Here is a 60,948-nt window from a genome sequence, read left to right on the forward strand (position 1 = left end):
GTTTTAGATGGTGTATTTTCGGATTTGAGCTATTTTCAGGATTGGTGTATAATTAATTTGAGTTAAAAAAAAAAAAACTTGAAAAAATTGATTTTTGACTCAAAAATACCCACAAAAACTAAACCCTTAACAAATCTGCCTTTAAATGTAAAGAAAAAAATTTAATTAAATGCAGTTATGGCATCTCTGCAGCTTCTATTAACTTTCTGCTTTTCTGAACTTCTAGGCAGTGGGCCCAAAGGTGGCCATTTACATGTATTGTCACAGGTATATCTCCTTCCCTTCAGTCTCTGGGACGATAATTCTCATACTGTGCAGGTCAGGCCAGTGTATAAGCCCTTAATTACAAAGCACGTGGCAGGATGCAATGTGCGCAAAACACCTTGCACTCCTCTCAGGCACAAAATAGGCGGCACTTCAATTAAAAATAAAGATTTATTGCAACAGGCTGCAGTACAGGCTGTTGCAATAAATCTTTATTTTTAATTGAAGTCTGGAGCGGCCATTTTCCTATTGTCTGTGTGCACCCAAAATACCTTGCAGTTACAACCTTAGGTTCCAAAATAGAGAACACCTGCACCTTTCTCCAGGGTTGCCACCTTTCTGGGATAAACTTATCACTGTGTGGGAGTGGAGGCATTGTGGTGATGGGGTGGGGATTGAGCAGGTCGTAGAGTTGTATGTGGTGGGAGTATGGCTTAAGGGCTTAAAAGGCTGAAAAAGGCTGGGGACAACACTAGGCGTACGGTGGCGCTACTCGAAACCATTCAACGCTAAAACAAACCTGTGGTCCTGTTGAGTCTAGACGCCGAAAAGGCGTTTGATCGGCTGAGCTGGCCTTTTCTGTTCTCCCTACTAGATCATATGAGATTCTCTGGTCCCTTTATAACAGCTTTAAAGGCCTTATATAGCCTCCCTACAGCTCAACTTAAACTACCTGGTGCAAAGGGGAAGTCGATTAAGATCGGGAATGGGACGCGACAAGGGTGCCCGTTATCACCTTTATTGTATGCTTTGAGTATTGAACCCTTAGCAGCTTTCATCAGACAGCAAAGAGATGTTATGGGTGTTGAGATAGACAATATTGAATACAAAATAGCATTATTCGCGGATGATGTTTTGTTGTCTCTCTCAGACCCCCATATATCCCTTCCATCTCTCCATAAGACACTTAATACTTATAGCTCACTTTCAGGTTATAAAATCAATTGGGACAAGTCCGAGGCTTTACCCCTTTGTATGCAGGCCCCACTATTAAGCACTTTGAGATCTAATTTTGGTTATAAATGGAGGATGGACTCACTGACCTACCTTGGGGTTCGTATTTCTCCGCTGTATAAGGATCTGTTTAAACTGAACCTTCTCCCACTTATTCAGCAAACTAAATTGTTATTCCATAATTGGTCGGACTACCCCCTGTCCTGGTTTGGTCGCATCGCAGCACTCAAAATGAGTATTTTGCCGAAGTTTCTATATTTTTTTGAGACACTCCCAATTTTGGTTCCCATATCCACTCTAACTGAAATTCAGAGGTCTTTCCATAAATTTATATGGGGTAATAAACGGCATAGACTGTCTAAGTCAGTATTGACAACCACCAAATTGCAAGGGGGATTGGGAGTGCCTTCCATTCAAAATTATCATGATGCAGCTCATTTGCGATGGATTGCAGCTTGGTCTCGATTTCAGGTAACCCCACTATGGGCTAAAATTGAGAGTTCCTTCATAGCGCCACTACATCTGGGTGCCTTCCTTTGGGATATGGGTATTCGTCCGACTATCCCTAAAACCATATTGGATTCTACCAAAACACTGTTTACCGTATGGCATAGATGGAAGGATAAGCGTTGCTTAAGTTCCTCTCACTCATTACTAACCCCTTTTCTTTTGAATCCTAAATTTATCCCAGGGACTCAGGTTTCTTTCTATCGCAATTGGGGAACTAAGGGTTTGTTTCAAATTTATGATATCGTTTCGCATGATACCTGTAAGATCCTCCAATTTACGGACCTTCAAGCCAAGCTACCTGAAGTTCCTTTAAAATTCTATGAATATCTTCAAGTTAGACATTTTGTACAACCATTTCTCCATGCTCAGTGTAATTTGGCTCTCTCGCCTTTTGAGACAATAATCAAGGCTGGCCGGCCTCAAAAAGCTCTGCTGTCAAGAATCTATGCACTTCTCTCAACGTTGCCACCTCTGGATTTCGTAAAACATAATTATATGACTCTCTGGGAACAAGAACTTAATGTCATTGTGCCATTAGAGGACTGGGAGGCTATTTGGCTTAATGCTAAGAAGGGAGTCACTTGTGTTAGACAGAAGGAGAATGTATATAAAGTTCTGATGCAATGGTACATGACGCCATCGCGGCTTAATAGGATCTTTCCACAGATCCCGAATCAATGTTGGAGGGGTTGCCAAGACCCAGGTAACTTGTATCACCTGTTCTGGTCCTGCCCAGTTATTTCTGCTTATTGGTCCGACGTCCATAGTATAATTTCGAAGGTTACCTGCACAGATGTGGTGAAAGACCCTATCACTTTCCTATTAGGCAAACCTATTGAGGAGATTTCTAGTTCATCGCAGGTTCTGGTTAACCATATATTAACAGTGGCTCGTATTACGTTAGCGGCTAAATGGAAATCGGTTGAATCCCCATCTGTTCAGGAGGTTCATAGAAGACTTATTTCGAATATGGCTTTTGAAAACATGATTGCTTATACTCAGAACAGGACACATAAGTTTCTAGCTATTTGGGCTCCTTACGAGATGTTAGCGAAACCACAAAATCCTTAACTATTTTTGCGCTCTCCTGGGTGGCAAATGTTGAGCTGTAAGTTGTATAGATTCCTGATTTTTCGTTAACTCACGATGTTCGCTTCAGACGTGGACTTTGCTTTGGTATCTGAGTTACTAAGCAATGTGCAGTCCAATTTTTTATTAATTGCTATGGAGAATATTTCTTGTAAGGTAGAACTTTATTTTTTGTTTTTATTTTTTCTTTTGTTTTCTGTTTTCTATGTTACTGTTTTAGCATGTATGAGAATGTCCAGAACGATCTTAGCTTGTAATACAGACTTGCGGCAATGTTTAATGCTCATGTGCTATTTGGCACCCACTTTTGTAATGTGTACATGCGATATTGCAAGCTTGGACTGCTTTATTTCTCTTTTCTTTTCTGGATAATTTTATTCTTAATAAAAATTTTAAGTTACAAAAAAAAGAAAGGCTGAAAAAGTTTCAGAGAAGTGAGGGGGGAATATAAGGAATTACATTCTGTGATACCAGCCCAGGCCCTAGCTGCTAAAATACCAGCTTGGAGATAAACATATTCATGAGGGTGGGCAGGATGGGGTCAATAATTGCTAGCTTGTGTTTTATCCAAGCCAGTTTTACACTGGAAGATAAACAGGAGACAATTAACAAAATGACTTTCTCTGGAGAATACTACATTTTCTGGAATGCACAGGACCTGGGTTTTTTTTTCTGTAATTTAGATCAACATACCTGAACATTTAATAATTAAATAAACCCAATAGGATTGTTTTGCCACCACATTGGACTCATGCAGCTTAGTTACCATCAAGTACAAGCTACCGTTTTATTATTACAGAGAAAAAGGAATTAATTTGTAAAACTCAAAATTAGTTGCTTAAAATAGATAATCTCCCATAGAGTCTATCTAGCTAGATTTAGATCAATATATAGCTAGATATATATATATCTCTATGTTTGCAGTGATATGAATACTGACAGAGTTGATTTCAACAATATCTAGAGCAGTTGCCAATGTAATTTTTCAAAAGGATTTTAACAGAATTTCGTTTTCACTTCATGCTCCCCCCAGTGGAAAATCAATGTATTATTGGGGACAAAACACATTTTTATAGTAGTACCCCACAGCTAATGGCAAGGAAAACAAGGGAGGGAGGGAAACAATACAAATGAAACTTTTTAAGGCTAAATTGTAGAAAATGGAAAAGAGAAAGCAATAGAAAAAGTCATATGGATGTGCTATGTGAAAATGAGGTTTTGTAAAGTGAAAGGATAGTACAGCCCTCTTTTCAACATTTGATCAGAAAATGAGGTTGGTTCTAAAAATACTGTTTGCCTACTGTTTAAAGGAGAACTAAACCCCCCAATCAGATGGGTCCCTTAGGTTGCATAGAAACTTTTCTGTGCATCCTGTAGCAGGCGTTCAGGTTGGAGTAGCCGGATTCAGTTCTCAGCGTCAAACGCCAGTGCACTCTGCTGGGCGCACTCTGATGACATCAGTGCTGGAGGAAGCGATCGATACTAGGAGTGGGTAAAAAGGAACCAGCGGTTTGGAGAGATCGTTTTATGGGGACAATCTTAGTTCTCTGTCATTTAATCAAGTAATTTCTGCCTCTCTTTGCCTGCTGCCCCTATTCAGTTGCTGTTGCGGAAGCTGCCATGCTACAAGTTGAATGTTAAGGCTGCTAAGGTGTATCCTAAGCTAGCGGTCTCCTGAGTTTTTGTTCACAGATATAAGTACTGGTATTTATGCCTCATATCCTCTTTTTTTTAGATGTCTGAGGGGAGAACTTCAGGAAAAAGAAAGAGGAAATCCAGGCATAATGTGTGCTCAGGATGTGATCAGCCCTTACTTAAGGATTATTTTCAATCCCTCTGTGAGGGTTGTATTTAAAGTGGGGGTCCAGTTAATAGCTCTGAACTATTGATCAGTTGGTTTAAGAAGTCCTTTGATTAAGGGAGTTCTTCTCTTAACTAAAGCAGTGCACCATCTACTGTTCAGTCCAGAGAAATATATTCCAATTCAGAGTATTATGAGTCATCTGGTTCCAGTAACTCTTCGTCCTCTTCTTCTACCGTATATACTCTAGTATAAGCCGAGTTTTTCAGCCCCCAAAATATGCTGAAAAACTCTACCTCGGCTTATACTCAGGTCAAGTGCAAAAACGGTCGCTGGCATCTAAGAATAGTCGCCAGCGTCCAAGAATAGTCGCCGGCGCCCATGAATAGTCGCCGGCGCCCAAGAATAGTCTCCAAGAATATTCGCCGGCATCCAAGAATGGTCGCCAGCATGCAAAAACGAGAAGCCGCCACCTCCAATGGGAGCAGAAACCCTCAATTTTTTTGATTGAAACTTACCAGAAGCTGCTGCATTTCTCACCCTAGGCTTATACTCAAGTCAATAAGCTTTCCCAGTTTTGGAGGTAAAATTAGGTACCTCGGCTTATACTCTAGTATATTCGGTATTAAAAATGATATTACAATATAATATAATAATATAGTATTTATTTTCTGTGGATAAAACCCTAAAAAGAAGTGAATATGATTTGGGGTAATAAAGAGCCTTCAACCTCTTCTAACAAGCAAGATCTTTTGTTTTACCTAGAAAAAAAGTTGTCCAATTCTCCTATTCACTCTTCTGTGAAGTGTCTTAAGGATCAGGAGTGGAAAAACCTGACTGTACTAAGAGGTTTTTAAATTAATTTTCCCTGTAAATAGTAGAGGCACCTTGGGAGGATCCCCCAAAAGTAGATGTTTCCGTGACAAGACTTTCCAGGAGAACAACCATTCCTGTGGCAGAATCAGCTATCAAAATCCCATGGATCATAGAGATGAATGTGCTTTGCGTAGGTCATAAATGGCAGGGGCCAGTGTGTAAACCCTCATAAACTGCTGTTTCTGCTTCCAGGTCTTTGAAGTTCTGTCTTAAAGCTGGCCATAGACGCAAACATACCATCATATGAAACAAAGGTTTGTGTGATTTTCGGACAGTGTGTGGATTGTCTCGACATTTTTCTTACCATGGCGATCGGTCGTTCAGTTTTCGGACAGGTTAAAAGATTTTTATTGGTTACTGATAACATCTATGCATGTATTACCTACCTGACGATATCAGTGGGTGACTGTCACTACTATTTGTTGGACATAACTTTTGTACGATTGCTGCCTTTCACTTTATGACCCGAGCATTGTGTGGCTGCAGGTCAGAAGATTTGAACAGGCGTTCCATTGCCCGATTTGCCTAATAATCTGCATGTCTATGGCCAACTTAAGTCTTTGGAAGAAGACTTCATGATGCTGGGACTTCAGGGATGACCTGAGTTTTTATGTGGATCACCGTTTGAGCCTGTGGAATCTATTTCAATTAGGCATTTGTCTTGGAAATCAGGTTTTCTGGTGGCTATTACCTCAGAATTGGCAATCTTCAGGCATTGGCAGCAGGTCCCCCGTATACTCTGTTTTATCCTGACAGGGTAATTCTAAAAACTTTGCCTTATTTCAGCACAAAGGTCTGTAGTGGGAAAATATAAACTTGCAGATTATTTTACCATCCTTTGTGGACAATCATGGGAGAGTGTGTAATCTTCCAAATCTGGATGTGCACAGATGTTTATCGGTCTAAGTTGAGAGATAGAAAATCTGACCATCTTTTCATTCTATTTGGAGGAAAGAGAGGCCTTAAGGCCTCAAAACTCACGATTGTGACTTGAGTAAAAAGTACCATCTCTGCAGCTTCAGAGGAGCCCAGAGGGAAGGCCCATTCTATTAGGGCTGTTTCTACTTCTTGCTCTAAAAGATCTCAAGTTCACATTCAAGACATCTGTAGAGCAGCATCGTGTAGGAATGTTCATACCTTTGCAAGGTTCTACAAACTTGACTTACAAGCCTCTGAATCAGCTTTGGCAGAAAAATAATTCTCCCTCCCTCAGTTTGCTAAACCCAATTGTTCTGTGCTGCCTGTAGGATGTAAAGAAAATCAAAAATTTAGCTTACCTGAAATTTTCCTTTTCTTTAGTCCAAGAGGCAGCACAATATTCCCTCTCAGTAAATATTATATTCAGTAAAGTGGTGGTCTTTGTTTGTTTCTTTGGGAAGTGCTAGAGATTAACACTGAGGATAGGAAGGAGGAGGTTAGAATTAAAATGTGCTATTCTGTCCTATCAGGGTGGGGACAGAAATCCTTTACCCAATTGTTCAGTGCTGCCTTTCGAACTAAGGAAAAGGAAAACTTCAGGTAAGCTGAAGTTTTGATTTGTTGTTTGTTTATGGAAGAAAACTGCCTTTGTTTGTAAGCCTGTTGCTGCTGGCTGAAATAAAAGCCGTTTTTTTTTTCTTTAAGGGACATCTGCTGTGGTACTTGCGCTGTGATATTAATTTTGATATTCCTAGTTATAAACAAGTGAGTTTTCAAAGATAGAATAAATCCTGCAATTGTCAAAATAAAAGAAAACAAAGTTTAAGCTGTCCTAGAAGGTGTTAGAAGATGCCCCAGTGCACTAAACCTTGGCAGCCAAGCAGATTTTTCCTCCCATTCTTTCTACAGCTGGCTGAAATAAAGTCTAATTACCGATTGGTTGCTATGGGTTACTGCCCATTGTTTATAAATAAGCCCATTAAGATTGTCCAGGTGCAATAGCCCATAGCAACCAATCAGCATGTAGCAGTTAGTGGTCATCTATTTAAAGGCAACATTTTATAGGTTGAAATGAGTTGCACTGCCCTCAGCTGCACTTGGGTAAGCTTAGTGCCCTTTATTATTTTGTCTCTCATTAAGCCAATGCTGTATATGTGCTATTAAGTTTATTAGACAGGGACTATACACTGTCTCCAGAATTATATCCCAAGCTGAGACAAATCACAAGTTTACAAAGCGACACCTATCCTAAAATGTAAGGCCAAACTAGAATTATCATGGCAGAAAAGAGGATTTGGAAAAGGAAACTTTTATTGTTCTTTTACACTGGAACCCGCACAAAACAAATAACAGCAATTCCTGTGTTTTAAGTAACTGCATATCTAGTTGAAACGCCTCCAAAGATCAATTCCATGAAAACAGAAGGCTCAAATCCCAAGTCTTTAGGACCCGATAGGAACAATATCAAATTTATATCACGAGTGGTATACTTCCAAGTACAAAATGTCATAAATACAAAAAAAAAAAAAAAAACCCATAAAAACATTTGCATATTTTTATGGAATTCTAAATAAATATCTAGGTAAGAAATTCTGAAATACTCTCAGCTTTTACAGTCCATTGCCAAAAAATATAGCCACTTTATTTCACTCAAGTAGTGTTGGGTGGCCAGAAACTATAGGGTCGCTGTTATTCCCCCATCATTTCAACTGTAAATATTCCCAACAGGGTAACTAGAGAAAATAGAAAATTAATCAGAACATCTTGTCAGTAAGTGGTAACCATAGAATCTTATAACCTTAGAGCGGCGGGAGGTCTCAGACACAGTAGCACGGCTATGGGTCTAAAACTTCTCACCTTGAAAAGAGCTAATAAAGGAATGCTGTAGAACAGTCTAACATTAATCTGATATACATATATACTTGTATAAAATACTTGTACATGGAATGAACCTGGTGCAGCAGTCATAAAAGCTGCTTTCCCCTGAGTGCTGATTATAATAATAATAATTCAGTGCTTGTCGTTACTTTTGATGATGGCTGAGTTTATTGCTTTTGCAAACCAGTTCAGCAGGCTGCGTCCCTTGCAACCGGGAAAGAGAAGAGGTGGGGGACTGCCACCCTCGGTCCCTTGTCTTGCATTCGTGATAAAAGGATAGAAAGGTTAAAGGCGGGATCTTTTGGAGGGAGGTGTGATGGCAGAAACTCTGTTATGAGAGACTTGTAGACCCAGCTTCTGAGCCTCAGTGACAAAGAAAGACTGAAGGCGAATTGCAGTTTTGGCTTCACTGCTGTTGTGGTGGTTGTATTCAAAGCAGTTGGAAAACATCAACTGGACATCATCTATGAACTCAGCTGGAAATAAAAAAAAAAATTATATCATTTAAAAAAAGTTTTACATTTCTTTCAAACGTTATTATAAATTCGGTTCAGCGTTCTGCCACGTTTTCAGGATTCAGTATTGAGCCAGATATTAGCGGATGTTTGGAGTAGGAAAAAAGAAACACCAATTAACCATTTATATGTTAAAAAATAGAAGTAGAAGTTGGAAGTTTGTTTATATTGATGTTTTACTTAAAGGAGAACTAAAGTATAATCACTGGAAAGTGACAAAATGCAGGCACCTCCCTCCCCCAGTGATTATAATCCATTAGCTGATACCCGGGCCTGTGGTCCTTTGCTAAAAACTGCAAAAGCCCGATGTAGTTCTGTAGAAGTTCCTCATTGCCATCTTCTTTGGCTTCTTCCATATTTTCTAAGCTCTGGTCTTGGCAAATGAGCTTCCACTGAAACACTCTAGGCCAATGCAGTTTTCTGCAGGAGCACCAGCCCAGGATGTTTGGGTAAGTCATAATAATGACTGGGGAGCCTAACATTTTACCTTAAAGGGGGACTTATCTTAAAATGAAAATTTAATATGAGCTTTATCCTACTGAAATAAGAAACGGATTCACTCAAATAACAGATTCCAGTACAAACAAAATGTAACAAAATAACTGCCTTTTGCAAAAATTCTGCATATAGAGAGACTATATATGTCTGGTGATTTTAATAAGTGATCTCGAATACATCTTCTATGCAAAAGGAGCTCCCCAAAGAGATATATTGGATCTAACGGTCAATGATTATATGACACCCAACTGCTGCATGAGGAGAGAATGAAGAGAAACAGATGGTGAGAGAGGAATAGTGACAATAAACTAGATTATTTCATAAACAGTACAGAATTTTTAATTACGGCATAAGAACGGACATCTGTGTACATAGAGAAGAATATGTGATATTTAGTTGCCCTTAAAAATGACAAACATAGAAGCATCTGACTGAGGTATTCTAGGCACAAAAACAGAAATTACAGCTAAATGCAGTGGTTTAAAAATTTAAAAAAAATAAAAAACTCCCCAAGACATAGTTCCAGATTTTGCAGGTACTTACATGCACATTTGTATTCACATTTGTTCACTTTTTCACGGATTAGATTTAAGGCAATAGGTCTCTGGATGATATCAAAGTAATCTGGAACCTAGAATAATAGATTTTGTGTTAAATGCTGCTAGCTCACCCCACCAATTATATGAATTAAATTGGATCCCACACAGGAAATCCCTAATGAACCACAAGCCACATGAAGTATCACCTTCAACATACCTGAGTTTTAGACACCAGTCTCATGAATGGCCAGCTGTCGTCATGCCTCACCAGCTCTACAACCAGCTGCTCACAAGCTGATAATTCGTGTACACCATGATGCCTTCCTGAGCTCCTCCGGTTTCCTTGTGCCAAGGAAGAAGTATCTTAAGGGAAACAAGTCAAACATGTAAGCGTCATCTGTACCAGACGCAGCTTACAGTATTTGTACTATCAGCCAACACAGGGTCTATCTCCAGAAAAATTACAGTAACTCCTCTTTTAATCAACAAAAAACTAGAAACGTTCAACTACATTTTTGTTGGAACCACATTTACAGATTTTCCAGTCTTTTAACTGGGTTGAACTAGTGACCTCCAGTCCAAAGTAACAAAGTTAGCTTAAAGTGATGCCAACACTAAAAAACTACTTTAAAATATGAATGTACATTAAAAGTTACCTACAGGCCATGTTGATTGTTTTTTGCTGAGAGGTTTGTTTTTGTAAGTTATTGCTAGTTAAAGTTTCTAAACCTGACTGTTTTGTCAACCTGACTGTCCCATCTCAGCCTGTCGAGATTCTAATGTTAATGGGCTCCTGCTGCACAAATATGGCAGCCCCCTCATACAGGAACATGGGGCATCAGACAGGTAATGTAAAAGCATTGTGCAAATACTTTATGGCATGGCTTTAAGTTATAAGCAGCTTTCAAAGGCAATATTATGATAGATGTAAAAAAAAAAAAAAAAGGTTAATTTCTGGTGTCAGTATCTCTTAAAAGGGATACTGTCATTGTCATTTTTTTTCAGTTAATAGTGCTGCTCCAGCGGAATTCTGCACTGAAATCCATTTCTCAAAAAGAAATATATTTAATTTTGAAATCTGACATGGGGCTAGATATATTGTCAGTTTCCCAGCTGCCTCCAGTCATATGACTTGTGCTCTGAAAACCTTCAGTCACTCTTTAGTGCAAGCTGGAGTGATATCACCCCCACCCTTTACTCTCCAGCAGCCTAACAACAGGACAATTGGAAGGTAACCAGATAGCAGCTGCCTAACACAAGAGAACAGCTGCCTGGTAGATCTAAGAACAGCACTCAATAGTAAAATCCAGGTCCCACTGAGGCACATTCAGTTACATTGAGAGAGAGGAGAAGCAACAGCCTGCCAGAAAGCAGTTTCATCCTTAAGTGCTGGCTCTTTCTGAAAGCACATGACCAGGCAAAATGACCTGAGATGGCTGCCTACACACCAATATTACAACTGAAAACAAACACACTTGCTGGTTTAGGAATTAAATTTTATATTATATTGAGTGAATAAGTTGCAGTGTAAACAGTGGAATTTAGAAATAAAAACTACATCATAAAAACCATGACAGAATCACTTTAAAAGGTGAACAACACCTTTAAATAGGTTTAGTATGATGTAGTTAAAAAACACTATGGTGTGTGACAACAACAATCTTTTTTTTTTTAGTCTGGCAGTCCTGGGCTACAACTCCAGATTTCCCATAAGAAACTGATTGTAATTTAGAAGACAGCGATGAAGTCTTGCATATCAAAAATAAAATCCTTTAGGGATGCAGTGTCTCCTTAAAGTGTCAGCTATGCAATCATAATATGCTGATAAGTGACAAACCTGGTGGCACAATTATGTTACATAATTATGTTGGATAAGAATCTGTTAACATACACTTCCCCTCTTTCTTGCCTACTTTTCTACTAGAGTAGCGTTCTCTGTATCTCTTTCTAATGTTCATTATTAGGGTTTGGGTAGACTGGCAGATTCGGGGAGATTTAGTCGCCTGGCGACTAATCGCCTCTTCTGCGTGGCAACAATCTCCCCGAACGGCTTTCGGTCTGCTTGAAGTCGCCCGAAGTGGAGGAAACTTCGTGTGACTTCGGAAATCGAAGCGCCGCGAGTGCATTAGCGCAGGCGATTCTTCATTCAAGCAGACAGAAGGCAGTTTGGGGAGATTGTCGCCACGCAAAAGAGAGGATTAGTCGCCAGGCGACTAAATCTCCCCGTCTGCCCCAACCCTTAGGTCAACTTCTGTAATTATTGATAGTCTGAAAAGTTCAAATTCCCGAAACTGGGTTACATACATCAATCAATAAAATGAAGTTCCAAATGAGAAAAAAAAAACGAACTGCAGAAGAGTTGCAATGGGTTAATGCAGCGGTGCAAAAATGTATGATATATATCTACACACACTTACCTCCAGATAATCGCTTTTTGCCTCTTCCTTTGGGCTCATTCTGAGAAGGTAACAAACTTTGTGACCTTGGCCTTCTTCCAGGTGGTGTTGGCTCATTGGAATCCAAACTAAACGGACGGAAAGCAAAGGGACTGCTTGCTGGAGTGTTATCTGCAGATTTCTGCAATCGTCCTCTCCCTCTGCCTCTTCCTCTGCCCCTACCTCGTCCTCTGCCATTTACAGTAACCAGCTCTACAAGGGAAGAATTGGGGGAAACTGCATAGGCTGGGGAATCGAAAGCAGAGAGGCGGGATGTAGGTTCGAGAGATGGTGCAGAACGTGCTTTTCTTCCTCGGCCACTACCTTTTTGTACAGGCTGTGCATTTTTGGGTGTGCTTTGCTTCCCTGTTTTTGGCTTGGGGCCTGCTTGTTTGCCAGCTGCTTTTCCACCTCTCGTCTTCAAAGGCAATTGAACTTTGGATCTCCCTCTTTTTGGGGGCCTTCAATGTAAACAAAAAGCCAATCAGTATTTTTCTCCGGTACCCAATACAAAAGCATGCTAGCGTTCTTCTAGATCTGCCAGAATGACGATGACAAATTACCTTTGGCAGAAGGGAATGCTACTGTATACTGGCTATAAACATTTAACACAACACTACTACAAATATCAAAAGAAAAGTAAAAGCACAACTATGAAAGACCATTGGTTAGAATGCAGTTCATGCCTGTTTGGCTTCTCAAATAGAATCAACCTGTTACATATATAATAAAACTGCCAAAAGTGTAGTTGTGAACTCCATCCTTCAATTTTTGTGCCAACAGTTTGGCTCAGAATTGTGTACTCCCCTCCCCCAACTCCTGCGCCAAAAGTCTGGCTCAAGTTTGTGTACTACTCTCGTCCAACTTCTGTGCCAAAAGTCTAGCTCAGGATTGTGTACTTCCTCCTCAAACTCCTGTGCTAAAGTCTGGCACCTTTGTTGGCCAGAGACAAGTGGAAAATTACTTTAAAACTTAATTATGCTACAAATCATTAGTAGTGAAAAAATGCACCCTTCTTCTTCTTCAGACATTTCATCTTCCTCCTCATTTTCAGATTCAGCGTCTTCTTGCTCCTCTTCCTCCTCTTCTTCCTCCTCCTGATCTTCGTCAAGTTCTTCCTCTTCTTCCACATCGCTATCCATTGAATATCTATGTCTGGATGGCAACCTATGGGATCGTTGTTTGGGATGACACTCTGGACAAAACCAGTCTCCTTCTGGAACATACTGTAAGAAATCATGATTTAAAGGGTGCTGCATCTAAATATATTCATACTGATAAACGTCACATAGAAAAACATGCATTTTGACCAAAAATGATTTAGTCACTCTACTTTTCAGAATTAAACTTAAATTTTAGTACGTTATAGAAAAGGGCTGTCCAACTGATGGATTTTTATGGTCCCCAGTCTGCTCATAGGCAACATAGACTTTACTGTATGGCATTAGTTTATCATAATCTGGCCCTAAAACATGCTATATGGAAATAATCGGCCCACTTCATGCAATATATGTTATAGAACATCCTACAGTTTTCATTGGTCTCTAATATAGTTTCGGAATTATTCGCCTCTCTCCATAAGTTATGTTTTTATTCAGGCCCTCACTTGCTCAAATTCCAAATTCATTCAAACTACTGCTTGGTTGGTAGGGTAAATATATACTTGCAACCTAATAGCTGCTAAAATTGAGAGCTACTGAAAAAAAGCACAGAAAAGAACAGAAGTCTTTTATCATTAGTGTGGCTTTAATTTTTCATCAAAGCTTCCAGCAAAACCAAAAGTGTCACCTCTTTGTAAAAGGGTGTTTTTGACAATTAATAGAGCAGCTTTCCAACCAGAGACAACCCAAAAGGGGGTGAAAGAAACAGACCTAGCTTCTGGTATTATAGCTTTAGTAACCCCCTTTTTTTAAATTTTTGGGACAAATCGAGAACCAAGCATTTTGGAGGACTATAAACAAGAGCAAATTAGTTTTACTTTTTTATAAGGACAAGAAACAGATTGAAAACTATATTTTTTATTAACTTATAGGCAAACTTGAAAATAAGGAGTGTGCGGCTGTCAGCTCAGGGAGAATTTATGCCCATTCACCACCTCAGCGAATGTGTTGATGGCCTTAGGAAGGGCTGGGAAACAATTTATAGTAAAGGTTCTGAATTACTATTGGCCCACATATCTAAGAATAAAAAGGAAGTGTAACTTTTAAATGGAAACCATAATGTTAAATATGCCCTCAGCTGAACTTACTTTAAGTTTGGGCCTAACACAGTAGATATGGTGTCCTCTGTCACAGCCATCACATAGCACCATGCTTTCTCCATCTCCTTTCTTACGGCACACCTTGCAGCGTGCATTGAGAATAGAGCGGGACCACAAAATGCTACGATCCAGAGTGGATAAGTGAAGGAATATTTGAGATAAGCTCCCAGATGACAACAACGACTCTCTCCAGCGGTCTAATACTGTCCTCTGGACACGGCCACTCTCACTCACATCTACAAAAGGGAGAGACATTCTTTGAAATTAACACTTTTCAGTTTCACTGGAAACAAATCGATATTGCAGGATAGTGGTATTTTTCATCCTAATTTTAGCTGCTGAAGACTGCATATTTTGAACAAATCATAAGTCACTTGTGTATAATTATGTAGGAATTAGCATACACAGATGCAGACAAATTATCCTTCATTTACTCACCTACCATTAGTGCAATGTTAATGGTCTGATCCATTCATCTGCAATTTAAACCAAGTTCAACACAAGCGATTAATGTTATGATAAACAACACGGTATTGTTGTGCAAGACATCCAGGGAATTGAGACAGAATCAAGAGAACAATTTCCCAAGCAACTAGTGACTCAGCACAGCTGCAGCAGTGGGGGTCCTCACAGAGCAAATTAAGAGCCCCAGTAAAACGAATTACACGGGCCTTCTTGGAAAGAGAGATCTAATAACAGTGCTGTTGGGTGTGGCAGCAGGCTGAGGTCTTGTGATAAACAAGGCTCAAATTGCATGTGATAGTAAGCAATGATTTGCAAGGTTGAAGCTTATGAATCACACTGAACATATCTGCCAGCCCATGTGTTTTATGTGGCAATCTTAAGACTGATAAAACTTCTATATTTTACACTAATTAATGGGGCAGACCAGCTCCAGGTGCTGCTAAGAGGGTCATATATCAAATTCATAGAATTAAATAAATAAATTAACTAGAGTTTGCAACCAGGCTTTCTGAAAGACTACTGGGATACACAAGAGGGAGACAAACAAAAATGAAGGTAAAAAAACACAAAATAGAAGGCAATAAAAAAAAAAATTATTGTTGCATTATTTTTAGGGTGAACAATGCCCTTAAAAGTAAAAGTAACACCAAAAAATTAAAATGTTTTAAAGTAATTAAAATATAATGTACTGTTGGCCCTGCACTGGTAAAACCGGCGTGTTTGACTCAAACTCTACTATAGTTTATATAAACAAGCTGCTGTGTAGCCATGGAGGTAGCCATTTAAAGCTGAATAGGCACAGGATAAACAGCAGATAATGGATAAGTTATGGGATTCTTCAGAACGTATCTGCTATCTACTGTGTCTTCTGTGCTTGAATGGCTGCCCCCATGGCTACACAACAGCTTTTTTATATAAACTATAGTAGACTTTCTGAGTCAAACACACCGGTTTTACCAGTGCAAAGCAACAGAACATTAAATTGCCATTCATTTTAAACACTTTCATTTTTTGGTGTTACTATTCCTTTAAAATGTATACAACTGCCTTTGCTTCCACTTAACAAACCTGGCTTTATTTACTAGAGATGTAGAATTAGAGTGAGGTGAGAGGTAGAACGCTCACACTCATGACGTTACAAACGAGGACCAGTAATGAGATGGTGCCCCCTATATCCAGTTAACTCTCAGACCAAAAAGCTGTCAAACTGTTCAATCTGTTAGCCTACTGTAAACCTATTGTCCCAAGTCTGCAAGTTAACCCTTTTTACCCTCACTGGGTGGCTTGCAGTGCTTCAGATGTTGACCTACCACTCCCAGCATTTGGAATGCTAGGAATCATAGTTCAACATCTCCATATCTGGAGAGCTTCCAGCTGTCCACGAATGAAAAGATGCAAGGAACTACAGAAATCAAAGGAGTAGAATCATAAACGTGCAAGGGCACCAACAAAACCAATACAAGAGCTCCAAAATAAGAAGCACTAACAATATTAGAACAAGTAGCAGATTTTAGAAATTATTCCATGTGATGTACAAACAGCATCTTTCTTGCCAATTCCATTCATACGTACCATCTTTCTCACTGTTTTGGTCTTCATCTTTCTTCTTTTTGTCATCTTTCTTCTTTTTGTCTGATTTTGCATCTTTTTTAGTATCCTCTGCATCTCCTACATAGGTACAATAAAGTTAAAACTTGCCCACCAGTGTAAACTTGCCAGCCCACACAACAGGTCCATGTACAGCCCAATCATACATAAGTCTAGTGACAATTACAAGTGAGAGTGCTATAAGGCATGCTGCAGAGAGGCAAAATGGAATGTACAACTAATGGTATAAGCAGAATTAGCTCTATTTTGGAGCAGATGTCTTGTGGAGCAGACAATTCACTTAGAAGCACAGACAGAAAAGAACATGTGAATTTTTCAGATACACTTACCAAGAGGAGCCTTCAGATATTTGCGTTCTACTCCCTGCTCAATCTGATGCAGCGCACGTGCTAGATATCGCACAGCATTATTCACTGGTTGGGGAGTGTTGGTACTTGTGGATGTAGCACTAGGAGTATCATATTTCAATGCCAGAAGCCTGAAAATAACCATGTCACAAACATTACAGGCCCAACTAATACACTAGACATGCACACAGGAAATTTTCCAATTATATCGCAAACAGCACAACCTTTTTTATCAAAAGAAATACTACTAAAGTGTTTGCAATTAAAAGGGATGTAAAAAAAAAAAAAAAACCTATCTCCAATATGCTATATTTAAAAAATGTTTCCGTTTTTATAAGAAACCTGACTGCATGCAGTGAATTTTTCCCTTTGTTTTACTTGCTCTGGCTGCTGCAGATAGACGGTCCCTAACTGCTCTGTAAGGAAACCATCGTAGTTTTAGACTGCAGGGAATCAATGTGCAGGGTTATTTTAGGTTTTGTTTGCTTAACCTGGATAGCCTTAGCCGATTTCTATACAAAACAACCCCTGCACCTTCCTTCCCAGGCATGCAGAACTTGGCCCGTTCTGTTGGTTTCCCTGAAGATGGTGATCATGTAGAGATTCGTATCTGCAGCAAGTCAGAGCAAGTAAACAACAGGAGAATTTCACTGCATACAATTGGGTTTTACATAAAAAACTATTTTTTTTAATTGAAGTATACTGGGGATAGGCTTCTTTTTCAGTATAGAAGAAAAAATGGTTTTATTTTTGCCTTTACATCCCCTTTAAGCAACATTTTACCAGCTGTTTTGGCCAATTCAGCCCACTATATGTGTTGCCAACATGCTTAAAGATCTGCCTATTCACCCACACAGAGTCTGGGATTGTAGGGTACACGTACCTATATAAAGTCACAACATATCAAGCAGCTATCCAATAGTAAAAGTTGGCCCAGTTTTTGGATGATGCCACGTAACTATCACCATGGACATCCAAAAAAGCAGGAAATTGTGATTTAACAGAATTAAAGATGTGATGCACTGATCATTCATGATAATCTCCTTATACAACAACAAGACAGTGAAAAGGTTTTTTTGTTTTCGTTTTAAAGCAATATAACATCTATACCTATCTTTAGCGCTCTGCTTTATGTCAATTTCCATTTCCTCCAGTTCATGGTTTATAGGTTTTGTCAAACCATTTTCCTTTGCTTCGTCGTTCAGAATTTCGTATGTGTTTTTTTCAAGAGCTGCCCGCCACAATTGCCTGTCTGGTACCTGCTCAAAAGTAGGGGAGAGTATTCATTTTTATTATATCTATATCCATTAAATTAAATCAATTGATTTGATTTTACATTTTTCGAAATTAGCTACAAAATATGCAAAGTAAATGAATACCTTGACGGCACCCAAGGTTCCCTGATAAATTCTGTCTTCAATGTCCAGAATGAGGTCACAGAGTCGAAGTTCAAGCTGTTTCTCGCCAGATACCGGTAAACTCTCAGATGTATTAAGAGACCTTCCGCGACCAGGCTTAAATTCTAATGTTGGTGGAGTGTTATCTGAAAGAAAGCAACAAAGGTTCTTATGTGGTCTTTTCTTGCACTAATATTTCTTAAACTGGACCTGCCACCCAGACATAAAAAGCTGTATAATAAAAGTCCTTTTCAAATTAAACATGAAATTCGATTTTTTTTTTCCTCCTAAAAGCATTCATGGCTATTGTAAACTCTTAAAAATCTCAGCTGTCAATCAAATATTGGCTGCTCCTCCTCTATGCCTAAGGCATGTGGGGAAAGCAATTACTTTCACTTTAAATTCAGCACTTTCTAGATGTCACTGCTCTCCCCACATTCCCCCAGTTCTCTTAACCATGTAATTGTGTACTCAGGGCATGGGGATGGACATTGTGTCCCCCATTCTGGTGCACAAACAAAATCCTGATGATGATGCAAGGCTTGCCTTAAAGGGATACTGTCATGGCAAAATGAATCAGTTAATAGTGCTGCTCCAGCAGAATTCTGCACTAAAATCCATTTCTCAAAAGGGCAGATTTTTTTATATTCAATTTTGAAATCTGATACGGGGCTAGACATATTGTCAATTTCCCAGCTGCCCCAAGTCATGTGACTTGTGCTCTGCTAAACCTCAATCACTCTTTACTGCAAGTTGGAGTGATATCACCCCCTCCAATTTCCCCCCCAGCAGCCAAACAAAAGAACAATGGGAAGGTAACCAGATAACAGCTCCCTAACACAAGATAACAGCTGCCTGGTAGATCTAAGAACAACACTCAATAGTAAAAACCCATGTCCCACTGAGACACATTCAGTTACATTGAGAAGGAAAAACAGCAGCCTGCCAGAAAGCATTTCTCTCCTAAAGTGCAGGCACAAGTCACATGACCAGGGGCAGCTGGGAAATTGACAAAATGTCTAGCCCCATGTCAGATTTCAAAATTGAATATAAAAAAAAATCTGTTTGCTCTTTTGAGAAATGGATTTCAGTGCAGAGGCCTGCTGGAGTAGCACTATTAACTGATGTGTTTTGAAAAAAACATGTTTTCCGATGACAGTATCCGTTTAATAACAGTGTCCACAAAATGGCTCCTGTCTGCTTGCTATAAGTATGAGTTCCCAGACTGATGGAAACAAGATTCAATTAATTTATACAGTTAAATTAAAGTTAATTTTGCTTGACTAACATGATAAAATAGGATTTGGAATATTTTTTTTTGGCTTTTTAAGCAAATGCGGGAATGCCTTACCCATCTGGAATACATTACACAAAATTCAAACAATATTACAATGACATAAAGTAACAGTAAAAGTATTGAAAATATCATGTAGTGCTGCCCTGCACTGGTAAAGCAGCTGTGTTTGCTTCAGAAACACTATAGTTCATATAAACAAGCTGCTGTGTAGCAATGGCAGAACTGGAAAAAAGGCTATATGGCACAGGTTAAATAGTAGATAACAGATGTTCTACAGAGCTTATCTGCTGTGTAACCAGAGCCTTTTCTCCTTTGAATGGCTGCCCCCATTGCTACACAGCAGCTTATCTATATAAACAATAGCAATGTTTCTGAAGCAAACAGCAGTTTAAGGCTTAGTCCACACCAGGCGGTTCGAGATTTAGCGCCTGACGACTAATAAACTCTTCTTTGAGGCAACTAATCTCCCCGAACCGCTTCCTCTTCTCCTGCGCCGGCTGTAATGAGAGTCGCCTGCGTTATGACACACGCTGCGCTTCGTTTTCCGAAGTCGCCCGAAGTTGCCTCACGAGGAAACTTCAGGCGACTTCGTAAAACGAAGCGACGCGCGAGTTATAACGTAGGCAACTCTCATTACAGCCGGCGCGGGAGAAGAGGACTAGGCCTTATCAGTGCAGAGCAACAATACATTATATTTTTATTACTTTAAAATACTTTCATTTTATGATGTTATGGTTCCTTTAAAGTGCCCCACGCAACTTTATATTATCCATTCTACCATTGCTTAAATAAGATTAACTTTCAGCATACAAAGTGATAAGTATTCAGATAGAGTAGAGACACTGTACACACCAAAAACGATCTAATAAATGATCCTTGAGTTGCAGCAAACACATACACTTGCTGTATATTGATGAGATAAACCACTGAAAATGTTCTCTGCACTACATATGCTTATGGAATGTCATATATGTTTAAACATTTGAGCTTGCAGCCTTTTGCCAGAACAGCTTGAAGGGCAGCACATGCCAGACCCATTTAAAGGGTCTGGCAGTTGTTATGAGCTGTTAGGAGGCCTTTCAATACTACTACTTCAAAGTCTCTTTCCTGATCTGAAATTATTTATTGTCAGGGGATGAAATATCCCTTTCAAAAGGCTACTATGCAATGCCCAGGTGTTTCATGTCTCTAACGTTAGCATGTAACTGCCTTACAGAATTCTATAAACAGTATCCCTGTTCAGATGAACATATGCTCCTTGTTTTCTTCTTGCAGGTCCCTTGATAATATCAAAAGCTTGGATGAAGGTACAAGCAAGTATTTTGGGATCTGCAGTCTGAACAGCTAAAAATGCAGCTGGGTGCCACCTAGTGGTAGATATGAGAACAGCACTAGTGAAAAAAGCCCTTGTATGGGGCAGGGAGACTAAAATGAAATAGCCAAGGCAGTAGCTAATAGACAAGACTTGCATGAGTCTGTGCCAGCTGTTTCTGTATTATGAACGGAGATGTTAGCGCACACATTATTAAAATTTAAAAACACCATGTCGAATGTTAGAATTAATTAACAAGGAATACAGTGATTTAGTACTAAAAATGACACCTCAAAACAACAGCATCCCTTTAAAAGACCCGACTACAACGGAGTGCATACAATCACAGTAAGAAAATGACTGATAGCCTTGTTCTACTCAAATAACTGCATTCTGCAGTTAACATATCTAAAGATCAATATAATGTTATTATTAATTCAACTTAAATTCCCAGGACAATGCACCATGTCTTCTTGTCCCCCTCACACACAATTTCACTCATAATATATTAGACACAGAATAAGAAAAAGGGTCAGTATAATAAGGGAAAACGCTCTGTTGGATTTTACCTGCAATGTTGAATCGATTAACTGGGAAACTATCAAGCCTCTGGCAGATCTTGCTTTTTTCCTGTACCAGTGTTTCTTTTAAGGCACTTTCCCTGTGGCCCCTTGTGTTCAGGGCTTCTATGAGTTTGTCCAGTTGCTCTGTAGAACTGTAGTAGCACCAGCGATTTGGTTTGTTTATTGGTTTTGGAATTTCAGTCTCCTTCTTGTTCTCCTGGAGTGGAGATGTAGATTCATGGCCGTTTACTCCAGTGATGTCCTTGTGAGGTGTTTCCGGTTTAGAAAATGGCTGAGGCTGCAGCAGGTCCTCCGTGAGATGAGAATAATCCTCTTCTAAAAAGAGTCCAGGCACAGAAAAGAAAGTCCAGAAGCGCCTGTACCAGCGATCCCTGCCTAGAGGAAAAATGTTGGTGCAGGCAGTGGCTTGCTGGATCTTTTCCACCAATTCCTGTTCGCGTTTAATGTACTCCTGCCGCAACTGCTCTTCCTCTTCAGCGGTCAAATCTTCTCTCTTTTCCAGTCCATCACTATTCTCTTTTCTTTTCTTCCCATCTTTAAATCCCCTCTGGCCTCTGGTTCCTTAAAAAATAATGAATGAATAAATGAATGAATGCATGCTATTAAACACGGAAGTTAACAAATCTTCCTTCTAAAACTTGTATTCAGCTTGAGGGCAGGTGGAAGAAGATGTCCTCGCCTCCCACCATACACGTACATCCAATAGAAGATATCGCTTTGGTAAGGTTCCAATACATATACCTATCAGGGACTTTTTTTTTTTTTTTTTTTACCTTTTCTGCCAGTTGGTCGAGCATCATCTTCATCCTCAGAAGCTGAATCCTGGTCCCTTTGCTCAGCATCTTTGTTCTCAGAGCTGGTGTCTAACTCATCTTGCTCTTCATTTCTGGAGCAAAAGAAGTGCCAACCCAGTCAATATAGAGTTTAACATAGAGATCCCATTTAGCGCTTTCCTTACATTCCAAGTATCTCTCTCTCTCATATTATATATAAAACAGAATTATGCCTCTTTATAGGTCCCTGGTAAGGCCTACAGTTTTGGACTCCAGTCCTTAAGAGGGATATAAATGAGCTGGAGAGAGTGCAGAGACTAAGTGCAACTAAATTGGTTAGAGGGATGGAAGACTTAAATTATGAGGGGAGACTGTCAAGGTTGGGGTTGTTTTCTCTGGAAAGGGGACATGATTACACTTTACAAGTACATTAGAGGACTTTATAGACAAATAGCAGGGGACCTTGTTACCCATAAAGAGGATCACTGTACCAGAGGCCTCCCCTGTAGACTCGAAGAAAAGAAATTTAATTTGAAGCAAAGTAGGGGGTTCTTTACAATGAGGTCATGGAATGCACTGCCGGGTGATGTTGTGATGGCTGATTCTGTTATTGCCTTGGATGATTTGTTGAACTGACATAATATCAAAGGCTATTGTGATACTAAACTCTATAGTTAGTATAGGTATGGCTATATAGAATTTAATTAAAATTAGGGAGGGGTGTGTGTATGGATGCTGAGTTTTCATTTGGAGGGGTTGAACTTAATGGCCTTTGTCTTTTTTCAACCTGATTTAACTATGTAACGATGTACTTAGGTGGGAAGCCTACTGGATACATGAACTGGATTGTGTGGCCCCCAGGGGCCTAAATGGCCAGCTGGTACTAAACTGTATCCTTACATAAAATGAAATATTATCACAGCCAAAATCAAACACATATTAACAATCTGACCAGTACAACCTAAACACTTTTATCCAAACTAGATATATATAGGTTTTTTTTAAAAAAAACTATCAGGTTTTAAAAAATCCCTTACTTTGTCAAATGGGTTATTTTCACTGAGAGAGGTCATACGGTGACTATAACATGCTAATTTCAGGGGCATGCATAGATTGTAGCACTGTCTTGATACTAGAATTATCGCAAGATTTCCCTATCTTGTCCCCCTGTTGGTGATGTTATTATGCAAATGAAGGACATACACTAACTTCCGGAAGGTGGCAGCACTACTGAACAGCAGCGAACAAAGAGGTTTGGCTGATTTGAAAATAGTTTAAAAGGGTTGCTAAGCAACCAAGGAATTTCAACTGAGCATGTGCAAGATTTCAGAGCTGTTGGCTGGGAAGATATAGGTAGGAGGAGCCAGTGAAATCCAAGATGACTGCCTCAGCTAGAACTGCAGTGGAGATAGGGGAGATCTTGCAGAAGGTATAGTGAGCTGATCATTTACATTAAACAAACAATTCTAACTGTTTTAAAAATCGGATTTCTTGAACTTTCACATAGTAAATGATTTTAGTTATGATTGGTGCCCTTTAACTCATCCTCATGTTGATGTTTTTGGTATATATTGGAATGATGTAACATTGTATAAAAAGGCTTAATAAGTAATTATTTTTCAACAGGATGAATTTGTTACTGTATCTTTCGTTTTGATATGTATCAACCAGATGGACTGAAAAGATACTTTTGAACTTTGCACTTACAAACTAGTGATGTGCTGGTACCACCCGACTTCCGGGTTCCTTTTATAGACCACAAATCTGCAGTGCTGGTTTCTCTTCTTGATCACATATCTAATAACGGTGCACCAAGAAAGGTAATAAAAGCCAGCACCAAGGGTCTTGCAAAAAACGACCAGGTGTCAGAGCAATGTTATTATAATACAAACTATGAGTAACCGTGCAACTTCTTGGCAAAAACATAGAAAAGCCATCAAACTGAACTTCTTCTTATATCATTTTGTGAATTTAAATGCAGCTTACCCTGTATCTTTGGAAAAGCCTTTGTTCTCCACATCTTTAACTTTGTCTTGTTTATCTTTCATTTTCTGTTCTTGTTCCTTCAACTTATCCTCTTTTCTTTTGCGAATCCTAAATTGGAACAACAGGGAATGTCATTTCATGTATATGGTGTAGAGATGTATATACTGGCCACTAAGTTAATTAGGTTAGTTAAATAAAAACAAAACAAATGTGCTACCACTATAGCTGTATAATAGTGTATCTCTCTCTCTATATAAATATACATCTCTGATAGTTGTGTTGATGCTAAACTATTAATACCCAAGCATTAACTTTTAATAGGCACACTTTTGCGAAGAACATTTTTAGGATGGTAGGCCCATAAGCACTGGCTGCAATGTGCTCTGGATTAGTGATATTTAGTCCCTCCATATTTCTGTTAATAAAATGAATCATTAAACAAAATGACACTGAATTTCTCTGTGTGATACTATTACGGTACAATGTAAGCCTGATAATAAAGTCATTGTCTGTTTGCAATTGGTAGAACTGATATTTTTAATGCTTTCTTAAAGTAAAACGAAACAAGTCCACGCCTTCCTGGAAGACTGATTTTCTACCAGCAATAGCGCATTTTTTTCTAACCTCGCAGCAGCCTCTTCTCGTTCTCTTCTATTCTGTTCAGCTTTCAGCTCTCTGAACTCCTGTTTTGCTTGTCGCAGCTCTTCCACATAGTCTTCAATGTAATCTCTAGTGGAGACTAATGTAAGCAGCTTTCCACATAGTGCATGAAGAATTTTCAGCTTCTCACCTAAGGAAACAGATTGTATTTGGGCCCATTCATTTTTGCTTCTAAAGTTCAAGGAAAAGGAACACTAACTTTACTTTGTTATAGTAAAAATAACAGACACATCCAACCACATCTTTGCAGTTTGAAAATGATATGAATTTGCATGGTATTCTAAATTGCTTTAGCTGCTTAGCCATAGTTTAATTAAGGCAGTGTGAATCTTTGCTTAAAGGGCTCCTTTCTTCGGAATACATGTTTGGGAGAAAAAAAAAAAGATTTTCAAAATGAACCAGTTAATAGGGCTACTCCAGCAAAATTCTGCACTGAAATCCATTTCTCAAAAGAGCAAACAGATTTTTTTATATTCAATTTTGAAATCTGACATGGGGCTAGACATTTTGTCAATTTCCCAGCTGCCCCTGGTCATGTGACTTGTGCCTGCACTTTAGGAGAGAAATGCTTTCTGGCAGGCTGCTGTTTTTCCTTCTCAATGTAACTGAATGTGTCTCAGTGGGACATGGGTTTTTACTATTGAGTGCTGTTCTTAGATCTACCAGGCAGCTGTTATCTTGTGTTAGGGAGCTGCTATCTGGTTACCTTCCCATTGTTCTTTTGTTTGGCTGCTGGGGGGGGGGAAGGGAGGGGGTGATATCACTCCAACTTGCAGTTTCTTTAAAAGAGCTCATGGTAATGTACATTAATTTGCACTTACTTGCTTATAAAGTACTAACATATAATATGCTATTGGAAGCCTTGTGCACTCCTTCTACATGAATAAGCTTAAGCAAATGTAGTAAGCTCAAACTCAAAACTGTACCCCAATGTCTGCACACCATACAAATTCAAGGGGGTATACTTATCAAAGAGTTATGGTAGAGATTGCCACAGTCTGCTAGAGTCAAATACTCTCCCCATTCATTTCTATGGGAGTTTGAAAGGCGCCTTTATCAAAGGATGAACTTTCACTTTCATCCTTTGATAAATACGCCTTTGAAAATCCCAGAGAAATGAATGGAGAAAGGCGGTATTTCATGCTAGTGGACTGTGGCAAAAGCTAACTTCACCCTTGGATAAATATACCCCAGGGCTTTTCTGTGGTGCACTAAACATACAATTTTTTTTTTTTTAATTAGATTAATTAGAAAAAAATTTACGGTGTCATTTTATTCCATTTCACAGCCCTTTCTCTGTAATGTTCAATTCCTCAGCTTGTCTTATGTATATTTTAAAGGGGGTGTTCACCTTTGCGTTATCTTTTAGGATGATGTAGGGAGTGATATTCTGAGACAATTTACAATTCGTTTTCATTTCTTACTACTTTTTGAGTTATTTGGCTTTTTATTCAGCAGCTCTCCAGATTGCAATTTCAACAGTTTGGTTGCTAGGGTACAAATTACCCCAGTAACTATGCCCTGCTTTGATAATAATAAGAAACTGGAATATGATCAGGAGAAGTCTGAATAGAAAGCAGAGTAATAACATGCAGCAATAACAATACATTTGTAGCCTTACAAAGCATTCATTTTTAGATGGTGTCAGTCACCCTCACTTGAAAGCTGGAAAGAGTCAGAAGAAAAAGGCAAATAATTCTAAAACTATCAAAACAATAATGAAGACCAGTTGAAAAGTTGCTTAGAATTAGTCATTCTATGACATACGAAAAGTTAAGTTAAAAATGAATCATCCCTTTTAGTAAATAGATTTCAGGTGATTTGTGTACGGACCATCTGCACATAACGGTCTAAGCAAAACCATTTGCACCTAAACATAAAAAGTTGCACCAAACTAATTTCTAATTAGACTTGTGTTAGTAGTCTCACCAGGTTGCAGGGTATAAACAGATATGGTGGAAAGCTTCTTCAGGATGGCAGGATTGCTGAGACGTAGTTCCACACAAGCATCATCTGTAGCATCAAACCCGCCTTGCTTTTGGTATCGATACTTAGCATTGGCAAAAGTTGCATCAGCACCAGATGCTAAAATGTGTAACCGCAGGATCTCTGACAGCGTGCAGCTGTCCAAATCTAGTTTTTTTAGATGACAACCTGCAGCAGGGAATTACCAAACAACACATTTAACTTCAGGATGATTATTTTTCTATAAAATACATATAAAAAGATTTTGAAAAACAAATGTATGAAGGAGAATAATTGGATTTTTGTACTTACCGTTAAATCCATTTCTCTTGTACTACATTGGGGGACACAGGCACCATGGGGATAAGGATCCTGTTGCTGGAGGATGGACACTAAACAGTTAACGAAGCTCCTCCTCCGGCACTGGGCTTTATCCCCTGCCTACTTCCTGCAACCTTCAGTTTTCTGGCCGAAGAAGGAAGGACCACCCGGAGAAGTCAACTTGCAAACAGAGGAGAAACCTCGCCCCCTTAAACTTGAACTATAACTACAAAATGAATACAGGGAGGGAAGGCCTGTGTCCCCCAATGTAGTACAAGAGAAATGGATTTAACGGTAAGTACAAAAATCCAATTTTCTCTTGACTAGATTGGGGGACACAGGCACCATGGGGACGTCCCAAAGCTACCCATGAGGGCGGGACTTATCATCCCCAGGGCTCAGGAAACAACAGCCTGAAGTACCCTTCTCCCAAAGCCTGCTTCTGCTGAAGCGAAGGAATGTATCTTATAGAATTTGGAGAAGGTGTGAATGGAGGACCACACTGCTGCCCTGCAAACCTGTTCAGCGGAAGCTTGGTGGCGAACCGCCCAAGAAGTGCTGAGGGATCTGGTGGAGTGAGCCCGGATTCCGGCAGGCGGAGTTCTACTCTTAGCTGCGTAGGCTCTGATGATGGCTGTTCTGATCCATCTCGAGATAGTAGCCTTAGAAGGGCGGAGGCCTTTTCGAGGACCCTCTGGAATGACAAACAGACTATCCACTCTCCTGATACTCTTAGTCGCGGAGATGTAAACCCTCAAGGTGCGCACCAAATCAAGGGTGTGAAGCTTCTTCTCAATTGCCGACTTAGGATGTGGACAAAAGGACGGCACTACCATATCCTGATTAATATGAAAGTCCGACACCACCTTGGGAAGGAACTCTGGAGTTGGTCGTAGCACCACCTTATCTTCATGGAATACAGTGAAGGGAGGCTTGCATGATAAGGCTGCCAGTTCCGACACCCGTCTGGCCGAGGTGATTGCTAGCAGGAACACCGTCTTTATGGTTAAGGTAGATAGAGGGACCTCCCGGAGAGGTTCAAATGGAGGATCTTGCAGAGCAGATAGCACCAAATTGAGATCCCACGGAGAGACAGGATGCCGATATGGAGGGGCCTGTCGAAGGGCGCCTTGAAGGAAAGTCTTAATGTTAGGTCGCAATGCCAACTGATGTTGGAACAAGATGGATAGGGCCGAAACCTGAACCTTCAGAGAACTAAGAGCCAGGCCCTTATTCAAGCCTTCTTGTAGAAACCGCAATATGTTTCCCTCATGCAGGACCTGTGGGTTCTCAGAGTTGTTCTCGCACCAAGCAATGAAGGTTTTCCACACCCTGTGATAGATGCGAGCAGACACCGGCTTTCTGGCCTTCATTAATGTAGGGATGGCCTCCTTGGGAACCCCAGAGTTTGAGAGGATGAGGGCTTCAAGAGCCACGCCGTTAAATCCAGCCGTGGAGAATTCGGGTGGAACAGCGGTCCTTGTGACAACAGGTCTTCTCTGACTGGGAGTCGGAAGGGAGCCTCTGCTGCTAGCAACATGAGCTCTGCGAACCAGGGTCTTCGGGGCCAGAAGGGAGCTACCAGGATCGCTTCTACTGCTTGTTCCCTTATCCGTCTGATGACCCTCGGAAGTAGGGCCAGGGGAGGAAACACGTACACCCTTCGAAATGGCCAAGGAGCCACGAGCGCGTCTACAGCTATTGCGAACGGGTCCTTGCTTCTTGCCATGTATACTGGCAGCTTGTTGTTGTAGCGAGAGGCCATCAGGTCCACCTCTGGCGGACCCCATCGTGCCACGATCTCCTGAAACACATCGGGATGAAGGCTCCACTCTCCTTGGTCCACGGTCTCTCGACTGAGGAAGTCTGCTGCCCAGTTGTCCACTCCTGGGATGTGTACCGCCGATATGGCTGGTACGTTGTTTTCTGCCCACAGAAGAATCTCTCGAGCCTCTGCTAGGGCAGCCTGGCTTCTTGTGCCTCCCTGATGATTGATGTAGGCTACTGCCGTCATGTTGTCTGATTGTACACGAATCGGCCGACCCTTCAGGCGGTTTGTCCAATGGGATAGGGAATGCCGTATGGCCCTGAGTTCTAAGATGTTGATGGGAAGGGAGCTTTCCTCTGTGCTCCACCTGCCCTGAACAGTGAAGCTGTCTAGGACCCCTCCCCAGCCCTGGAGACTGGCATCTGTCGTGACTACAGTCCACGAGTGGTTGGGGAAGAGCTTCCCGGACTGTAGTGTCAGAGGTCGAAGCCACCATGACATGGAATCTCGAACTGGTCCTGTCACCAGTATTCTGCGGTCCAGGTTCCCGTGAACTCTCTTCTGGTGCTGTAGTATTAATCTCTGCAGCGATCTTGTGTGGAGTTGAGCATAAGGCACTGCTGGAAAAGAGGCTACCATCGTTCCCAGGGCTCTCATGGCAATCCGTAACGGTATGGACGTGTTTCTCTGAATGGCTAATAGCCGAGTGCGGAAGGAAGCTATCTTGTCTGGGGGAAGGAAGGCCCTTCCCCTGGATGTATCCAAGATTAGACCAAGGTATTCCGTCCTTTGTGAGGGTGTGAAGACTGACTTCTGATGGTTGATGAGCCAACCCAGCTTGGATAGAGTTGTCATCACCCTGTGAAGGTGGATAGAGGTTTGGGACAGAGACGGGGTCTTGATGAGAAGATCGTCTAAGTATGGAATGACCCCCACCCCCTGGAGTCGCAGTTCTGTCAGGGCTGCCGCCATCACCTTTGTGAAGACTCGTGGAGCGGAGGAGAGTCCGAAGGGGAGAGCCACAAATTGCCAATGTTCTCCTGCGGCAAAGAAACGCAGGAATCTGTAATGGTTGGGGTGAATTGGTATGTGTAGGTAGGCGTCCTTGATGTCGAGAACCGCCATGAACTCCCCTTTGTCTAAGGACAGAAGAACTGATTGCACCGACTCCATCTTGAAATGTTGTTTGCGGACGTATCTGTTCACCCTCTTGAGGTCCAGAACCGGACGATAAGAACCGTCTTTTTTGGGTACAATGAAAAGGTTGGAATAGAAGCCTCGACATCTGTCGCGGGGAGGAACGTGTTGTATGACCCCCGAGGTTGCAAGGTCGTGAACGACAGACCGATATGCAGAGCGCTTGGGTTCCCTTGGTGGCAGGCGGGACACGAAGAACCGTGGTGGGGGAATCTGACAAAAGTCTATGAGGTAACCCTGGGCTACAATCTTCCGCACCCAGGGATCCTGTATCTGCTGTTCCCACACCTCCCGAAAGTGTCTTAGGCGGCCGCCTAAGAGAATGCCCTCGGGGGTGGGCACCCCCTCATGCGGAGGAAGACTTGTCTTGAGAGGGCTTGTTGGCATGTCGAGTTGCAGACCAGCTGGAGCTTGGCTTGGACTGAAACCTGGAACGACCCGCCGACTGATGTTTATCTGTCTGTGACCTCTGTCTCTGCCCCTGTCCCTGACGAAAGGGCCGGAGAAATGGCCTCCTCTTGAAAGTGGGACGCTTGGGTCGGTTCTGTGGAAGAAGGGTGCTCTTACCCCCAGTAGCCTGGGATATTATTTTATCAAGCTCTGCCCCGAAAAGCTGTTTTCCACCGAAGGGCAGACTGACTAGCGATCTCTTTGACGTTATATCTGCTGACCATGTCTTCAGCCATAGAAAACGCCTAGCTGCAATGGACTGAGCTGAGGCTCTAGCAATTAGTTTAGCGGCATCTAGTGCTGCCTCACAGATGTAGGCATTTGCGTCAGCGATCTGGGAAAGTATCTGATCAGTAGATGGGTCCTCCGAGCCAATGAGCTGTGCTACCTGCTCGACCCAGACTTCCATTGCTCGTGACACCCATGCGGTTGCGAAGATGGGTTGTAGGGCCGCACCTGCTGCTGAGAAGATGGCTTTGCAGAAACCTTCTAGACGTCTATCAATGGGGTCCTTAAAGGATGCTGCATCCGCCACAGGTATGGTTGTGGTCTTGGACAGCCGGGACACAGGAGGGTCTACAGTAGGAGGGGAGGACCAGAGGTCAATACACTCCTGTGGAAAAGGGTAAGACTGAGTGAAACGCCGGGAGAGTTGAACCTTACGATCTGGCGTCTTCCATTGTGCTTTGATAATGTCTTCTAGCTGTTCATAGGCTGGAAAGACTGTGGACGACTTCTTCTGTCTTTTGAAGATATTTTTGCTTGGTTCAGCATTAGTCACAGAGTCCTCAATATTTAAAGTCTGAAGAACAGACTGGATAAGGTTTTCTACCTCCTTATGGGAACGAGGGGAATCCTGTTCCTGATCAGATTCGTCCCCTGAAAGAATCTGGCCCTCTTCTCCTGAAAATTCTTCCTGCTCCACAGGGGAGTCCGGTGGGGAAGGAAGCTGTCGCTTGGAAGTGGCAGCCTGGGCCTGCGCTCCTATCTTGGGTGGTTGCCCAGATAGGTGTTCTAGTACCTTGTCTAAGGTCTCCGGTATCCTGGCGAGGTTCTGAAGTCCTGCCAGCGATAAGGTTAGCGCTCGCACCAGCTCAGAATCCGAGCTACCCTGGCTAGCCGAAGCTGCCGCTGAGCCGGATGGTAGGGTGGCATTAGGTTGGGTAATGGTAGGGCTAGAACCCTCTTGGCAAGATACACACAACGATTCAGCAGAAGCGCCTGAAAATTTGGCCTTACACCCAGTGCATGCAAAAAAGGAAACAGCCTGCTTGTGCCTAAGAGTGGATCTAGTGTCCACTTTGTCAGCCATGTTTAATGAGTAGTCCCTGACTAATATGACCCTAGAAGTAGGCAGGGAATAAAGGGACCTTTTCTAGCAGCAGTGACGATATCTGCAGAAAAAAGAGAGAAAAAGAGATAAGCTTCTCACTAACTGAGAGTTAAGGAAGCATTGTAAGTAAAACTTACAGTTTGAAGCAGCCGCAGTCTCTCACACAGAGACAGTATGAACGCTCCGGATCGAGTGGCGCGTGTAACAGGCGCGCAAGATGGCCGCCGATGACGTCGGAGGAAACCGGAAGAGGCTGCCGCATGTGTAGCCCACAAGAAAAATGGCGGACGCGCGCCTCCTCCTAAGGACGCGCAAGGCGCGCAAGATGGCCGCCGATGAACCGCATGAAGGACACGGCCCTCAGTAACGTGGCGGCCGTACCGGAAGAGCCGGATGGCGGCCGCGTTGTATGGCGGCCTCGCCGCATGGCGGCCGCGCCACATGGCGGCCGCGTCAGAGCGCGCATCCTAAGGACTGGGCCGAGCTCTACTCTACTCTAGGAAGGCCCGCCGTACAAGGTGAAAAAAAAGCCCTTAGGGATTACATAAGGGGGAAAAAGGGGAAGAGCAAGGCTACTTACCCCTCCACGCCAGCCGAATAGTGCCCAATGCTGGTGCCTTGACCCTGAAAACGACCACTAGGGCGGCCTCCGTAGAGCGGGATCCAGTAGTCACAGGGTAATGAGGGGAGCCTCAGCCTGCAGACCTCCGTGGAGCGGGAAGGCTCTAAGGGGCACAAAATAATAAAATCAACCTCTAAAAACAGGGTGATGTCGGCTGGGGGGGTTCTGGAAAAGGTAACTCTGACCCCCATAGCTGGCATGGTACATGAATGCCTCTATACCACTGCTCCCTGCCAAAGTATCCGTCCTCCTTCTGAGGACACTAAAGAAAAACTGAAGGTTGCAGGAAGTAGGCAGGGGATAAAGCCCAGTGCCGGAGGAGGAGCTTCGTTAACTGTTTAGTGTCCATCCTCCAGCAACAGGATCCTTATCCCCATGGTGCCTGTGTCCCCCAATCTAGTCAAGAGAAACTATATTTAAATGTTAAAATTATCTGCATAAAAACACATACTAAAAAGAAGTGCTGGCATCAAGCATACATCACAATTAATCAAACTTATCTGTAGAACAATAACATTCCTTATGGGGAAACTGGATAAAGAGTCCCTAATAAAATAAGGGAGAGGTAGGGGTTTTATATGCTACAATTTCCCTTTCTCAGCCAATCAAAACGCAATGAATATAATTCATAAAATAACGATTTCAAAAAGGAACCTACCTTGGTGCAGTTGAGGCCACGCTGCTGCTAAAGTGGCCACAGCTGTTAGAGCACATGTTGTTGGATCAGCATCTTCATCCAAAGCCTCTGATAAATCTGGAAATGATAACATCAACGGTTTGTCTCAAATGTTAATAAACACCCCCCTAATGTTCAAGTGTATACGGTAAGTCAATCTATTTTGACTGCCTCTGGCACAGACAAAATATACAGTCATTTTTTTTTGGGCTGAGCAAAACCTCTGACCTTTGGGTTCAGTCTCTGCTATTTGTTCTTTTTCTACTTCCTCTTCTTCTTCAGCCATGGCCTGAAAGATGGCACTCATGAAGAAAAAGAGAAGTTCACAAAGCGGACCTTCAGGGTCACTGCCCACCAAAGCTTCTTCTAGCATTTCTGCGAAAACAGGAACATTTAATAGTTGTGACTTTGACCATAAAAAAATGAAATATAAGCATTGCTACAACAGCAGCTGCAACTTGACCGGTACCTCATTTCAGCTAAATAGATTACATATATTTTTTTTTAAATACTGATACGCATACATACACACACAAACAGCTGTTAACATTCTGGTTAAGATTTCATGACATGCAGGCCATTCCAAAACGCCAATAGGTCAGGAGAGTCAGATGCCATGAATGTATTATTACTTACCAAATGTCATTCCTTCCGGAAACTCGTCCTTAAGATCAAACAGGTCTCCAAATGCATGTAGAAACTCTAACACCATGATAGCATCTCCAAAACATTCTGGAGGAAGCCTTGTTTTCACTGGAATGGGTTCAGGAAGCTCCTGAGATACAATAAATTTTAAGGGATTTAAGGTTAGATGCATTTTTTCAGAAAAATGCTGCGTTCAGTTTTGGGAAACTAGTGAACGGAGAATAATGATTCATGCTTTTGCCACATATGGTACCTCTTTTAAATTAGAGGTCAGTCAGAAACAAGGTTACTGAACAGGCTGGATAATATAAGTGCATATAGCTTACGATATTGTGTGTGGATGCAGAAGACATTAAATTAACTACTATATGTTATTAAAGAAGCATTCTCAACAGCTGGCTGTATGTATAAGAAGTGACAGAATATATCTAGGATAATTATCTAAAAACTTCAATGACTGATACCTTAAGGTCTTCACACTCCATATCATCCCGAGGCTTACTCCAAAGCTTGAGACGTTCTGCATATTTCTTCTTTTCCTCACGAAGTTTCTCCCTTTCCTAATGAAATGTAATTCAGGTGTAGTTGTTACACTTGTGCAAAACATTGTTTTGAACGGTTTAACTTTAAAGAAATTTGGCCAGCAGTTGGGTTGTCCCTGCTATTTAAAAAAACGCTAATATATACCCACTACATCTGAAATGTGCTTTATTGTTGCTTAACCTGGGCTCAGCTGAGGCTTCTATGCAACAACTCACAGCATATCTACTCAAAAACTCAAGTGTGAGTCATATTTTTCATCCTTTAAATGTATTTAAGAACCATAAGACTAGCTGAATGCATAAAAGTGAGTAATAGTTTACGAAAGTAGATACAGTTTAAGAGTTTATTACCTTCTCTTTTTCCAATTTCATCCTCTCTTTCTCTTCTTTTTTCTTTAACTTTTCTACCTCTACTATTTTTTTCAGCTCTTCCTTTTGCCTTTCCTTGATATATTTCTCTTGTATGCGTGACCTTGTCTCCTCTGCACGTTCTCTTCTCATCCTTGCCTTTTCCATTTCTAATAAAATATTCATAGAAGGCAAAGATGCTGTTTCAGCAGATATTCAGGTCTACTATCAATACTCTTGTATTAACAGAGCATTAACACATTCCACTGCATACAACCTCATGGTTATGTCAGACAAGGTGTGTTCTCCACTAGTAAAGAAATGGCCAATCTCACCTGCACCTCACCCATGTAGGTAGAGACAGGAAATAATTAAATATGTCACGGTGCTCTTTGCAGATTTAACAAAAAAAAAAATGCATACACACAAAAATCCAATCCAAAAATCCAGTGTGTGTGTGTGTGTGTGCGCATTGATCAGCAGATATCATTCGACCCCAAGACATAATGTAATGAGGGCCTTTAAATGGAATTGGGAAGGCACTGTGAAAATGTATTAAATACATAATGTATGCATTATTTAATCTGTAATGACATACAGCTAACAGTCATTAAGACAGACAAGTGTGGAAGCTATTGTGTTCATTGTGAGATATAGTCAAAGCATTAAGAAATCTTGTTACTTATAAAATTGTGCATGTTAGTGTGCAAGAAAAACAAATACACAGCCAGAATACAGAAGGTGTAGTTAGTAGGGATTGCCTTACCCATAGCTTTCAGCTCCTTTTTCTGTTTCAAGATTCTCTCTCGCTCTTTAGCAGCTTGAACTTGTTTTTGTTTGTTTGCTAATCCATTGCCCTTAAAATATTAATATGAAAAAGTTATTGATATGGCTAAATAAAAATAATCATGTACAGTCATAATACTAGACAGACACTTGGGAGTGATTTTATGAAAGTAGTTATATACCAAAAGTATCATTTTCACCGAATGTTGTTATTTTACTAGGTTGATTCCAGCTGATTAAGGCATATCCACAAAATGTATGGATATTTTAATTGTGGGGTTCTTGTTTTATTCAAAGAAGAGCTGTTTAATAAACAAGGTATCATCTATAAGAAGGCCCTGGATGATGTGCCTTTGCTCAAAATGCATACATCCATCAAGACACGTATGGAGCCTTTAAACTCTGAATGCCAGCAGCAGATCAGTTACAACATAAAAAAGTTTAAAATGATATATGTAATAGAAGTAAATTTAGAGCAACTGGGCTTGCCGAGTAATCGTGGAAGACATTTCACTACTCATCTTCTTCGGTTCAACAGACTGGTACAAGTTTAAAAAGAGTTCTTGCTACTACTTTTGTATAACACCTACAAATAACCCACAAGTGTGTAAATATTAAAAAATATTTTTTTTTTACACACTCCCCTTTTTAGCTGGGTGGCTAAAGTTCTTCTGTGTCTTTACAGAATATTCACAGACACCGGTAGGACTGTAAAGCAATCATCGAACCGCACATCTTCCAGCTAGCCGTATGCTTTTTCTGGGAAGTGCAAGCAATGATAACAGCAACTTATAGCCATGGAAGAGAGATCCAACTGAGTGGGAAGCCTGGAAGGTAGTCCACTTATTTAGTTAAACAAGATCATCCCCTGGTGTCCACACTAGCACTGTACTAGGACAGAACTATTTGATACCTGTAATCATGTAATAATAAGTGGAACAATAGTAACAATCCATCTTACCCGACTTAAGTGCTTGTTTGGAAGTGGTTTTCCACTTGTTTTTTTGTTTGGGGGTGAGAGCTGAAAATCCGGAGGCTCCTCAGGGAAATAACTCAGAAAGTTTTTCACTGAAATTTGGTACTTTGTGACTGAACTTGCCTGCATAAAAAAAATTAAAAATACAGTTTAAAATTGTAAAACCCCTTTGTTTCATACTTTCTTTATCTGCATCCATTTATGCGAGATTCCAGACAAGGGGTCCCTGACAATTGTTCCATAAAATGCCTCTGCTTCAGAAGACGGATTTTGTTTAATACAGTAAAATATAAATGAACATTAAAATCATCTTTACCTTAGTCTTTATCATTCTTTCATGTGCTTCACAGTGCAGCTTCAAAAAAAGTTTCAGTCTGTCTTGAGAAAATAGCGATGGTTTTCGACTAGAAATAAAAAAAACCCACATTTAATGTAATCGTGAGCAAGAGGATACAACTTATTCTTGGCAGAAAATGGATATCGGTTTCTGGTTTTATTCATTTTAAAGAGGCTTCATCAGACTATTGTTTCCATGTTCCCATCTCTGATACCTACTTCTCAGTTATCTAAAAAATACACTGTTAGATTCTGCCACTTGAGTCTTCCCCAGAATTCAAAGTTCAGGAGAGATTTATAAAACGTTGAAAACACTTTCTCACCAAATCTCATTCAAGAAAAGAGTGTTTCTCAACTTTTTTTCCATTGTTGGTTATTATTAATCTACTTCTTGGCTTTTCTACAGTGTGTAAATGTCAAAAAAGAGAAATCTTTTTGGGCATTGTGCAAGCTTCCCATTGATTTTAAAGATAGAGCAATTAGAAAATTCCCAATAATTCAATAATTCTAAAATTAAATAAAGTGACAGGGATATCCATTCAAACAATAACACGCGAATTTATTTAAATAGATCGGGAAAGGTTTGAGCTTTCAAAATGTTTTTCATTGCAAAAAAAAAAAAAAGTTGAGAATGTAAGAAGAAAAAAAGATATTTGTTGCAGATACAAAAATACAAGTTTCATATTGATAATTGGTTTAAAATATCTGCATTCTGCCCTAATAGTTCCTTGGGCTTTCATTTCCCGTAAACAAGTCAAGTCTAGTCTTTGTCTGGTATTCCTCACACGTTGCACCACTCCATCTACCTCTCCCCTAGTATGGTGTGGTCACCCATCTTTGAGAGAACTAGACAATATATATATATATATATATATATATATATATATATATATATATATATATATATATATATATATATATATATATATATATATATATATATATATATATATATATATATATATATATATATATATATATATATATATATATATATATATATATATATATATATGCTCATACGAACCTGAGTTGGCATCCTTTGACAGTAACAGATTCATACAGCTCCTTTTGAATTGGCTTAACTTTATATTTTAATAAGGAGGGATCAGTCGTCTCCTTTTTCTTCCTAAAGAGCAAGCCAGAGAAAGACATACAATAATGTAATAGTTTAACAGGTGGAAGAACACAAGATATATTATGTATGTATACATGCTCACTTTCACCAGCCTTTGAGATTTTTACGATTACCTCAAGACCATTGCTTTTGCCACTAAAACTAAAGATTTGTTTACTCCTCACACAGGTGAGCACACTTAAAGGAAAACTAAATCTTAACTTAAAGGGGTTGTTCACCTTCCAAACACTTTTTTCAGTTCAGTTGTTGTCAGATTGTTCCCCAGAAATAAAGACTTTTTTTCAATAACTTTCAATAATTTTTTTTTTTACTGTTTTTCCCAAAATCTAAGTTTAAAGATGAATTTTCATGTCTCTGGCGTTTGTCTGGCAGCTCAGTGATCCAGGTGCAGACTCTAAACTGTTACAATTTGCTACATTTAAGGTGGCCATACACAGGCATACTTTTATCGCTCTGCGATGAACGATCGTCTCGTTAAACAATCGTCTGACGATTATTTTACCATACAATATGCCATCCACAGAGAACGATCATATGAACAGATATAACCGTTGTTCAACAAACGAGGAGTGGTTCTAGCATTGTGTCACTGTCTGTAGTATATAGTCCGTTTCTCCTTCCCTGCTCCATGCAGACATATGGATTTATGTCTTGCTATGGCATAATAAATTTCTTTCACATATGAGGTGATAGGGTGATATTCCTGCAGTCAGCACCAATTTATTTCTTTACATAGTGCATATGGTTGCAAATGAATTTTTGAGCAAAGAACATTGAGGTCCTTCCAAATATGTTCGTTGTTCCATATATGTTCGTTGGCTTGTGCTACAATCCTGACATGCGCATAGACTGATTTTATCCCTGAACTACTAAAATTTTTAAACTCATCCGATCAATTTTGCAAACGATAATGTTGAGACGATCGCTCGTCTGACGATCGATCATACACCATAACTATCTGATAACTTACCAATATTATCAGAAAGTTCTGAAATCGGTCGTTTGGAAGTAAAAAATCTGCCCGAGTATGGCCACATTTAGTGGATACATTTCTCAGCAGCATCTCTGGAGTATAAGTAACTATTGTATCAATTCTAACAGCTGCCGGTAATGAAACCCAGAGATTCTGCTAGGCAGGGACAAAGATAAGAATTGTATCAACTAAATGTATCCATTCAGAACAGTTTACAGGGTCAGCGAGTTCCCCTCCCAGAGCAGCTCTAGAAGGTGAAAAATTACACTTTACACTTCAATATTAGAAAAACTGTGACACATAGAAAAATAGAAAGTAATTGGAAAAAAATCGTTATTTCTGGTGATCTATCTGAAACTAACTAGTTGTTTGAAGGTGAACCACCCCTTTAATAAGTAGGCTAGAAATGTTGCACATTATCTTTTGGGTTTCTGTAAAAGCCCAAGGAAAGCACAGCCCTTTAGCAGTAATGATTTGTGACTCTAGTAGTTTCCCATCTTCTTTTCTGCTGATTTACTGCACATACTCTGTGCTAATGTCACTTACTGAGCTTAGGGACTGACTCAAAATATACAGTACACATAAAATACAAATGTCGTAATAAAAGGCTGTTTAGTAATTAATACAGATAACTTCTACATAGCAGCACAGAAACCAGTGCAACTAGTATCAGAATTTAATAATCAGATATGTAGCATCAGTTTATATTACAGACAAACTTCATATTCTGCTTGATAATTTATGACAACCCTTAAGTTTAGCTTCCTAATAGCTGCTCAGAGCCTACTGAGCATGTGAGTGTCACAGACACTTCCAAGATGGTGACCGCCTGTGACAGGTTTAAAATCCTTGATCATTGCTGCTATTGAGAAGCTGAATGCAATTTTTAGGGTTTAGTGCTCCTTTAAAGAGATACCGACACCAGAAATTAAACTTTTTAATATAAGGCTGATTAATAAGTAATACAGATAATTACTACATGGCAGCACAGAAACCAGTGCAACTAGCATCAGAATTTAATAATCAGCCCTGTAGCATCAGCTTATATTACAGGCCGACCTCAGTTTTTGCTTGATAATTTGCAACAACCCCTAAGCTTAACTTCGCAACAGTTGCTCAGAGCCCACTGAGCATGTGAGTGTCGCAGACACTTTCCAAGATGGTGACGCCCTGTGACAAGTTTGTAGTCCTGGATCATTGCTGCTATTGACAAGCTGAAACTTTAGGCTGGTGGAATAAGTTCATTATATAAAATGTGGCATTTTAAGCCAGATTCATTTTTAGGGTTTAGTTCTCTTGAGAATTTGTTTTTAACAAATGTGTTTGTTTTAATTCTTTGTCAAAGGAATATGATCTACATTGAACACCCCGAGTGTCGGTGCCGACTGGTGCCTAAAAGTAAGTGTCTGTATGTTACGTTGGTACCATAGGATGCCTCAGGCATGCATAGATCAATTGACTTATGTTTTCAAAACTATATATTGGCCTTACACGATTCATTAAATGGAGTTATTGTATCTTCTCACAACTGAACTCTCACTATGTTCTTTCACTTGACAATTTGTTATCTATTTGATTTTAAAGACTTAACTATGGACACCTTGCCACTAGAACCTACTGTTACACTTTTGGACTTTATGGCTATGGACTTTTGCTAATGAAAAGGACTCTGTGGACTTTGATCTGTGTGAGAGGTAATCTAGCATTGTTTTTATTATTTAAGTTTGCTGCACGTGTTACACCATTAGGCTTGACAAAGAGCCCCGTGTAGGCCCGAAACACTGGCACTTGCTTAGGGCTTATAAACAACCGTCACCGATTCAACTGCATCAGCTGTGCCATTGGTATTTTGTTTGGATACATTTTTGGGGCCTTTGGCAGCTTTGGGCCTTACAACTGACACCAAACTGGTGTTGAACACTGGTAAAAGCACTCCAATTTGGGATTAGTTCTCCTTTAATGTTTTTTTATTTTTTACATGTAGAAGCCAGATAAAGACAGATAAATTCCTCTTACCTAGTCTGGGGTGTTTCTTTAGGCTGTTCCTCATCACTATCACTGATAACAATGGTATCATCATTACGAATGTGCCCATTAGCCACTCCATTTTGCTGAGGAGGGAGTTTAACTTCTAAGATGTTGCACTCCAACCTGAAAAACAAAGGCTGAATGAAACTACACAGGATCCTTTTCACAACATGTCTGTGCATGCCAAATGTTTTCTGAAAGAATGGTTTTTAACATTCAGACAATGGCTTGCTCAGCCTTTATTTTCTCATCATGTGTAACAGAGAAATGTAAGTGTGTAAAAGCCTTAACTGGCATTTAGTTACAAAGGTAGACTTTACAGCAAATCCTAAACCCCTTTTGTACTCACAGGAATAAAACTAAGATTTTTTTTTACTGATAAAATTGCAGAATTTCCAGCTTGTCTAAAGAGACTAATGGAAATATTCAGCTATTATTACCCAGATTCGGGAGTCAGAATATTCTTGATCTTCATAGATTTATTATTTAAAATATTATTTGAGTAAGCGTGAAATAAACATGATTGTATTCTATATCAGGAAAATTAAAATTACTGTATTCTATATCAGAGATCTGAAGAATACAATTTTGAAAGGGTCACTAAAGGCTGCAGATGTGGCCTTTCCGGACTAAACTGGAAGCCCGAAAGACTTTGTATTGAGCCAAAATAATAGCCTCTCCTGACTGACTGGTCTCTGTTTGGATTATCCACCCAGTCAGCAAGGTATCATGTGTATGTATGGCTGGCAAACCTAAACAGGATGAACGTATGAACCAATCACTAGCCCAAGATCAAAACGATTTAATTAACAAAATATTGACCAGAACTTGAAAGGCCAAATAGGTCAAAGATCCTCTCTTTTCATGACCTGGCTTAACAATTGGGTCTTTTTCTGTATAGCCAGCTTAATGGAGAAATTGCAATACAGGTATGGGACCAGAATGCTTAGGACCTGGGGTCTTACAGATAATGGATCTTTCCGTAACTTGGATCTCCATACCTTAAGTCTACTATGAAATCATGTAAACATTAAATATACAAATAGGCAGGTTATTCTTCCAATAAGGATTAATTAAATCTTAGTTCAGAGCTTTCTAGATAACAGATCCTATACCTGTACATGGCAATTAAAAAGAAGCTTTACAATAAAGATGATGAAGAAGGAATAATTCATTAATGCCTGAATTCTCAACGACAACTCCTTTATCAATTCTTGCGGCCAAGAAAAGTAACAATTTCACGGTGTTTGGATCTCCATACCTTAGGTCTAATAGAAAATCATGAAATCATTAAATAAACCCAATAGGATTATTTAACTTCCAATAAGCATTAATTATATCTTAGCTTGGATCAAATACAAGGCACTGTTTTATTATCACAGAGAAAAAGGAAATCATTCTTCAACATTTGGATTATTTGAATAAAAGGGAGTTAATGGGAGATGGAATTTCCATAATTTGGAGCTTTCTGGATAATGGGTTTCCGGATAACTGATCCCATGCCTGTAAAACAGATCTCAAGTCCATGTTCGTGATTTTGCAAATACATCAGCTTTATAGAAATAAGGCAGAATTGTAATAAGAGTAAACAAACATAACATTTAAATGCATAAAAAAAATTAAAATGAGAAACCGAGTACCTCTTACAATTATATTCCCACATGGAAATACTAAGAGCTGGGTAAACACTGTGTTTTAAAGTTATAAAACAAACGAATGGTAAACTTTAGTTTAAAAGGACTGTAAATTCATCACTAAAAACAGAGCCATCACTCACACCACTCCTGGACAGCAATCTAGAGAGCAGATAGTGGATCACAACAGCTAAAGGCACAACAGGGAGATTTGTCTCCCACGATTATTTATGAGCGACTGTAGGCGACAAATATCCCGGAAAATGCCTCATCATTTGAAATAATCGATAATGGTATGACCAAAATATTGCTAAATTGGCCGAAGTCTCCTCCAGAGGCAACCGCCAGCAATTTAAAATATTTCAAATGGAGAAGCATTTTTGTAGAGATGTCGCCCGCTGTCGCTCAAATTATTGCAGGCAAAAAAATATCCTCTAAAGGGACAGCTGTAGAATAAATTGGGGAACGTTTTAGCTAACTTCAACCCCTACTCTTAACAGAGGTTTAGGATAAAGACCTTCCTATTGGTCCCTGCCCCCCCCCCCCCAAGAGATAGAGGATTATGGGAGCAAGTCCAAGAATTCTTTGTTTGTTTTTATTTAGCTTCGCACCCTTGGGGAAAGAAAGACAACCTGTCTCTAGGGAAGGATTCAGTTACCCACCTCTTCTTTTGCCATCATGAAATGCTTTGCTAAGTACTGTAATAAAGCAAGACAGAAAGCACCGAGGACAGCTATAAAGCCTCAAAAGCATTACTTTAATACACTTTATTGTGTCACTTGCCATGTAGCATTAGTTATTAGTGATACACAAATAAATAAATAATGAAAATCTACTTCCTCTGCTGTGCAATGTCATGAAAGAATACATTAGCTAAAGCCTTTCACAGAGAGTTGTTTTTCTGGCTCAGCCATTCTAAGAGGAAGTTTCAGACACTGCTGCTTTCACAAAGACACGCCATGATTTGCATCACCGATTCATTTGATTTACCTTGCGCCGCTGTTTCTCACTACAGTCACCGTTTCACCAACAAAGAACCTGTCTTTCACATAGGCAAATATTTCCTCACACACATCTGTCACCCTCTGGCGTCTCACAAGTGTGGAGAGATACAAGATAGGGACGGTTAAGGACTCTGGGAAGGTCTTCAGACTCTGTCTCACTTTTTTCTCTGATTCAAGTGCTTCTTGGTAGGTAAGGCCAGATTTCCCTGTCAGGGAGCAGCTCCATACAAGGCTGTTGCACAGGATAGTGCGTTCAAAAAACTCACTGCATAAGGAGGCAAGGGAAGAAGCAGAAAAGTTAAACATTAACTAGTAAAACACACTTATTAAAATTTTAGGTGAGATTACGTGTGAATTTAGTAGCACATGGGGCACTTTTAGCATGTGTTTTTAAGAGTCACGCAGTGCTAAAGTGCCCAAATCTGCTGCACTGGATTGCACAGGAGTCACCTGAAGCTGCATTTGCACTTGTCAAACAACAGTTGCCAGCACAAGTCGATGGCTGCATTTCAAGCATTAACCGTCTGACAACAGCTTGTATAAATGGACGATTTTGCCACAGTTTTGGGCTACTTTTTAATAAAACAGTCATACATGTATCTAAAAATCTCAGCTGTCAGTCATACATTGCCTTCCCCGCCTCTATGCCTCAAACACTTTCACTTTTCATACTGTACTCCCTAGATGGCACTGTACCCCTCGCATACCCTCTCCCTCCACCCTGTCTATAGTTGTGTAACCAGTACTTGAACATCATTGTCTCCTCTCTGGTGCATATATAAAGGGGGTTATTTATTAAGGATCGAGTTGTGTTTTCTACAAGTATTCAAGTTTTTGAGGTTATTTTTTGGTCAAAAAATTTTTTTTTTGAGATTTATTATATCCCAACCCTGGAAATAGCTTGAATCGGAAAATAAACCATCTAAAACCTGTTGAGGTCATGTAGGAGTCAATGGCAGAGGTCCCTTGAACCATTTAAAGATGTTAATAGCCTTCATGATGTTAGAGTCTCATTCAGCGGGTTTTGCCCGAAAACTCGATCAATTTGAGAGATTTGATTTTATTTTTTCCCCGAAAACTTGATTAATTCAAGTTTTCAGGTTTCGCTCCCCGAACTCGCTGAATCTATTTTTATCCATTCGAGTTTTCTCTCAAATAAGATACCATTCAAGTTGTGAGTTCATTCGAAGTATAAAAAACTCTTAAAGGAGAAGGAAAGGTTAAAACTAAGTAAGCCTTATCAGAAAGGTCCATCTAAATATACCAGTAAACCCCCAAAGTAATGCTGCTCTGAGTCCCCTGTCAAAAGAAACACAGCATTTCTTTCCTACTATTGTGTACACATGGGCTTCTGTATCAGACTTCCTGCCTTCAGCTTAAACCTCATTGCCCTGGGAAAGAGCATGCTCAGTTTGCTCCTCTTCCCCACCTCCCTCCCTTTTCTACTGTAATCTGAGCCCAGAGCAGGGAGAGACTCAGGCAGGAAGTGATGTCACACCATGTTAATACTGCAGCTCCTATCCTAAACAAACAGAGTTTCTAGAGCTTTTCTCAACGTCAGCTTGGGGGACACAGGGACAATGGGGTATAGCTAGTACCATTAGGAGGCAGGACACAACTACAAAAAAGACAACTGGCTCCTCCCCCACTGGCTATACCCCCAGCAGGCTGGAGAAGAGCTCAGTTTTAGTTGTGTCCTCAGGAGGTTAGGACAGAAGAATTTTTTATTTTATTATTTAGTCAGTTTTTGCTGACACCAGGGGGTTGCTGGAACCTTTACACTGCGTAAAGTACCTCATTGGCACCTTCCAACGTGGGACCTGTCTCTGGGGTCACAGGTGTTTCACACAGACCACCCAGCCAATTCCTCTCCTTCCCTTACAGATGGAGACCAGGCTGGCCGGCAGACAGTACTGGGAGAGCGGTCTCCAGGACAGGTAAGTCCCAATGGGCTCTCTCTCCCCCTTTTCCTTCTCCCTCCCCTATCCATGGAGGGCAGAATGGATTTTTTCCTCAGCCCCTAGCAGCCTCATTGGAGAGGTGAGAGGGGGGTTTTCCTGGCTCTGCGCTTCCCCTTAAGCCTCTCGAGCAGGGAGGGGGTTCCCCTACAGGATTCTACTAGTGGAGCGCACGGGTCTCCTACCACATACGCGGCTCGCCAAGCAGCCGCAGTGATCTTCCCTATGCGCTCTGATGCGGTTAGATGCGCTCCGCATGCGCACAGTACAGGCGCCATTTTCTTAGGATAGGCGCCTTTCTTTCTCCCTGTTGCGGAAGTAAATGCCCGCGGTTTTGTGATCTCGCGCGATCCTAAGCGCGCTCCTCTACCTAGCGGCCGCCATTTTGGATCACACACAGGGGAATATCCACGCTGCTCCCAGACTGCTATACTCTGGAGCGGAGACACAGGGCACCACTGCAGGATTGACAACTGATCCTCCTACTACTACAGCTAAGTGTCAGGCATTACTGGGTTATTCCCCCAGGCATTCCCACTTGCAAAAATTTTTCACTATGTCTGAGGGACCCAGTGCTAGCCTTTTTTCTAGGGGGGCAACCTCAGCCCTGGTCACTTTTCTGTCGTGTGCCAAATGCCGCAAACATTTGCCCTCAGGGCACAAATCTCCTCTATGCAACCAGTGCACTACACTGCAGGTTTCTGAACCCTCACCACCTTCTCCACCTCTGGTGAATCAGGCGGCACAGGGGGATCCCTCAGTATCTAGCCCTGAAGCTTCTCCACACAGAGTACAGGCAGCACCTGAGTGGGCAGCCCAATTGGCCACAGGCATTCCTAAACTAGCGCAGTCACTAGACAAACTGCTCTCTCGCCTGGACACTCATAAACCTAGACCCTCCAAACGCAGGGCCCCCTCCCCATCCGAAGATGACAGCGACTCTCCTCCTAGGATCTTTTCACCTCCTGATTCCGGGGACGAACAAGATCATTCTGATGGGGAGCTTCTTTCAGATTCAGACCAAGATGATTCTAGAATTTCCTCTGACACTGTGGACTCTCTTATTTCCTCGGTGCTAGAAACCCTCCACCTTCAGGAACCGGAGGTCCGTGCGGAGTCTTCAAAATCTCTCTTCAAGCGACGCAATAAGACTTCACCTATGTTTCCGTCCCACAACCAGCTTGATCAAATTATCCAACAAGAATGGGACAAACCCGAGAGGCGTTTTCAAACAAACCGTCGTTTCCTAAGGCTGTATCCTTTTCCACCTGAGCTTACTGAAAAATGGGCTTCTCCTCCATCCGTGGACGCCCCAGTGTCCCGCCTCTCTAAGAACACGGCCTTACCAGTCCCTGACGCGTCCTCCTTCAAGGACTCTATGGACAAGAAGTTAGAGAGTTTGCTACGCTCTTCATTCGCAGCTTCCGGGTCCTCGTTGAGACCAGTCCTGGCTACAGCATGGGTAAGCCGAGCCATACAATCCTGGGCTGACACTCTCCTCACCGCTATTGCGGACGGAGCACCACGTCACGAACTCGCTCAGTTGGCATCTCAAATCAAGGAAGCCAATGACTACATGTGTGAGGCCTCACTTGACGCCACTCAAGCTATCAGCAGAGCCTCCGCTCTCTCGGTGGCAGCCCGCAGATCCTTATGGATGAAACTATGGTCAGCTGACCTTTCCTCTAAGAAGTCCCTGACTTCCATTCCGTTCAAGGGGAAGCTCCTTTTCGGTCCTGACCTTGATAAAATCATTAGTCAAGCTACCGGGGGTAAAAGCACCCTTCTTCCCCAACCTAAAGCACGTCCCTCCTTTCGGAAGAACAAGTTTTTTCGTGGCTCTAAGACCAAGAGCGCGAGATCTTCTCCCCCGAGGCACTCCTTTTCGAACAAGGGCCGTTTCGGCAACAAGCATCGAACTCCCTGGCAGAACCGAAAACACTCTTCAAAGCCCACCGACAAGACTGCCTCCGCATGACGCCGTCCTTCCCGGGCCGAATTGTATAGGGGGAAGATTGTCCCACTATGCAGACACGTGGGTATCTCTTGTTCAGGACACCTGGATTCACGAGGTGGTTTCTCAAGGCTACCATCTAGAGTTCTCGTCTCTTCCACCTCACCGATTCTTCATGTCAAGACTCCCTCAAGAATCGGGCAAACGTACAGCTTTTCAGAGGGCCATTTCCAACCTCCTCCTAGCAGGCGTGATTACTCCTGTCCCCCCAGACGAACACTTCACGGGCTACTACTCAAACCTGTTCATAGTCCCCAAAAAGGACGGCTCTGTCCGGCCGATCCTAGACTTAAAGGAACTGAACAAGCTCATTCGTCCGAGAAGGTTCAAGATGGAATCCCTCCGATCTGTCATTGCGGCGATGTCCCCAGGGCAATTCCTAATGTCTCTCGACATAAAAGACGCTTATCTTCATGTTCCCATTTTCCCTCCTCATCAGAGATACTTGCGCTTTGCCTTCCAAAGTTTCCACTACCAATTCACAAGTCTACCATTCGGCCTCACTTCGGCTCCCCGGGTCTTCACGAAGATCATGGCGGCTGCCACTGCTCTGATCCGCAACGAGGGGATCTCCATCACCCCGTATCTCGACGACCTTTTGATCAAGGCGCCTTCGCCCCAGGAGGCTCAGCGGTCCCTTCAGGTCTCCATGACGAAGCTACGGGAACTAGGTTGGGTTCTCAACCTACAAAAATCCTCTCTAATCCCCAGTCAATCCATGAACTTTCTAGGCATGAACTTCAATACTCTGACCCAGAGGATCTCCCTCCCTCAGGAGAAGATTGTTCATCTCCAGGCCCTGGTTCGGTCACTGCTGCAGAAGCCCAAACATCCCGTGAGGTTCTGCATGAAAGTACTGGGTGTCATGGTTTCCACCATAGAAGCAGTCCCCTTCGCCCAATTTCATCTCCGGGAGCTCCAGTGGAACATTCTCAGCACCTGGAGACGGAAATCCCTACTACAAGAGATACTCCTCTCTCCTCAAACTCGGACGTCCCTTCTGTGGTGGCTCAACACCACTCACCTCTCAAGGGGAAAACACCTCGGGGACCCCAGTTGGCGCATTCTCACAACAGACGCAAGTCTCTTCGGTTGGGGCGCAGTGCTCGAAGGCAGGTCGGCCCAAGGGCAGTGGAACCTCACAGAAACGACGTTGCAGATCAATCTCCTCGAGATCCGTGCAATTCGCCTGGGCCTCATCCACTGGCAGCAGGACCTGACGGGGCAGGCGGTGAAGATACAGTCGGACAACTCCACGGCGGTGGCCTACATCAACCACCAGGGCGGCACAAGGAGCAGGGCGGCTCTAAGCGAGATAAAGATCATATTCCAGTGGGCCGAGAATCACAGCGTACAGCTGTCCGCCATCTTCATACCGGGACTGCTGAACTGGGAAGCCGACTTCCTAAGCAGGCAATCCCTGGACCCAGGCGAGTGGTCACTAAAGGACGAAGTATTCCAGGAAATAACTTCCAGATGGGGCGATCCAGAGGTGGACCTCATGGCGACCAGGCACAACAGAAAGGTACCAACCTTCCTAGCTCGTTACAGAGACCCACTGGCCCTAAACGTGGACGCTCTGACGGCCAACTGGCCCTTTCGCCTGGCGTATGCCTTTCCTCCCACTCCTCTCATTCCCAGAACGATCAGAAAGCTTCAAAGGGAAAGGTCCACCCTCATCCTCATAGCACCGAGGTGGCCTCGACGAGCATGGTTCACAGACCTTCTCAACCTCTCCGTCGCAGAACCGTGGCCTCTGCCTCTTCTTCCAGACCTTCTCACTCAGGGTCCAATCCTACACCCAAATCCGACCTACCTCAACTTGACGGCGTGGCTCTTGAGACCAAGATTCTAATTCAGAAGGGATTTTCAAGGGCCGTGGCACGCACTATGTGTGCGGCACGGAAGCCAGTTTCAGCCAGGGCCTATCACAGGGTCTGGTCCACCTACCGTCAATGGTGTTTCACTCGCAAGGTTAACTTCCGGCTTTTTTCTCTACCATCTCTACTGGAGTTCCTGCAGGAGGGCCTTTCACTTGGACTGTCTTTGGGTTCCCTCAAATCTCAAATATCGGCTCTATCCGTACTTTTCCAGAAAAGACTTGCTCTGCTTCCTGACGTCAAAACCTTCATGCAAGGAGTGGCTCATGTGACTCCGCCTGTCAGGGCTCCCACACCTACCTGGGACCTGACGTTAGTGCTCCGGGCTCTTCAACTTCCTCCCTTTGAACCCCTGGGGTCGGTGGCCATTCAGTTCCTGACCTGGAAAACTGTTTTTCTCCTGGCTATTGCTACAGCAAGACGGGTTTCTGAGATCAGCGCTCTTTCCTACAAGTCGCCTTACCTTGTCTTCCACCATGACAGAGCGGTCCTTCGTACCATACCATCCTTCCTACCGAAGGTGGTCTCAGAATTTCATATAAACCAAGAGATCGTGGTTCCTTCCTTCTGCCCATCTCCAGCAAACCAGAAGGAAAGGGCACTGCACACTCTGGATCCTGTGCGGGCCTTGAAGTTTTATCTCTTCAGAGTTCAGGACTTCCGCAAATCCGATTCCCTGCTGGTACTTCCCTCAGGCTCACGTCGGGGCGCATCGGCTACCAAACAATCCATCTCTCGCTGGATCAAACAAGCTATACAAGGTGCATACAAAGCCCGGGGTCAAACACCTCCGTCCAGGGTCACTGCCCATTCGACCAGGGGTGTGAGTACGTCCTGGGCCTTCAGAAACCAGGCATCAGCTGAACAGCTGTGCAAAGCGGCAACTTGGACATCTGTCCACTCGTTTGCAAAATTTTATCATTTTGACACCTTTGCGGCATCTGACACTCGCTTTGGCAGAAAAGTGCTTCAGGCCGCGGTGGCTGACACCACATAAGCCTCTTTTTTCCCACCCGGTTGTTAGGGGACAGCTTTGGTACGTCCCCATTGTCCCTGTGTCCCCCAAGCTGACGTTGAGAAAAGGAGATTTTGTGTACTCACCGTTAAATCCTTTTCTCTTCAGTCACTTGGGGGACACAGGGCTTCCCTCCCTGGATTGAGGCTTTCACTTCCGTCAGACAAGTTCCCTTTTCTTGTTAACTGTTATTGGCTTTTTTGAAAAGTTTTTACTTAGTTATGTAATATCCTGTTGACTTTGGTACAAACTGAGCTCTTCTCCAGCCTGCTGGGGGTATAGCCAGTGGGGGAGGAGCCAGTTGTCTTTTTTGTAGTTGTGTCCTGCCTCCTAATGGTACTAGCTATACCCCATTGTCCCTGTGTCCCCCAAGTGACTGAAGAGAAAAGGATTTAACGGTGAGTACACAAAATCTCCTTTTTACTCAGGTATGGTAAAACATTCTACAGAATAAATATAGCATTCTAGCTTGCACTATTGCAGCTAATCTATTGGCAATAAAATGCCTCCGTAGCTTTCCTTCTCCTTTAACATTCGACCATCAAGAAATAACCCCCAAGATTTTGAAATGATATAAAGGTTGCCTTAATAACAGTTTACACAAAATGGAGCCTGTCTGTATGCTCTAATTGTGGATTCCAAAATAATAAAGGAAACAAGATTTTAAAATTAAAGTACTTAAAGTTAAATTAAATTACTTAAAGTAATTAAAGTTTATTTTGTTCAAATAACACAGTAATATCTAGGATTGGGAATTATTTCCAACAGTGACAGGTACACTAAGTTTCACTGAGAAAAGTGACATTTTGAACAGAAAAAAAAAAATCAACACACAATCATCAGCCTGGGCATTAATACAAAGTCCTCCCTACTCTAACCGTCCCTTATACTTTGGACGGAACAAACGGACACAAATGCTCCAAAACTTAAATAGCCTTCCTTTTCAACAAAACCTGCTTATCTTCAGGCTTGAATTTGCAATAATTGTGTACTATTGTATATGGAACCACTTCTATATCCACTTGAGTGGATTCCAAAACTATTATTTTGGTACATCAAACAACTATAACAAACAAACTAACAAACCTCTTAGGCTAAAAAAGACCCTGATGAGCTTTTGGCTGAGAAATACAACTTCTGGAAATTCATGGGATTTAGCAGATGCTTTATGGATAGACAAAAAGTAACCCATACACTATAGGTCTTAGAAAATCCCCAGCGCTAAAAGAAAACATATTGCTATCCCATGAACCCTCAGTCTGTCTACTAAATATGTATGCTCTGTCACAAAGAAAAGGAAATTCTTCCTAGAACTCCAAAAGTTTCAGGTTTTTGGCTTTGAGATCAGGAGTAATCCAGGCCATTCTGTTGCCCGAGTAATAATAAACAATGGGTTTCAGATGCCAGGCCACTCTAGCCTGGATACTCTTATTTATTACAGCTTGAATCTCAGCCATAAATCATACCTAAACTGCTGTTTCAGTCATGGTAAGTAGAGAATTGTAATGTACTATAACAGAGATATAAAAAAAAGCCACACAATGGTATCCTGTATGTCTTTAGTAAGACCAGTGAAAATGGAAGCTAACTATAAATACCTCTACAAGTAAAAAAAAAGTAGTGAGAATGGAGCAGACAAACCACAAGTACACTAATAAAAATAACCAAAATCCCCTTTAAAATTTACTGTATTAAGAACCAAGATTAAAAAATAGGTGCCTTAAGATAATATCAAAGTCATTAGATACATAGCTAGAAAAAGTTATATATGGATTTAAAGTATTCAATGACAGTCAATCATAGCTTTGAGTTAGGAACTGTAAAAGCAAAACAATATAACAATAACAGGAAACGAATAGTAAACACTCCTAGAGCATAGGTAGCTAGGCATGGCCCTCACGATGGCCCAGGTGATTTGTATAGGTACTAAGTCTGCCCTTTGGCTTCACAGACTTATTTGCATGTGATTAATCAATGCACCACACAGATATGTGCTATGTCACACAAGTGTGTGGCCATATACAAGTATGGAATCTGTTTTCCAGAAACCCATTATCCAAACAGCTTTGAATTACAGAAAGGCCATCTCACATAGACTTTATTTTAATAAAATAATTCAAATGTTTAAAAATAATATCCCCTCTCTCTGTAATAATAAAACAGTAGCTTGTACTTGATCCCAACTAAGATATAATGAATCCTAATTGGAGGCAAAACAAGCCATTTGGTTAAAATAATTTTTTGCAGACTTAAGGTATGGAGATACAAAGTATGGAACGATCCCATATCTGGAAAACCCCAGGTCCCGAACATTCTGCTTAACAGGTCCCATACCTGTACTGGTGTTCAATAAAGCAGTGGCGTGAGGAAAGATATGAATACAAAAAAAAAAAACCAAAAAAACATTTAAAGGCTGTAAACTCAAAAACAGAATCCGATGACACACACTACATAATTTTATGGTTTATGGACACACACAACTATATTTTTCAAAGGACCTGTGGCTTTCCAGATAAGGGATTTTCTAAAATTTCTTTTATACCCCAAGTATATTAAATAATTAAACCCAAAAGGCTTGCCACCAGTATAGATTTATGCAGCTTAGTTACCATCAAGTTCAAGATACTTTTTATTATTACAGAGAGAGAAAAAAAATTAAATAATTTGCTTCAAATCAGTTTTATGGGACATGACCTTCCCCTAAAGTATAGCCTTCTGGATCTGGATTCCTGAAATAAAGAGAGATCTTATATCTTTACATTCAAACCAGTCTAGCCCTGATTCAATTAATTAGATGGCTGCGCAAGATTCATGTCACCAACCAGTCCGGGTACAATTTACTGCTGCTACCCTTACTCTTTAGAAGAAGCTTCCGTGTCATGTTTCCTTCAAAAACTTCTATAATATACAGCACTATGTGAACAGATATTTGTAATGGCCAGATTATAAATAATGGGAATTAAATTGTTAACATGGTATAGTGCAACATTACATTCCTATATACAGCAACCACAAGACACTGCTTACAGAGAGGGTAAACTTCAAGCGGACTGGCACCTCTCCCTAGGTAAGCAACTAAAAATGCAGATATTCACCAATCGAATGTTATATTACTGGAGCTTTAGAAGTTGAAATACTGGACAAAAATAACACTACAGCGCTCCTATCTAACAGCCTTTATTAAAGGGGAACAGTCACCCAAAAAAAATATTCAAAATCCTATTTTATCACATTAGTCAAGCAAAATTAACTTCAATTACACTATATAAATTATATGAATCTTGCGTCCTTCAGTCTGGGATTTCAAAGTTATAGCAAGCAGGCAGCAGCCATTTTGTGCACACTATTATTAAGGCAAGTCTTACATCAGCTCAGAATCTTGTTTGTGCACTGGAAATTAGGGACCCAATGTCCATCCCCATGCCCTGGCTACACAATTAAATGGTAAAGAGAACGGGGGAATGTATGGAGAGCAGTGACATCTAAGAAGTGCCGAATGGAAAGTGAAAGTAATTGTCTGCCCCGCCTCTATGCCCAGGACATAGAGGAGGGGCAGACAATATTTGATTGACAGCTGAGATTTTTTAAATGAGCTTACAACAGCTATGAATGCTTTACTAAAAAATAGAAATTGGATTTCATGTTTAATTTGAAAAAGGACTTTAATTATACAGATTTTTGTGTCTGGGTGACAGGTCCACTTTAAGATTTACATGAGCTGAAGGATTCTAGTGCATGTGTATGAACTGCCAATATAAAGTTTTGCTGCACTGAAGTGGCCACAAAAATAAAAGTGACATGCCTACTAAAACTTGAGAAATCATTAAATGCAGTCATCCTAATCAAAAAAAAAAAAAAAAGCATCTAACCACATGGCATGGGAAACACAGATAAGTGCACAGCTGGACAGAACAGCAACGTGTAAAGGCTTACTCGTAGTCCCTGAAGATTTCATTTGTAACTCGGCAGTAGAACAGCTCCTCCGTTGGTTGTAAATCCGGAGGTGGGGGTTGTCGAATGAACGGTTTTCTGTGCAGTAACGGCATGTCCTCTCTCCCGGCACACTGGTTTCGGCTGCAGTTTCAGAGAACGGAATACACTGACAACAAGGAATTGGATACGAGAAGTGCCAGTGCAATGGGTTCCTTCCATTACACCAGCACTGATTTTCTAAATGACACATGTATATATATATATATATATATATATATATATATATATATATATATATATATATATATATATATATATATATATATATATATATATATATATATATCTGGAAACAGGCGAGCACACACAGGTCTTAATTGCAAAACAAAAGGTGTTTATTAAACAAAAAACTGACGTTTCGGCTAGCACTCTAGCCTTTCTTGAGAAAGGCTAGAGTGCTAGCCGAAACGTCAGTTTTTTGTTTAATAAACACCTTTTGTTTTGCAATTAAGACCTGTGTGTGCTCGCCTGTTTCCAGATATACATTACTATTTTGCTGTTAGCACCCAGGCAACAAGACTTTTTAAACGAGCTGTGCTGGCTTTTTTTGCTCTTTATATATATATATATATATATATATATATGTATATGTATATGTATATGTATATGTATATGTATATGTATATGTATATGTATATGTATATATGTATATATGTATATATGTATATATGTATATGTATATATGTATATATATGTATATATATATATATATATGTGTGTATGTATGTATGTATGTATGTATGTATGTATGTATATATCTCTATATATATATATATCTCTATATATAGATATATATATATATATATATAGATATATATATATATATATATATATATATAGATATAGATAGATATATATATAGATATAGATATATAAAGTTTGTGCTTTATTTCAATGTTTTGGCTCCATCACTTGGGCCGTCTTCCTGAAGACTGCCTGAGTGATGGAGCCGAAACATTGAAATTAAACACAAACTTTATTTTTCACCTTACAAGTGTTGGAGTATGGTTCTTTTGGTAATGTATGAATTGTTGATTTGACCAGCACCCAGGCAATTGCTGTTCTTTGCACCACACAGGACTGGATTGATATATGTATTTAAAACTTTACAATAAAAAGAAAAAAAACAAAGCTGATCTTTTATGCAAAGTGTTGGTTATTCTGGTGGCATACCTATAATTTCCTAGTCTGTACATTTTAGGGGCCACTTGAAGGGGTTATTTCACCTTTAGATTAACGTTTAGAAAGTTGTAGAGAAGTGAGATTCTGTGACAATTTGCAGTTGGTTTTCATTTTAAGTATTTTGTGGTTTTTGAGTTATTTAGCTTTTTATTCAGCAGTTCTCCAGTTTACAATTTCAGCCATCAGTTAGGGTCCAAATTATCCTAGCATTGATTTGAATAGGAGACTGGACCATGAACAGGAGAGGGTCTGAACAGAAAGATGAGTAATAAAAAGTAGCTAATATCTTTACATTTGTAGCCTTACAGAGTATTTGTTTTTAGATGGGTCAGTGACCCCCATTTGAGAGCCGGAAAGAAGGCAAATAAATCAAAAACTATAAAAAAATTAAAAAAAGGAGACCAATTGAAAAGTTGCTCCGAATTAGCCATTCTATAACATGTTAAAAGTTAACTTAAAAGGTGAAAACCCACTTTAACTAAGAGAGCAGGTTTAATAGCATACGTTGAGAGTGCTTCTATAGTTACACCCCCAGTTTACAAGGGAAAGCAAACTTCAGGAAGAGCTTAATACACCAGTAGGCTGCAGCTCTCGATCAGTTGTTTAATAAATGATGTAGCCCACGCTTCCAGCAGCGCTGCTCATAGTTCTGTATAAGCTTCCGCACGCCGCAGCTTCAGTGCGTGTCCCAATCAGCCGCTCTCCCTATAGCACAATGCTTCATGCTTTGTTTATCTCCACCATAACTTCCTAGTCCCAAAGCTGAACTTCCCATAAAGAAGTCAGGCTGACAAAAGGCTATAGTATAATGGAAAGAGTTAAATCATTGTGGACCTACCGCCCAACAGTCCCGCTTTTCCCAGGACAGTCCCGATTTTTCTCTACACAGCCCGCAGTCCCGGATCGCTGTTTAAAAGTCCCGCAGCGCGGTTAACGTCTAGCGCCTAGACTGCTGCCGGACAGCTAATCCTTACGTCACAATTCTCATCTCGCGAGAAGTGACGTCATGGCTCATGTATATAAGCGCCGCATGTTGCCGCCTTGCCTTTGCCTTGTCAAGTGGGAGTATGTCAGTGTAACACAAGGATAAGCTGTGGTAAAACACGTGGTTCGTCTGTGCTGGCCACGCCAATCCGTGGGCCTCCGCTCACAATTGTTTTTGTCTGCTTGCAGATCCTACTTTTGCAAAAAAAAAAAAAACTCCCTCCAAAAAAGTGTTTGTTTTGTGGTTGAATCCAAACACACTCTGCTTCTAAGATCCTCAGCCAGGACCGCCATCAGTAATCGCAGGGGCCCCATACAACAAAATTTCCTGGGCCCCCTGCGCTGCACCAACCGCAAGCCCCACCTACAGGTCAGCCCTCCCCACCCCATAGGTCCACCCCCTACAACACAGTAAAAAAACAAAAAAATTATTGGTGGCTAGGGTTCCCACATGTTAATAAAAAATAAAAAGATATTGGTGGTCAGGCCCCCCATAAAAAAACATTTGTAGCCAGGGCCCCCCATTAAAAAATATTGGTGGCTTGGACCCCACGTGAGAAAAAAAATTGGTGGCCAGGCCCCCCACATTATGAGAAAATTGGTGGCCAGGACCCCTTAAACATCCATGCCTTCCCGAAGTCAGCAGCTCTCAAAAGATGGGGGGCCCGGCTAATCAAGTAAGTGTGGTGTGGCCGGGCCCCCCTTACCCTCGGGGCCCCCTACAACTCTCCCCCCTGTCCCCCCCTGATGGCTGCCCTGTCCTCAGCTGCCAATGTTTGACCAAGTCCTTTATTTTTGCCCTCATACTTGTGTTTGGAGAGTCTCTGCTCCCAATAGTTCATCAGAAGCGATTTTTATAGAAGAAACGCTCTAGCAGCAATACCCACCCCAACAAGAGCCCCTGCTCCCAATATTTAGATAAAAGCACAATTCATTATTTTCGCCCTCATACTTGCGCTTGGAGAGTCTCTGTTCCCAGTAGTTCATCAGAAGGGATTTTTGTAGAAGAAATGCTCTAGCAGCAATACCAACCACCACAAGAGCCTTTGGTCCCAAACTTTAGATACAAGTATAATTCATTATTTTCAACCCTCATACTTGCGCTTGGAGAGTCTCTGTTCCCAATAGTTCATCAGAACTGATTTTTTTGTAGAAGAAACACTACTCCAGCAATACCCTGGAGCCTCTGCTCCCAATATTCATTATTTTGTCTTTGCTTAGTTTTAATGTGTGCCAACAATACCTGCTGCCAACAGACCCTCTTCTCCCTATTCACCTAGAAAGGAAAGCGTTTTTTTGCAAACTCGGGTCACGGTCAGGTAAAATCAAGTCATCTTTCGTTTTTTTGCACAGGGACCCAAAACAATGGCCATTTTTTTCAATATTTAAAGATAAACCACAGGCTAATTTAGCAGAAGATAATGGGAGAAATTGTCTAAAAGTAATCATGAGTTCTTGTTTTTTTTTTTACTCCAGCACCCTTATTTATAATCATATTTTCTGCAGTGACCGTCACTGGGAATTTTTTAATCTGCCTGCCAATGATAATCTTGCCTTCTAGCCAATGTATTTGAATATATTTTGTCAGCTGACTATCTCTACCTCTGTTTATATCTTACACTAGGTCTTGTGACCCATATAGTGACAATTCCATGTGTCCAGTGTTTACCTTCCCATGGCTGCAATGGCCTAAGAGTCCCATTCATTCTATTCTTTTTTATTCTGCTAATCAACCATTTACTCCCCTCTATGTACACCTGGGAATGACTTAAGGACATTGGCATGTGGGTAATTTGCTAATTACTTTGCTAGTAACCTTAAGGGATCTTACAGACGAGTGTTTGAAGCTGCGCTCCCCTGTGTTCCGTTTTTATGCATTCAGCCAAAGGGCAGCGCAGGAATAGATGCATTCAGTTTTTTTCAATGGGGCTGTACTCACACTGGTTGAGTCTCAACCTTCGTTCGGCGCCTTCATGCGCCTGTGTGAGTACAGCCCCATTGAAAAATACTGAATGCTTCTACTCCTTCAAACGCTCGTCTGTAAGAGCCGTAACTTGAATACTGCATATCAAACCCAAAGACTTTGTGTCAACCATGTCTTTACCACTAGCATGGAATACCAGCATGTCTGGGGCCTTTCACAAAGTGGCAGCCTTGTTAACTAGTGCAGGTAAATCCTTCTGATACCAAGCCAGTAGTAACTTGATCTGTCTGCAGCAATGATTACCTGCACAACTAATCACCTATGGGCCCAGTTAATAAAAAGATTGCCAAACATCAACACCTTCATTGGTAAACCAGATGGATAAAAGCAATAACCTGTTGCTTCTACAGGCTTGAAAGAAAAAGGGGACTATATAATGGCAGAACATCATTATGCATTTTAAAAATTCACCCCTATATCAAAGCCTGCTACATCTTTTAAAACATTTGTACTTCCATCATCCTCTTTGTTTTATTTGCAGCTCATTCAACCCCTTAATTGCTGCCACAGTAGAAGCTGTTTTAATTGTTTTAAAAAACAGTTCAATTATTTCATACCTTGTGGCGTGCAGCATCAACAAGCCTGTCCCATCTCTCAATGTCACCAGCTCCCAATGTTATTGTTCTGCCTCCTGACATCATCATGCTTTTACTGTTATGAAATGTAAAACCCTATCAGCCCCCAAAAAGTGTCTTTGTACTCTAAACTAGCTATTTGTTTGCAATCATTGACCCTGACGCCATGTTCCATCCCTTTATGATCTGGTTAACCTGGGACTTGTTACATGGATTAACCTCCTAACCATTTTATTTTGTGCAAAAAGAAATACCTGCTAGCCAACTGTTTACAGATGAAATAGTATATATCAGTTGTCTTAACAAAGCTGGTATACAGTATATGTCCTGTGGTTCTAATTATCTGTTTACAAATGTATAATTAATCATTTGAGAGAAAATGTGTAGGTCTGGTTTTAAATATCTGCCAATTTGGGAGAATTCCCCAAAGTATTGTATTGTGCTGAGTCGTGGTTTTAAAGGTGTGTTTGGTTTCACATTTATTTATAACATATGACACAGTCGGATAGAATGGTATAGGAGGTGGAGCCAGTTGCTTGCGAACATAGAGGCATCCAAATTGATGGAATAAATAAGTACTTCTCATGTTTTGTAGAGCACACCTAAAATGGCTGCGATGCTCAGTTGCACTGTTAATATAATGCATGTTAAAACATGAGCTCCCTCTGCAGTTCTATCCTGACAGTGGCCAGGCAGAATGGCAAATGCTTAAAGCAATACTGACTCCAAGACATACACTAATATTAATGTACATTAAAAGTTACTTATATCATGTTGATTGTTGTTCCTGATAGGTCTACTTTTTTAATTGTTACTTCCTAAACCTATTTTGCTAACCTGACTGTTCCTTCTCAACCTATAAGTTAGAATTTCTAACACGCAATTACTGCATCACAAATATGGTAACCCCATCACAGAGAAAATTGAGAATCAAAAAGGTAATGTAAAAGCACTGGGCACAATTATTAAGAGTAAATCTTTTTTGTAAAATGTTTAATTTCTGGTGCCAGTACCTCACATATCAGGATGCTTCTCTGATCACTTCTATCACTCCTGCCACATAAACAAAGTGAGGTCAGATTGGTCCTGCTAATATCATAAAACCAAGAAAAAGAAAAAATATGTGAATTGCAAAAAAAAAAGCTTAGAAGAGCATTCTGAATAACATTTGTATGGGTGGGTTTATATACAAATTATATGCAAGGTACAAACAACCAGTCAACCATGTTATTGACAGCCTACAGCAAGTAATCTGTATCACTATATATGTATCAATATAAAGTTCAAGTGCATATGTGGTGTGGTTTTTTTTTATTTTTGTGTATGTGTGTGTGTCCACACAGTAGCATCCTCGTGTTCCTGAGTATATGCCTGCCTTTCAGTGGCTTCCCCCCAAGTTTCTGTAAAAGAGAAGGTCATATGTTTAAAGTCTTCAATCCTTCCAAATTGTACTTACAAGTAGGTGTGAATTTTGACAGGTGTATACACCATGATCAACACTATTTCAATTCTGTATGAACAAAAGCTGTACCTTGTGCCTAGGTATAATTATCTCTTCAAAAACATCCAGTATTCTTAAAGGAATTGTTCAGTGTAAAATTAAAAAGTGAGTAAATAGATAGGCTGTTCAAAATAAAACATGTTTCTAATATAGT

The 60,948-nt window shown here is 40.9% G+C and overlaps 1 protein-coding gene across 3 annotated transcripts; it reads right to left on the reverse strand.

Moving 5' to 3' along the window:
• Positions 1–7,705: 7,705 nt before the first annotated feature.
• On the reverse strand, positions 7,706–56,795 carry baz1a.L (bromodomain adjacent to zinc finger domain 1A L homeolog). Of its 3 annotated transcripts, none has more exons than XM_018231151.2 (28): positions 56,589–56,795; positions 54,509–54,649; positions 43,695–43,973; positions 41,059–41,193; positions 37,959–38,060; positions 36,912–36,999; positions 36,581–36,718; positions 35,600–35,690; positions 34,837–35,003; positions 34,408–34,503; positions 33,935–34,073; positions 33,527–33,673; positions 33,281–33,376; positions 26,896–27,120; positions 24,931–25,096; positions 24,307–24,414; positions 22,321–22,433; positions 21,533–22,108; positions 18,337–18,500; positions 18,068–18,216; positions 16,940–17,088; positions 16,575–16,670; positions 14,526–14,773; positions 13,293–13,503; positions 12,260–12,739; positions 10,060–10,205; positions 9,847–9,934; positions 7,706–8,766 (listed from the first exon to the last, which is right to left on the reverse strand). In XM_018231151.2, the coding sequence occupies exons 2-28, from the start codon at positions 54,619–54,621 to the stop codon at positions 8,576–8,578; spliced, it is 4,701 nt and encodes a 1,566-aa protein (XP_018086640.1). In that variant the 5' UTR covers positions 54,622–54,649; positions 56,589–56,795; the 3' UTR covers positions 7,706–8,575. The 3 variants fall into 3 exon arrangements, with proteins under 3 accessions (XP_018086640.1, XP_018086639.1, XP_041429256.1); XM_018231150.2 differs by having other exon boundaries at positions 12,260–12,738; positions 13,289–13,503; positions 56,589–56,790; XM_041573322.1 differs by lacking the exon at positions 37,959–38,060 and having other exon boundaries at positions 12,260–12,738; positions 13,289–13,503; positions 56,589–56,791.
• Positions 56,796–60,948: the final 4,153 nt, after the last annotated feature.

This window comes from Xenopus laevis, chromosome 8L, assembly GCF_017654675.1.
Source record: "Xenopus laevis strain J_2021 chromosome 8L, Xenopus_laevis_v10.1, whole genome shotgun sequence".
NCBI classification, from domain to species: domain Eukaryota; kingdom Metazoa; phylum Chordata; class Amphibia; order Anura; family Pipidae; genus Xenopus; species Xenopus laevis.

Coding starts and splice junctions, on each gene's coding strand:
- baz1a.L (XM_018231150.2), bottom strand. CDS start 54,621: ATGCCGTTACTGCACAGAAAACCGTTCATTCGACAACCCCCACCTCCG. Junction 34,504..34,836: donor TGAAATTGGAAAAAGAGAAG/GTAATAAACTCT, acceptor ACATTTCATTAG/GAAAGGGAGAAACTTCGTGA. Junction 22,434..24,306: donor GGCTTTTCCAAAGATACAGG/GTAAGCTGCATT, acceptor CTTTTGCTCCAG/AAATGAAGAGCAAGATGAGT.